The sequence below is a fragment of the Saccopteryx leptura genome, chromosome 4, assembly GCF_036850995.1.
Source record: "Saccopteryx leptura isolate mSacLep1 chromosome 4, mSacLep1_pri_phased_curated, whole genome shotgun sequence".
Classification (NCBI taxonomy): Eukaryota; Metazoa; Chordata; class Mammalia; order Chiroptera; family Emballonuridae; genus Saccopteryx; species Saccopteryx leptura.
This window is the reverse complement of record NC_089506.1, coordinates 205,674,560-205,745,659: the sequence shown is the minus strand read 5'-3', so window position 1 is coordinate 205,745,659 and position 71,100 is coordinate 205,674,560. Positions and strand designations below refer to the sequence as shown.

The window sequence follows — 71,100 nt, the reverse complement described above, 5'->3', positions numbered from 1 at the left end:
CCATTCTCTATTTTATAGCCCTAAATGGAAGTCTGCAGTAATAGATTACATTAATGGCCTCAGTTCTCTGTTCCGCCTTCAGTTCTCCACCCCCATCCTGTTGATATTGGGTGAATGGGAAACAGAATAGACTAGCTTCAGAGCTAAGCATTACCCCTGTTTTGCAGAGTAGGACATGCGCTTTACGGAGTCTATAAGTAGCTTGCCCAAGTCTTTCACTTCTAATTGCAGAGTCGACTTGGAACTGGGGCCTATCTGGTTCTGAGGCCCATGCATTGCACATGGTACGGCCCTCCTTCCCAGGGAGGGTTTTGTTGGTCCCAGGAGTACTGGGCTCTGGCCTTAGGTGGGAGCAAGAAAAGCAGTAATCAGAACAGAAGACCAACCAAACTTCCTGCCCCACAGGCGATGAGTCAGAAACTTCAGCTCCTTAAAGCAGACGCTCTGTAATTATGGCCCCAGACAGACACCTGCCGGAGAGGCTGCCCCTGCAGCCCAGTGCAGACTTGCACAAGGCCTCCTTCACCTCTTTCTGTCCCCGGTCCCTGCAGTTCCAGGAGTTCCAAGTGGGAACTGTGGTCAGAAGGGGACGAGAGTTATGGGGCGCGTTGGGCTGTTTTGGAGGCTGGGATGTGTTACAAAGCCAGCATGAGAGAAAACCCATCCAGAAAGGGGAGATTCGGGGGGGAGTCTGACAAGGAGGGAAGAAAGCATGCACCTAAATTCCCTCACACCAGGGAGGATATTAGAACTTACACTCTTTAATATGGACCCACGATTGGAGAGGGTTGCGGTAGGTGAACTCCTGGCTCCCCAAAGACGTCCACAAACTAAACCTCAGAAGGTGTTATGAATAAGTTACTTCACATGGCAGATGTGATTAAGGATCTTGAGATGGGAAGATTATCCTGGATTATCAGGCTGAACCCAGTGTAATCACAGGGTCCTTCTAACAGGGAGGCAGGAGGTCAGAGAGAAAAAGAGAGACTGTCCCGCCAGCTTTGAAGATGGAGAGGGGCGCCATTCGCCAAGGAATGTAGGCGGACAGTGCAAGTTGGAAGAGCGTACCCTCTCAGATGGGGGAAAGGGGCTGTTGCCAGCGCCTCCCGAAGGAACCAGCCCTGCTGACTGATACCCAGGGAAACTGACTTGAGACTTCTGACTTGCAGAAGTGGGAGGTAATAAATTCATGTTCTTTTAAGCAGCTAAGTTTGTATCTTCAGTGGCACCCAACTGACGTAGGTGGCACCTAAAGTCACATTACATGGGAGGAAATTATTGTCTTCTCTCTCTCTTACTAGCTTTCCGATTACATGCAGCAGGTATGGTCCTGGTCATTTTTTTAACACTTACACATCTGTTACTAACCTCTTTTCTTAATTAGAAGAGAGCGGTCCTAAGGCTCAAACCCTCCTGCCGACAACAGTTTGTAATAAGCATTATTATGCATTGTTGCTTTTAATCATATCTAGCTTTTAATTAGGTTCCTTATGACAACTGATGCTGACTTTTTTTTATTGTTCTTTAATTTTTATTTTTTTATTGCAGTTGACATACAATATTTTATTAGTTTCAGGTATGCAACCCAGTGATTAGACATTTATATAACTTACTAAGTGATCTCCCCAATAAATCTAGTATCCACAGGACACCATGTACATAGTCATTACAGTATTATTGTCTGTATTTTCTATGCTGTTCTTTACATCCCTGTGACTATGCTGTAACTGCCAATTTGTACTTCTTAATCCCTTCACAGTTTTTTGCCCAGTCCCCCAAACCATCTTCCCATCTGACAACTATCAAAATGTTCTCTATATCTATGAGTCTATTTCTATTCTAATTGTTCATTTATTTTGGTTTTTAGATCTATTTTTTTCTGGTGTAAGTATTGCTACTATAGCTTTTGTTTGTCTTTTGTTTTCAATTTTATGAAATACCTTTTTCTATCCTTTCAGTTTGTGTGTGTCTTATGATTTGAAGTGAGTTTCTGCAGACAGCATATGTAAGGGTCTTGTTTTGTTATCCATTCAGCCTCCAAATGACTTTTGATTGGAGCATTTAATCCATTTGCATTTAAAGCGATTGTTAATAGATATGCATTTATTGCCATTTTATCATTTACATCTTTTATATATGTTTCTACTTCTTCTTCTAAAAGGAGATTCTTTAACATTTCTTGTAATACTGGTTGGGTGGTGTGAACTCATTTAGTTTTTTCTTGTCTGGGAAGCTCTTTATATGTCCTCTGATTCTAAATGATAGCTTTGCTGGGTAGAGTAATCTTGGTTATAGATTGCTACTTTTTAAAAAAAATTTTCCATTAATTTGAGAGACAGAGAGGGAGAGAGGGGGAGGGAGAGAGAAGAAGCATCGATTTGTTCTAATTAGTTGTTCCATTTCTTGTTGTGCACTCACTGGTTGCTTTCTTGTATATGTCCTGTCTGAGGATTGAACCTATTCCCTCAGCAAACTGGGGCAATGATTTATCCACTGAACAACCCAGGTCCATGGTGGTTGTTGTTTTCTATATTTCTTGACAATCACTTCTGGCCTGCAAAGTTTCTGTTGAGAAATCAGCTGACAGTCTTATGGGAGCTCCCTTGTAGGTAACTAACTGCTTTTCTCTTGCTGCTTTTAAGATCCTTTGTCTTTAACCTTTGGCATTTTAATTAAGATGTGTCTTGGGGTTCATTTTGTTTGGGACTCTCTGTACTTTCTGGACTTGTATGTCTGTTTCCTTTACCAGGTTAGGGACATTTTCTGTCATTATTTTTTCACAAAGCTTTTCAATTCCTTGCTTTCTCTCTCTACCTTCTGGCACCCCCATGATACGAATGTTGGTACACTTGAAGTTGTCCCAGAAGGTCCTTATACTACCCTCATTTTTTTGGATTCTCTTTTTCCTGTTCTGAATGGGTGTTTTCTGCTTCCTTATCTGTCAAATCTCTGATTTGATCCTCTGCTTGATCTACTCCATTATTGATTCCCTGTAATTCTTTTCAGGGAAAAGTAGTGTATTCTTCATTTCTGACTGGTTCTTTTTTATGATTTCTAGTTATTTCTTTATGTTTCCTATCTCTTTGTTGAAGTTTTCATCGAGTTCATCTGTTATTTCCCTAAGTTCATTGAGCATCCTTATAACCAGTGTTTTGAATTCTGCGTCTGGTAAATTGCTTGTCTCCATTTTGTTTAGTTCTTTTTCTGGAGTTTTGTTCTATTCTTTCACTTAAGACACATTTCTTTGACTCCTCATTTTGGCTGCCTCCCTGTGTTTGTTTCTATACAGTAGGCAGATATGTCTCCTGGGCTTGGAACAGTGGCCCTTATGTAATAGGTATACTGTCAGGTCCAGTGGCACAGCCCCCCTGCCAATCACCTGCACCTGAGCTGGTCACTCCAGGTTCACCTCCCATGTGGGCTATGTAGACCCTCCTGTTGATGTTGAGTCATTATTGCCGTTGGCGCCTCAATGGGAAAGATTTACCCCCAGGTTGACTGGTTTTGAGCACTGGTTATAACCACCCTGAAGGATCAGCTGTGCAGGGGCCCACCCCATGCAGCAGTCCTTACTTCAGGAGGGCTCTGGTGCCTGCTGAGTCTGCCCCTTGAGAGTGTCACTTGTGGAGGAGGTTGAGTGAGTGCTCTGACATGGTCTGAAGCTGTCCACCAGGTGTGCTGGCTCTGGGGCCTCCCAGGTCAGTTGCCACCTATGCCCTGCACTAAACTAGTGTGTCCCAAACTCTGTAGCAAGCATGAGCTACAGAGTAACCTGCAGATAACTGCTTCTTGTGCTGGGCTTGGAGGTGCCCAGGAGAGGCCAGGCTGTGAACCAAGGTCGGTTGCTGCTAGTGCCTGGCCTGGGGACACTTAGCGAGATGTACTTGGCACATGGAGTCAAATGCAGCTTGTTTGAGAGATTTTAGGAAACTCCAAAGCATGAGACAAGAGAGGCTGCCTGTATGGGAAAACCACTGACAATGGCTTGGGTTGAGCCCGCAGCTAGGTGGGGCCAGGTCTCAGGGAATTACCAGGGCAGGGAGAACAGTGTTAGCCAGTTTGATGGAGACTCGGCTATAGGCCTGCCTGCTGGCTCTGCAGAGGGCTAGGCAAAGAAGCACTGGCCTCTGCCAGCACGTCTGTCTGGGAAAAAGCAGCCCTCCAGCACTCACCTCAATGCCAGACAATTCTTCCTCTTCGTATGTCCCGGGGACACACTGCTGGAACTCAGAGTGAGTCCAACTAAGTCTGGGTGGACCCCTTGAGAGGAACACCCAGGACTCCAGCAGCCCTGTCTCACTCAGCCACAATGCCCAGTGGTTTCTACAGCCAGAAGTTATGGGGACTTCTCTTCCTGGTATTGGAACCCTGGGCTGGGGGGGCTGGTGTGGAGTGGAGACCCCCTTGCTCCTCAGGGTGGGGGATCTCTTTATCTGAGATATTTCTCCCAGTTTTTATCTGCCCCACATGGGCGTGGGAATAGCCCATTCCGCATCTCTGCCCCTCCTACCAGTCTCAATGTGGCTTCTTCTTTATATCTTTAGTTGTAAAAGTGTTCAGCTCGATTTCAGGTGGTTCTGAATGATGGTTGTTCTGTAGGTTAGTTGTAATTTTGATGTGGTCGTGGGAGGATTCAAGTACCACATTTATCTATGCCATCCTGATGCTGATTTTTCAACTTACTTTATAATTTCCTTTTGAATAAATATATTTATATTTAAAAAATTGATTTAAAGAAAAATGTTTAGTAAATAATAGTGCAGGCTGTTCACACCTAAAGCCAAGAGCAGATAGGTGGGATATAAATAAAGTTTGGGACACACTAGTTTAGCTGTGGGTGAACAAGGAGTCAGCTGCTGATGGGATTAACAGTCATGCACCGTTCTGTTCCGCTTCCCAGTGTCTAAACATCGTCCTTGGCTGGGGAATTCCCTTCCTCGTGAGTCTTAGTGAGTTGTGAAACGTACCACCCACCACAGAAACAAATAACGCTTAGTCATCATTTTCCAGCCTCCCTTGCAGCGAGGGCATGGTCACGTGACCCATCCAGGCTCCAAATCCAAAAGAGAAGTAGGGATAGCACAGATGATCTTTGTCAGACATCTTGGCTGTGTAAAATCAAGTTCCTGGTGCATGCGGTACCATCTTGTGGTGGTTGTCTCCATGCCAAACTGTTCTGTGAAACAGTCTGACAATCGGGATGTTTGGCTATCTTTATGTCCAAGCTTGTACGGTACCTGATTTCCTTCTAATAAATTCCTTTCCTGTCTAAATCAGCTGCAGTCACTGTTGCTTGCAACTAAGAACTCTGTTCCTAAATTTAAGTGCTACAAGCAACAGACACCCTAATGTGGAATTGGCCAAGTGGAGGTGGCAGAGCAGAGGGCAGCGAGGGCCCACTGGTCCAGGCTGGGGGGCAGTGGCCCTTGCACTGTTATTGAAAAACATTTGGTGTACATCAAGGTTTGACACACCTTTTCTGTAGAGGGCCAGACAGTAAACATTTTAAGCTTAGTGGTCCATATGGTTTATTTTGCAATTGCTTACTTCTGCCTTTTGAAAGTGGCCAGGAAAAAAATATATAAATTAGTGGGTATGGCTGTGTGCCAATAAAACTTTATAAAATCAGGTGGTGTGCTAATTTGACCCATGAGCCATAGTTTAGTTTAACCCTGATTTATATTTCTACCTACATTATACCAACCATGTACCTGCGGATGTCATGGTAGCAGAAAAAGTTATAGAAACACATCAGAATGTTGTCACGGTTATCTTCTCAGAGCCTTCAGTGAATTCCTACAAGAAAAAGTCAAGCACGGTCCACCTAATGGCAAAAATGGAAGAAAAGATAGCTTTTACTGAGATTCCTTCTCCCCGAAGCCTACAATTTAAATAGATGGAAAGTCCAAGGATTTGGAGATTTGCAAGGATGGGCAAGGCATGTTTTAAACCAGAGGTAGAATTTCATACTCCAGGCTAAAGCATGCTAGGCCACAACTGTTTAGTGAATGAAAAAGATAATTTCCCAAATGGAGGAAGTAGAAGACTGAGTAGTCTGCAGTGGCCACCGCCCACCTGCCACATGGACAGATAATAAAACTCCCGAAACAAAGCATATGGACAGTGGCCTCTAGAAGTTTTAGTCTGCAACCCCTTTGTGGGGACAAAGAAATGTGGGTCCCCTGGATAGCCTTTACTACTTTTGGTATTCCTTAAATAAAAACCAATAGGTCTCTCTACCTCTTTTTTCCTGGCCGAATTTTTCTTTTTTTCAGTGGACTGTACTATGCCGACAGTCTTTTCATCATCACCCAACCTTTTAAAGGAGAAGTCTTCATTAAGTACAAACTACAGAACAGGACTGACTAGGAAGTATCAGGGGGAACACTTTGTAAAGTATATGATTGTCTAATCCAGGTGTCCCCAAACTATGGCCCGGCCCGCGGGCCGCATGCGGCCCCCTGAGGCCATTTATCCCCCCCCCCCCCGCACTTCCGGAAGGGGCACCTCTTTCATTGGTGGTCAGTGAAAGGAGCACTGTATGTGGTGGCTCTCCAACGGTCTGAGGGACAGTGAACTGGCCCCCTGTGTAAAAAGTTTGGGGACCCCTGGAATCACTATGTTGTACACCTGACACTAATATAAAATAATATTGAATGTAAACTGTGAGAAAAAGAAAAAGAATAGGAATTGGCTGCAAAAGTTGCGAGGACCATTGCAAAGAAGAAGCTGGGCTGTTTGTTGAAATATCATTAAGAGTTGTAAGATGGCGCCCTGGCCAGATAGCTCAGTTGGTTGGAGCACCATTCGGATACACCAAGGCTGTGGGTTCCATCCCTGGTCAGGGTACATACAAGAATCAACCAAAGCATGCATAAATAGAGTGAAACAACAAATTGATGTTTCTCCCTCTCTCTAAAATTAGTAATTAAAAAAATTAAAATGTGTTTTAAAAAAGTTTTAATGTGGTGTTAGCAGGTCATTAACCAAGCACGGGGCCCTTTGGAAGCACAGGGCTCTGTGTAGCTGCTGGCCGTCCATCCAGGAAGCTAGCCCCCCTGCAGAGGCAAAGGGCGTGGGAGACTGTCCTATGACGAGCTGTCAGACATCAACTACTCGCTGTAAAAAACACATTTTCATCTTGATGAGAAATCAGAAGACTCCCCCTGCCACTCAAAATCGCATTTTAACTCAGACATTGGGAACATGAGAGTCTGTCGCTCTGGGCGATTTGGTTTTAAACTTTTATTTTTCACGTATAGTTTCAGATTATACAAAACATAGAAAACCTACTATTGTAAAGGCACATTAAGTAGAAAGTATCTAACTACCCTAAAATCACATTTGTCCACAAAAACCAAGATTCAAACTTAACTTCTAGACTTTCCCCCTAGCGTTTCCTCATCACCACTGCTCCCCGGATAAGCAAAACTGTCCCACCTGCTGTACTGTAAATAGCCTTTCAACTATTAGCAAGTTTAGTAATTCCCCACCCGGGCAGGTTTTAAACAATGCTATAGCTTCTATCTAACCTACTGTGTTTAGTGTGTTTACAGACAGGCTTACAGGTCCAGGTGTCCTCATCACTGGTTAATACAGAGCATCCCAGGACCTGAGCCTGTTGATTAGGGGTGTACACAGGCAAATAGCCTGTAGCAGAGTATGGGGAAGTGGGGCGAAGTCTCCAAGTTTCCCGTATTCAGGCATAAATATATACATTCACGCAAGAGCAACAAATCAATTTCCCAAACTCGTTTGAACAGAGACCCAAAGTAATTTAATGCAAATAACAAAAACGAGTTAGTCTGTCTCCATCCATAGCGCCTCAGTGACTTACAGTACTGTATAAAAGTGTCCTAACATACACAAACTACAGTTGTTACCAGCAATATATTTGGTCCTAATTATTTATTTGCTTCTTGGGCGTCTCACTTAATTTTGTTGTTGCTGTTCTTGAATAACTGATAATAACCATGGAGCGAGGGCCGATTCTGCCGACAGGTAAGAAATTGGGGCATCTTCTCCCTCACGCCATCATTTCTCTCCCATTTCCCCAACGTGTGGGGGGGGGAGGCAGCACTCCCATTTCATAAAACCTTGGCATCAGGATGGCTGTGGGTACAGTCGTGGCAACCAGCCAGGAAAATCCATGGGGTCATTTCAGATTCTCACGCACCGCTGAAGTTTTGGGGAAAGAAATTCATGCGTTGCTTGGGGATTAGGCTTAGCAGATTTCCGCTTTTGCGGGTTGTTTGTTTTCCATGGTGGACACCGGGAAATTATAGAAAAGCCACCTGGGTAGAGAGCTGGGAGCACTTTAGACCCACCTTCCTCCAGAAGCTCAGAGGGCATTCTGCAAAGTCCCAGTGTGTGATCCATGCCCCTCACCACCACATGCCTAATGAGTTTTCCAGGAGGTGGCAATCTATCCTGCCGCTGGCCAGATGTCACCCTACACTGTGCTGGTGACCTTTCTGTGGGGAGGGTGTCCTGTCTCAGGGAGGATGTCTGGAGGTGCTCACCCTGGTGTTTTCAGAGGCTTACACAGTGTCTGAAACATAGTAAGCATGAAGTACTCTGTTGGAAATGTACAAATGGTAAATGAATGAATGGATGGCCAGAAAAACCTAATCCCACCCGGTAGAGGAGTCCACAGTGGCCCTAAAACTACTCAAAACAGACATCTCCCCAGCTCCACTGAACGGGGCTGATGGCAAACCACCGTGCCACTCAGCAGGTCAAGCGCAGAAGCATTTAAGTGGCACCAGCGCCATGATGCGGCAGACAGGGCGCACCCTGGCCCAGGCGCACCTCCCCAGCAGCGTGCTCAGACACCAGCGGAAAAGACAGAGGCGCAAAGAGCTTCTTCGATGGGCCGCTTCCCAGGGCAGCGGGATTGCCACACACCTCACGGGGCTTTTACACCTAACGACCATCTCCCCAAAGCCGTCTCTCTCAGCATAGTCTGGGAAATGTCTGGAGCGCTCACTCACCCAGACCCCGGCAAGGCACACGAGTGGCGCTTGTGCCCACTAAAGTCTGAGAATCGTGGCAATCTGGGCTCCTGTCACTGCGTCAGTGGCCCCAGGGTGCTCCTTGGAAGTAGATGTTCTCTGGGTGGGCGAGACGATGGGCTAGAAGACGCTGCCCAGGAAATGCCATCTGCACGGGGTGGGGGCGGGGGCAGAGTGAGCGACACGTAGCCTGATCTGCATGCCTCCGGGAGCGGTTACAGACAGGCAGGCACGCAGCAGGTTCCCTCCCACCCCACCGCCTCGCTTTCCAGTCCTTGGTGGCCTTCTTTCCAGCCTTCATCATAGTTCTTAATGAGTCTTCCTAATTGGTTTTTTCATCCATCTCCACTGGACAAGAAGCCAGGAGAAAGACTGTCTCGACGTGGTCTCCCATGCCTGGCACATGCAAGCATTCCATAATTCAAGCTGATGGATGGATGGATGGATGGTAATGAGTCGTCTGCAGCTCTAGAAAGGGGGTCAGTAGAGGCCAGCCAGCTCAGAAGGCAAGGCAGGAAGACTTAGGGTCATAAGGAGGCTGTGTCCCCCATCCCAGGTTGGCTGACTATTGGGATGCATGGCCTGGGGCTGGAGTTTGGGTGGTCCAGATGAAGGCTGTGGAAGAGGCAGTGCAGGATCAAGAGCTGATGAAGGCCAGGGCATTGGCCTGCAGTGGGGTCTAGACCCACCTCCCCGGCTTGACACGATGAGCTCTTGAACATCTGTGAGGCCGCTCTGCTCCCTGGCCCTGCAGTCTCCAATTTTAAGGCACACAGGCACCACAGAGGAGCTTGTTAGAAATGTGGGCTCCAGGGCCTCATCCCTGAAGACTCTGATTTTGTAGATCTAGGGGTGTCTGTGTGTCAGAGTTGGGGGGACCTAATAGTGGGGGCACTTTACAACGTGTGCCAGGGACCACCAGTTGAGATTCTTTGCCCCACGCTGAGCCTATATCTGACCCCCACTTCCCTAAGGAAAGCAGGTGACACTGCAAAGTAGGATGGCTCTCTCTGGACCTGGCCCACTGCAGACAGCTGGGAGCTCTGGTCTGGATATAGGCAGAACACCACGGGCCATACTTGTCTCTCACATGGAACTTAGCTAAACACCTGAGGATGTCTCCTCCCTCACCTGCCTCCCCCCCCTCGCCCCACCTTCCACCACGAACACCGAGAGATTCAGGAGGGGAAGCTGACGTGAGAGGACATGGCGTGGCCCAAACCTAGGGGAAGATGTCCCCCCAGACCCGGCTTTGTTGGTCTCTCGTCATCACATCACATCCCCGTGGTTAAGAAACATCCTGCTGAACATTCTGGATTGGAGCACTGCGGGATTTTTGGCTCTGTCTTGAGACTTTTGGACGGGCAGAAGTTCTGAATTCCAGCCTTCGTAGTCTAGTCTCTGATCTCAAGAATGCAAAAACTCTTCTCTTTCTTTTTTCTTTTTCTTTTCTTTTTTTTTTTTTTTTTTTTTTTTTGGCTTTTAAAGGAAACAATACATTTGCTGGAAAAACCACACACACAAAAATGATTATATACAAAATGGTAATCTGAATGTGGATTCTGTGCAGCGGCAGAGGCAGCCGAGCTCTGGGTTTTTAATCTATTTGCGTTTCCTCAGTATCAGGTACATGAGGCCGCTGAGGAAGGTGAACGCGAAGGCCACCCAGGCCAGGATGAAGGAGTAGCCGTATGTGCCACCTGAGACCCCCTGATACAACCACGGGTTTTCCTTGTGGATGTCCTCGCGCCGGTCCGTGTAAATGGAAGCAGCGATCATGACACACAAGCCTGTCAGGAGAAAGTGAAGACACCATTACATCATGGACCGCAGTGTCCCCCAGGCACCTGAGGGGACTGCCAAAGAACCAGCTCAAGCTTTTACTATCCTAGTGTCTTTTTAGTCTGTTGGAAAGATTCTAACTAACACCTGGCGGCAGAGGATCATCGCCTCCCCGTCACCGTTTTCGCTTCCCATTCTATAGCTGGCCATTTCTTCTGCTCAGACTGTTGCTCCCGGAGCCCTGAATCTGAAGCAAAGTCACCCTACCTTCTGATTTACACTGATTCTGCCAGCATCTCCCTGAAGCGACTGCCCCTCAGTTTCTGCTGCCGGGATCCTCTCTCCCAGACGTGGTTTCAGCTTTTCCTCCGATATCTGCGAGCTGCCTCTCACCCTGTCTCTCACCCTGTCTCTCATCCTGCCTCTCACCCTGTCTCTCTTCCCCAGGCAGAGCACAGAGCTCCTCCGCTGCTCACACCTGAACACCCCCGGCTGATACGGTGTCTGCCCACGGCGGGCTTGGGGCCGAAGGGGAAGGGGCAGGTTTTCAGACCAGAAAATGGCCAGAGGAGTGGTTGTGAACAAGAAAGGGAACGTGTGACTCTTGTATCAAAATCGGGGGGATTTTCCTCTGTTTTTATCAACGGAATCAGTTTCAACTAACGGCCTTAAAGACAAATGGAGGTAATGACATAAAATAAACTTCAACGACACAAAATAAACTTGGCCACCCTCAAGTCCCTTCTCTACGTGTTAAGTGAGTAGTGGGGTGCCCATGCCTCTTACTGGGAGATACAGAGAATGTAAAGAAAGAGGCAGAGCAGACGCCCCCTCTCCTGTGCCCTTGGGCAAGTCGTATTACTTCTGTTGACCTCACTGGGTCTGGGTCGCCGCTCCCCAGTGCTGGGCTCTGGCACGGGAACAACATAAATCCCCAGGATCCAGCCGGGCAGATTCTGATTCAAGAGGTCAAGACAGGGCTTTGAGGTCTGAACTTGAGACAGATCCCCAGAAGAATCCTCATGGACTTGGGGTTCAGGGACCAAGTACTTCTGTACCTCAAGTGCTTTTCCTTGTTGTCCGCACCCTGTAGGGGCAGCGCCCTGGGTGGTCAGTTACCACACCCCTAGAGAATGCTGTACGTGACCAACCATCCTCTTCTTTGCCCAGGACTGAGGGGTTTCCTGGGATGTAGGTCTCTGTTTTAAAACCGAGACAGTCCCAAGCAAGCCAGGATGAGCTGGTCACGCCAGAGCACCGGTGACGTGCCTGAACTTGACCTCACACTGGAGGGAACGGAGCCTGGGAGGCGGACGCCGGCTGGAAGGAGGCGGTCGTTAGAACCGAGCCGTGGGTGGCTGCCCGAAGCACCGATTTCTCATCCTTGTCCAGCTTGCCCATGAACTCCAGATGGGAAAGCACAGTGGAAGCGGTTCCTAGTTTCTGTCATCAGAGAGCCTTACTTCTCTACTGAGAAACAACAACAAACGGTCGTGTGTGGCATAAGGTTTCTTTATCTGATTTCTTGCTAAAATGTATAAGTAGAAAAAAAAAAAATGCTCCGAGACACCTTTTTTCTGTAAGTTCCTCCCGGATCGAGGCTGTGTCCTGTTTGTACAGGTATCTCCAGAGGCCCTCAAAGGCCTGGCCCAAAGTGGGCACTTCTGACACAAACCAGCCCCCCAAAAAAACCTGTTGATGTCTTCCCACTAGCTTGGGACAAAGACCCCAAAATCTTAGAAGGCTTACAACACACCCCATGAAGTCCAGCCCCAGCTGTCTCTCTGACACAGCCACCCCCATAACCCACCCCCCTCACATCTCTCCACTCCAACCCCGCTGGCCAGATCTCATCTCTTCTATCACAGGGCTTCGGTCATGCTGTTCCCTCTGCCTGACACACTGTTCCTTCCTTCTGTACCCACAGAGCACAATCTAGACAACAATTGAGACTCTCCCTACAGATGCTAGTTCAGGAAGGACTCCTTCCCTGACCCCCTAACCAAATCCAAACTCCAAAATATTATATAAAGTGTCCCATGGCGGCACCCTAACATGGCAGCCACTGTCTCCTTTCCATGTCCTGACCTGCCACACCCCTCCTGGCCTCTCCCGGGGGGTGGCTGGGAAGGGGGTGCTCGTTCCAGGGAGCCTGTCGTTTTACTCACATGCCATGAGCTGGATGATGGAGGTCAGAACAAATCTCTCTCCCTGCTTGAGGCGGAAGAGCTGGAGCAAGAAGACCAGAAAGGCAATGCAGCAGAGAATGGTGGACAGAATCATGGTGGCCTGGACCGCCTGCATCGTGGTGTAATCTGTGAGGGAGGACAACAGCATGTGACTGAGGACTACAGGCCACCTGGGCCCCCGGGATGTAGTGACAGTGACAAGTCCGGAGTGAGGGTGACGAGACAGAAGTGCAGCAGGGTGCAAGGTGGACATCTGCACAGTAGGAGCACAGGGTGCAAGGTGGACATCTGCACAGTAGGAGCACAGGGCAGCCAAGGAGTCTCCCCGCGCCCCCTCCCTCTAGTGCCCATTTGTGCACTTGGCCCAACGATCCTGTGTCCTTATCTGGAAAATGGAGCAAGAACCACCTGCTCTGCACTCCTCCTGGGTGGGTCACTGCTCCCAAATGCTTGGCGCTTCAATAGGTTTAAGATTTTATTTACGGATTTTAGAGAGAGAGAGGTGGGGGAATGGGAAGTATCAACTCATAGTTGCTTCACTTTAGTTGTTCATTGATTGCTTGTTGTACGTGCCTTGACTGGGCAAGCCCGGGGTTTCGAACCCACGACCTCAGCGTTTCAGGTCGATGTTCTATCCGCTGTGTCACCACAGGTCAGGCAGATGGGGGGTGTATTTTTAAGTACAAATTCTCAGGTCCAACCTGGCAGATTCTGGTTCAAGAGGTCAGGATGGGACAGGTCAAGACTGGAGGGATTCTCAGGGACTTGAGGCTCACGGGAACGGAGTGACCACTGAAAGGACATTGAAGAGTGTGAATCTCGTGCTCACTACTTAGGTAAAGGAAAGTAAGGTTTTTCCAGATCGGCCTCAGAGAGTGGGGCATGAGGTCAGGGCTTGTTTGGTACAGGGGAGTTAGAGCAGAGAAAGGAGCCAGTCTCGGGGGAGGATGGAGCGCAGGGAAGGACACAGCTGGAGCCCTGCACCACAGGTGTCCAGAGGGGTCGAGTGCAGGGACTGGAGCCGCTGCACGAGCCTCAGTTTTCTCATCTGTGAAATGGGGGTAGCAATAGCTCCCACCTCAGCAGGCTGGGAAAGTGGGTTGGACTCACCCATGGAAGGACTTTAGGGGGTGCCCCCAAAAGGCTGGATGTTATCACTAGGACACAGGTGATGGGTGAAGGAACAGCGCCCAAAGCTGCAAAGGAAAATCTAAGGAATACCTTCCTTTTTTTTTTTCTTTTTGCAATCGAGCCTAAAAAGTGACTAGCGGGAAGCACAGTTTTAAGTACTTAATGAAATGTTTACAGCAATGGCCCTCAGTGCATCTGGCTGCACATCAGGATCGCCCGGAGAGAGCGTGGAGCCCCTCCCCCCACTGCCGCTACACACACCCCATGATCACATCTATGAAGTCCAAGAGCCGGGGAAAGGGAACTACAGTGACAGGAGTCAGAAGTGGTCGCCCTCGGGGCAGGGGGTGGTGGGAACCGAGTTGAAAGGGGCCCGAGGGAACTTTCTGGAGTGCTGGAATGTTCTCTCTCTTGCCTTGGATGGTGGTTACATGGGTGTATACATAATCGTCACAACTCTTTGAACTGAGACCTTAAGAAGCCTGCACTTTTTTGCTTGTAAATTATAGCTCCGTTATAAAAAACATCCGGCAGGCTACACCGAGATGAAATAAATCAGAGTCTCCGGTGGTCTCGGGATTGGGCATGACAGGGGGCGTCCAGTTCAACGCAGGGCCAGGATGAACCCTCTGGCTTTGAGCAGTGCTTCCTAAATTCGCCCGATTCCAGGAACCAGCTGGGAGTTTATTAAAACGACAGATTCCTGGGCCTCTCGCCCTGCGATTCCGATACTGTCGTCCTGCGGTGGGCACCAGGAACCTGCATTTCCCCCACATGCAGCAAGCACCCCAGGTGACAGGCCAAATATGGAAAAGATGGCTGCTGAGGACTGACTGTACCCCCAAAATAATTCACGTTGACTTCGTGACCACTAGTGTGATGGTATTAGGAGGTGGGACCTTTGGGGAGTGAATAGGCCATGAGGGTGGAGCCCTCAGGAATGGGATTAGTGCCCTTATAAGAAAAGATACACTAGCTTGTTTCTTCATTCTGCTCTCTGCCGTGTGAGGACACGAGAACCAGACTGTCTGCAAACCAGGCGGAGTATCTGTTCTCACCAGACACCAGATCTGCCCATGCCTTGTGACATAGAAACAAATGTCTTTTGTTTAAGCCACTCAGTCCATGGTATTCTGTTATAGCAGCCCAGACGTATTAAGACATTGGCTTTAGGAAAAAAGGACACATGTTTTTAGAACAGGGTTTCTCAAAGTTGAGGGGCAGGTGCAGAATGGACCGCTGGTGGCTGACCAGCTTAGTATAGGTGGCGTCCAATCAGCGCACCGACCAACAAAACTCACCTCATGAGAGGGATGCTCACTGGGCTCTTGTTTAAATGTGTCTACGCACCTCAAGGGGACGTTCTCACACTTAGCACCTAAGCACTTTTAGAACACCTGCTCATATCGGGGTTTAATGATTGTTTTGTTTTTAACAAGGAAAGATCCAGAAAAAGCCTTAGGATCTTCAAGTGGCAGGAGCATCTGGTGAGGTTTTTAATAACATTTGATTTTCAATGTAGCGTTCGTTTTAAATAAACTTTCCTTCTTGTATGGCAAGTGATACCAGATTACCATTTATGTAGTGACATCAAGATCCTTTTAAAACAGATAGACGCAAGCAAAAAGTAAACTACTTTTAAAGTTGGGGTCAGCGTGTTTTTTCTGTAAAAGCCACACAGTAAATAAATACTCTAGGCTTTGTGGTCTTATAATGCCTTACGCATTTTCTTCTTTGTTTTGCTTTTTGGGTATTTTTGTTTTGTTTTCACAACTCTTTTTTTAAAATGTGAAAACCATTCTTAGTTCATTGGACTGAATTTAGCTGGTCGTTCGCCAACCCCAGTTATTTTAAGGAAAAGTAACAGGGGTTAAGTAATTCCATGTAGAGGCTACGGGACGCAGGCCATGGGGGCTCAGAGACACTGCCACGGGGCGTGGCCATCTCTCCCAGCCGACCACGCACACTGGCGACGGCTGGAGAAGAGCACAGGGGGAAACGGTTGTTTCCGGGGGCAAGGGTTTCCGCGGCAGGTAAACAGTCCAAGGAAGGGGGTGGCAGAGATCACACGATGTGGTTTAGGGCACAGGCGTCAGAGTCCCATCTACATTGGAGTCCCGGCCCCATCACTTAGTCCTGGATGTGTCACCTTGGGCTTCTGCTCTGTGCCTCAGCTTCCCCATCTTAAAACGGGCCAGTGGTCCCTGCCAGAGAACTAGGAGATCAATGGTGTCGAGGGCTTAGCCCTGCGCCTCGCAGTAAGCCTGCAGCAGATGATCCCTTCAAGAGGTATTTTTGCTGCTTGTATTATGAACGTTGATATTGTTATTAATGGGATGGTGAGACCTTAGAAGCCAGTGTTAGGGTCCCTTGTGCCCTAAATAGGACAGCCAGAGTTGGCAAACAAGCCAAAATAAACACACAGAATAGGATGCCCATTAAATCAGAATATCAGATAAACAACAAATAATTTTTTTAGTATAAGTAGGCCCCATGTTAATATTCAGGACATATTTAAACTCAATTATTTATGGTGTTATATGAGATTTCAAATCCAGCTAGGCGTCCACTGTTTAATCAGGCACCAAGACCCAAAGTGCCTTTTCTATCAGTTCACAACAGAAAACAGAACCATCCTCTCCAGAGAGGAGAGTAGTTGGCATGTTTGTAAGTGGGAATTTCTGTACATCCAAAGCCCTTTCGTGGACTTCGGCTCACATACGGAGGAGGGCAGGGCAGGTGCCCTGCTATTCACCTCCACTTGCAGCTGAGGATGTTAATGACCTGCCCTGAGGTAAGGTCACACAGCTCATAAAGGAGCCAGGTCTTGAGGTTCTGACACAGAAGGTTACTGAGAGGCAAGAAAGTGACACATATATCAAATACAATCTCTGAACCAATGAAGAGGGAAGCCTTGGAAAAATGAGGAGGGGGAGAAGATTCTAGATGAGGGCTGAGAAAGTGTGAGATAGGGAAGCTCTGCTTGGCCAAGAAACAGAAGAATGGGCCCAATGTAAGTGGGGTTTGTGCCCCCTCCAGCCTCTGTCCCTGCTGCAGCCTGCACCCCCACAGCCTCTGTCCCTGCTGCAGCCTGCACCCCCCAGCCTGTCCCTGCTGTAGCCTTCACCCCACAGCCTCTGTCCCTGCTGCAGCCTGCACCCCACAGCCTCTGTCCCTGCTGCAGCCTGCATCCCCACAGCCTCTGTCCGTGCTGCAGCCTGCACCCCCCCAGCCTCTGTCCCTGCTGCAGCCTGCACCCCCACAGCCTCTGTCCCTGCTGCAGCCTGCACCCCCACAGCCTCTGTCCCTGCTGCAGCCTGCACCCCCCAGCCTCTGTCTGTGCTGCAGCCTGCACCCCCAGCCTCTGTCCCTGCTGCAGCCTGCACCCCCAGCCTCTGTCCCTGCTGCAGCCTGCACCCCCCAGCTTCTGTCCGTGCTGCAGCCTGCACCCCACAGCCTCTGTCCCTGCTGCAGCCTGCACCCCACAGCCTCTGTCCCTGCTGCAGCCTGCACCCCCGCAGCCTCTGTCCCTGCTGCAGCCTGCACCCCCGCAGCCTCTGTCCCTGCTGCAGCCTGCACCCCCACTGCCTCTGTCCCTGCTGCAGCCTGTACCCCCGCAGCCTCTGTCCCTGCTGCAGCCTGCACCCCCCGCAGCCTCTGTCCCTGCTGCAGCCTGCACCCCCGCAGCCTCTGTCCCTGCTGCAGTCTGCACCCCACGGCCTCTGTCCCTGCTGCAGCCTGCACCCCACGGCCTCTGTCCCTGCTGCAGCCTGCACCCCCGCAGCCTCTGTCCCTGCTGCAGCCTGCACCCCCCCAGCCTCTGTCCCTGCTGCAGCCTGTACCCCCCCAGCCTCTGTCCCTGCTGCAGCCTGTACCCCCACAGCCTCTGTCCCTGCTGCAGCCTGCACCCCCCAGCCTCTGTCCCTGCTGCAGCCTGCACCCCCCAGCCTCTGTCCCTGCTGCAGCCTGCACCCCCACAGCCTGTCCCTGCTGTAGCCTGCACCCCCCCAGCCTCTGTCCCTGCTGCAGCCTGCACCCCCCCAGCCTCTGTCCGTGCTGCAGCCTGCACCCCCAGCCTCTGTCCCTGCTGCAGCCTGCACCCCCAGCCTCTGTCCCTGCTGCAGCCTGCACCCCCAGCCTCTGTCCCTGCTGCAGCCTGTACCCCCACAGCCTGTCCCTGCTGTAGCCTGCACCCCCCCAGCCTCTGTCCCTGCTGCAGCCTGCACCCCCCCAGCCTCTGTCCGTGCTGCAGCCTGCACCCCCAGCCTCTGTCCCTGCTGCAGCCTGCACCCCCAGCCTCTGTCCCTGCTGCAGCCTGCACCCCCAGCCTCTGTCCCTGCTGCAGCCTGCACCCCCAGCCTCTGTCTGTGCTGCAGCCTGCACCCCCCCAGCCTCTGTCCCTGCTGCAGCCTGCACCCCCCCAGCCTCTCTCCCTGCTGCAGCCTGCACCCCCAGCCTCTGTCCCTGCTGCAGCCCCTCCCAGTATACCAGGTGAAGGACTGGTGAGGAGTCAGAGAACAGGGAAGCCTTTCTCCTGAGCGTTCTTTATCCTCATGCTTCTTAATCAGTGTCATACTCACAGGCATAGTTGTCAGTGATTGCTGTACAATTCGTGGTATTGCTGCAGACACTCCAGAGATCTGCAAAAAATTCTCCTTCTACCCACCAGGCCTGTAACACAAAATGGAAACACAGGGAAAGACTAATTGTTAATTATGAAAACACTGTCTCCTAATTAGGTGACAATGAATCCCTGGGACCAGTGCTTCTCAATCTGCAGTGTGCGTGTGAACCACCTGGGGACGTACGTAAAACACAGGTTCTGATTGAGGAGGTCTGTAGTGGAGCCAGAGATTTGACATGTCTAATGAGCACCCAGGTGATGTCCACAAAGCCGGTCTGAGTAATGTAAGAGATGGTCCAGGCCCTCACTGGGCGGAGGAGAGGAGATGAGGCTCAGTTGGAGGCAATGAACAGACAGTGGTAAATTCCACAAGAGCTACAGGGGTGATGGCCGAGGCGGGGGGGTGGAAAAAAGGATAAAATTGGGGGGGCCTGTTATGAATGAAATCATCAGACAAGACTCTTCTGCCTCCAGTCAAAATGATCTCATTTCTCTCTGTGCTTCTGCTGTTTCCACGCCTCCCCCCGCCCCCCCGGAAGGCTGTCCTTCTGTTCTCCATCTCCCCAAAGACAGGACCCTTCCCCACCCATTCATCCAGTCAACTGGCATTCACCGAGCTCCCACTACATGCCCCGCCACAGTGCCAAGCACAAGTCCTAGCTCATGAATACCCTGTGACTCGCTGGTTGGCAGGAATGCCCATCTGTGTCTTCCCAGTGAGGCCACAGTAATATAAATTTGCAGGAGTGTCCCATAGGATCAAGCAGTGCTGTGGTTGATGGCTTTTCTGCCCCTAATGTCTGTCTATTGTGTTCACTATGCCTACAGCCATTTCAGAACCCCAAAGGACCAGATGAGAGAAATAGAAAAAGAAGATCCTAAAAGACCACTCGATACCATTTACTTCACTCACCATGGGCCCTTTGGGTAATGGCACGGTGCAGGTACTACAACCCCTGGCATCAATGTGACCCCTGCCCTACCTACTCGTGGCAGTGCTTCGAGAATCTGCAGGAACCTAAACCTGCTCGCTGCACTCATCTGCTCTCGCAGGATCTAAAGCCAGGAGATCTGGAATGGTTCACATCCCCGCGCTGCCACTTACTGCGGTGTAAACTCCAGCAGGTACCCTAACTACCCTGAGGCCCAGTTCCCTCATCATAAAACAGTTCTAGGAAAGGACCTATCTCATAAACTTGGGGTGAGGATCAACATGAAAGGTCCAGCCCAGCACCTGGACAAAGCAAACACTCTCTAAGTAACAGGTAGTGTGGTAGTCTATGTTATTACTGTTATGATAATTAATTAACAGAAATCTTATATGGAGGCAGAGCTGATGGCCACTTGTAAAGTTCTTTTTTTTTTTTTAGCTTTTCGAGCAGTATTTCTGACTCTAAATGTCTCTGCAGTCTGAAATTATCAGGGTTGAAGCCAGGCCTTTGGAAAGAGGACCTTTGGTGAAAGAAAGAAAGAAAGAAAGAAAGAAAGAAAGAAAGAAAGAAAGAAAGAAAGAAAGGAAGGAAGGAAGGAAGGAAGGAAGGAAGGAAGGAAGGAAGGAAGGAAGGAAGGAAGGAAGGAAGGAAGGGGAAGGAAGGAAGGAAGAAAGAAAGAGAAAGGGAGGGAGGGAGGGAGGGAGAAAAAGAAAGAAAGAAAGAAAGAAAGAAAGAAAGGAAGGAAGGAAGGAAGGAAGGAAGGAAGGAAGGAAGGAAGGAAGGAAGGAAGGAAGGAAGGAAGGGGAAGGAAGGAAGGAAGGAAGGAAGAAAGAAAGAGAAAGGGAGGGAGGGAGGGAGGGAGAAAAAGAAAGAAAGAAAGAAAGAAAGAAAGAAAGAAAGAGAGAAAGGGAGGGAGGGAGAAAAAGAAAGAAAGAAAGAAAAAGAAAGAAAGAAAGAAAGAAGGAAAGAGAGAGAGAGAGAGAGAGAGGGAGGGAGGGAGGGAGGGAGGGAGAAAGAAAAGAAAGAAAGAAAGAAAGAGAGAGAGAGAGAAGGAAGGAAGGAAGGAAGGAAGGAAAGAAAGAAAGAAAGAAAGAAAGAAAGAAAGAAAGAAAGAAAGAAAGAAAGAAAGAAAGAAAGAAAGAAAGAAAGAAAGAAAGAAAGAAAGAAAGAAAGAGAAAAAGAAAGAGAGAAAGAAAGAACTTCCTTTCAGGCTGAGGGAAATTAATTGCTGCCAATAGGTTATTTACCAAATGCATTCCTGCCATATGGCTGAGAGCTGGATACTAAAGGAAAAAGAGTTACATTTTTCATGGGAGCATGGGCAGAGCCAGGAAGGTTCCAAGCACGGACTCCGCTGGGGAGGGATAGCCAGGTGGACCAGCAGAGATCCTGTCAGTATGGAGACATTAAAGCAGGAGGGGCAGGGTTTACTCGGATGGGTCACCTGGGGGATCTAAGGCAGTGGTCCTTAATCAAGAATAATCTTGGCCTCCACAGGACATGTGGCAATATCTGAAGACATTTCTGCTTGTCACAAATAGGGGTGGGAGGGCTGCTGGCATCTAGTGGGTAGAGACCAAGGATGTGGCTAATCCTCCTACAGCGGACAGAATGGCCCCCAAACAAAGAATGATCCAGCCCCAAATGACAACACTGCCAAGGTTGAGTCACTGACCTCAGCTGGGCTAAATTTAAGCTGAGTCCTCAAAGCGCTTCCTACAACTAGGGCATTATGCCAGGCTCTGTGGGGGAATCAGGGATGAGAGGACCAAGGTCCCTGTCCCCCTAAATGTGGGTACTCCAAACCCCAACACTGAAGCCACAGCCCTCAGGCCCAGGCTGAAGAGATGGGCATCCCTTGGTGGGCAGGACAACCCCAAACTGTAATCACGCTGGAGGAGTCCTTACTCCCGCTATTGACTAGGACCCAGGCATTCTGGGACAGTCAAAAGGAAGGGGAACTTACATTGTCGATGGTGGCGATGAAAAGCAAGGCCGCGGAGGTGATGTGGAAGATGATGATGAAAGCCAGAAGCACCAACATTGTCACAGGGCACACTAGGGCGAGGGGTCACGTTGAGAGCCCAGAGAGAGAGAGAGAGAGACGTGCTAAAGACGGTGTGAGAAATTCAAATTTGTCAACGACAAAATTAAAATAAAAAACACGCCACATTTCATGAGGTTTCAGAAAATCAAAAGCAGTGCTTCCCACCTCTCCTTGCCTGCGACTTCCTCAGACAAAGTCTAACTCCTTTCAAAGCTGTGCCTGGTTGCATCCAGGCACCAACTACGCCTTGCGGAGAATTTGGGGTGAGGACCAATTAGAATCCCTAATTCGGAAAAGCATCGCTCCTCTTCTGCACCTGTTCGGCCTGCCAGGGGCACTGGGGCAAAAAGGAGGAGCTTGTATGTGCACTGAAATGCTGTTGGGATCTCCCACCCCCCAGGCAATGCCCTGGAATTTCCAGGCACCAGAGGAAGCTCCCCCTCTGGGTGAGTATTATTATCACAGTCCCTGCTGCATAACAAAGTAAAAGTGATCATACGTGAAAATATTTCCCAGTGATCTGACCATTTATAAAAATTAATCCGCACTTAATTAATCCTCCTCAATATCTATTCTCATTTGAATAACATCTGAACACAAAATGCAAATACAGTATGTGGCAGACAGCTGCCATTTAATTTTCCTCCCTCTCGGCATGGGAAGACTGAATTTCCCAGACACCCTTGCAGTTAGGTTGCAGTTATCTTGTGACTGATCTGGCCAATGGGCTGTAAGGAACACTGATGGGTCTCACTTCAGTTCTGAAGCATTTCCAGGTTGAGAAGCAAGTGTGAGTTTACCACGCTCCCTCCATTGATGAAGTAACTACGATGTGCAGCCACAACACGTTTGAAGCCTCACACTTCGGACAGATACTGATTGAGAGATAAGCCTTTAGATGTTAAACCACTGAGATCTCAGAGTAAAATTTTTTTACTATGGCCGGACAGTCTGAATCATCTACAACAGGAAGCAACTGTGAAGTGAAATCGGAAATCTTGCAAGAGAACCAGGGTGGTACCAAGTTGATGAAAGTGACACTGGAGAACTGCTCAGAAGGCACTGGTGCCATTAATATACAAGGACTTGTCTGAGCTGGACTTAACATCGATAACAGAAGAAAGGGGTAAATATGGATGATATGGGGGAAGCATTTAAAAGAATGATCTGTATATCAAAGGATTAAAAGTGACCCTTGAAAACATTGAAGTTTTTGAACATTTTTGCAAACATGACCATCCTCTTCATCAAGTGACACGATGTGACAAATGTCACGATGTGACATCAACCAATCTAGTTGGAAGAGTGAACACTACCAATCCCTGAAATCAATGCCTGGGTCCTTCTTCTTTCATTCCAACCTTCTGTGGCGAGTTGCTATTACTAATGTTTTATAGAACAGAAAATTTTTAGTTTCACTTATAAAAATGCAGTCCAATAATCAGACCAAGTTTTCAGTATTTATAATGACATATTTTAGCACCAGTTCTAAGTGGATTAGTTTTGTTTTTTTAAGTCTCTTTTCCTCCAAACACACACACACACACACACACACACACACACACACACAAAACTTTCTGAACCATCAGAGTAAGTTGACTATATCATATTTCTTCATGTCTAACTATTTTGGTATATATCTCTGAAAAATAAGAATGATTCTCTTACATAACCACAGTATGATGACCATGATTAAGAAATTTCACATAATACAATATTATTATCCCATCCATAATCCGTACTCAAATTATCCCAACAATGGTCTTAGCTATTTCCTTTTTTGACCCAAAACAAATCCAAGATGATGCATTTTCTTGTCACGTCTCTTTAGTCTCCTTTAATCTAGAGTGGTTCCTCAGCACTTCCTGGCCTTTCATGACATTGGTATTTTGTAAGAGTATTGACCTTTTATTTTGCAGAATATTCCTCAATTGTGTCTGATGCTTCCTAATGACTGGATTCCGGAAGTGCTCCTTTGGCAAGAATACTACATCAGCAACGTCTCCTTCTCAGCACATCCCACCAGGACACACAAGAGGTCAGTCTCCTCGCTATGGGTGATGCTAACTTGGTTTAAGTGGCTAACATCCCACCAGATCTATCCATTGTATGTTTCTCCTTTCTAATTAAAAAGCAATTTGTGTCTGTGGGGGGTATTTTTTTTAATTGAGTAACATGTATATAATATAAAGTTTACCATTAGTGACAGTTAGTACATTCACATCGTTGTACATCCAGCATCACTGTCTAGTTCCCGGACACGCCCTGGTCATATAGCTCGGTTGGTTAGAGCATCGCCCCGAAGCACAGAAGTTGCCAGTTTGATCCCCAATCAGGGCACATACAGGAACAGATTGCTCCTGTCTCTTTCTCTCTCTCCCTTCCTCTCTCTCAAATCAATAAAAATAAACATTAAAAAAAAAAAGAAGTGGTAGTTCCAAAACATTTCATCTCTGCAGAAGGAAAACCTGTGCCCAGTGATTAGTCACTCCCTTCTCCACTTACCCCCTGGCAACCACTAATCTACTTCCTGTCTATGGATTTGCTTATTCTGGATATTTCATTGAAAAGAAACGATACAGTATTGTCCACTGTGTCTGCCTTCTTTCACTTAGAACAATGTTTCCAAGGTTCCCCCGTATTGTAGTATGTGTAAAGAGACACTTTAGACATTGGGGAGCTCTGATCTGTCACCCCAAAAGTTTTTGAGCATCCGCTGATATTTCTGAAATAGAATCATTAAAAAAGTCTTTTCCTGATCCCAACTCCCCCAGCTAGAGCGCGGCCCTGCACAAAACCCTGCAGCCTTGCCCTCTCAGCTCTCCCCTCTGACCACGCTCACTCTCACTCCGTGATTCCCTTGCCCAAGGCCACTCCTCGGAACCCAGCGCTCATTAACAATAAGCCAGGAGCTGTTGGCTGCCGAGCTCAGCCTGGGCGGTACCAGCTGTGATTCTGTGCATTGTCATTTGGGAGAACCCAGTGAACCAGCTCAGAGATTCTTCCAATTCTTTTTAAAAGGACAAATCCCCCTTTGTTTAGGCCTGCGTCATTCTCTGCTGCCATCATAGGCTGCCTCCACAGAGATGAGTTTCTGACCCTCGCAAAAAAAGAAAGAAAGAAAGAAAGAAAACAAAAGAGTTCGTGCACCACGTTGATATTATTTTAATATCAGCTGCAATGCCAAAATGCCAGCCTCATCAAGCAGGGCCGTAAACTTCAGGGTGCTAATGGTTTCACATACTATTTGGCTCCGATGACACAAATGCCTACGGACACATAATTAAGACTTTCTAGAAAAGGAAGGAAAGGCTTTAACTCAGTCTTCCCCAAAGCGTGAAATTCACGCGACAAGGCATGACTTTGGATAAAGTATCACTACGGCATCAAGTAACATTGAACCCCGTAGGGAGAAATTCCTCATTCCAACTTTTCTGAGTTCACCAAGGAGGAAAGACCCAGTTTGGTGCTAGTCTATCTCTAATATGTGCCTTTTTTTTTTTTTTAAACAACAACAATAAATAGAAATTTGGGCAGGCCCTGGTGTGTAGCTAAAATTTAACAATGTTCTTTTGACATTATGCTTATTTTAAGGTTCTTTCTTTTTATAGAAATATCATTTATCATAGAGATATAAAGTCTCCTTAAAACAAATTTAATGACATTTTCAAAGAGTGAGTCACTTAAGAAAAACGTTACATAAATAAAAGGACAGAGGGTCTTCAATGTTAACAAACATTCTGTAAGTGGTTCTCCAAGGCCTGATGTCTGGGAAGCACTGTTTGAAAACCTGAGAGTGATTTCAGTCGGAATTCCAGGCATTAGAAATAAGCCCCTGCACGGGGAGGGGGAAGTCTTCCCAAGGGGTCAAGTAAGGTCTTAGGTCTGGTGAAGAGAAAGGCTTTGGGGCATCCAGGGGTGGCTAGAGATTGCTTTGCACTGTTGAGCATCCAGGAAAACTGGGGAACAGAGAAGTACTCTGCCATGATGACATCTGGAATTCAGGTCTAGTGACCTCACCAGAGCTTTGGAGGAAATTATTCATACGTAGAGGAGATTCCCTGAATCTTTAAGGGGGACTGGAAATGACCCTTTACTCCTGCAACTCTAACTCAAAGAAAGTTTCCCTGTTCCTTTCTTATAGGTAACCACCCCTCCCAGTTTCCTGTGACCCTTTCCAAAGATATCTGTTAGGTAGGAGCACTTACTCCCCACTCCTCATATTTCCCTATGGAGGGAGCTGCACCAGAGTAACACTTCTGGCCCTGTGCCTCACCCTTCACACTGCTTTGCTCCTGATTGGAGGAGACATCCAGGTTTCACTTTTTTCATTGGTGGAGCTCAGCCATCAAGAGGTCACTTGGTGCAGCTCTCGGCCCTTCCCCAGACCTCCTCTCTAGACTAGGGAGTGGCTGTGTCTGCTTCTCCAGAGGCCCAATTCCCTTTGACTGGAGGGGCCCCAGGGCTAGTGGGGGACAGGTGTGTGGAGCTGAGAGCTACAGCTGGCTCTCCTGGGCACAGTTTAAGCTAAGTCAACTTAGCCTTTCTCACTTAATACTATCACCCAGAGATCATTCTTTTCCATATGCATCCACCTCATTCTTGAAGTGGCTGCCTGCCTGGTGTTCCATTGTACAGCCACGCCACCACCTACTGAACTGGTTCCCTATCCATGCCCATTTCAGTCATTTCCAGACTTGCTGCTACTCCAAACCATATTGCCAGTGAAACATCCCTGCACTTCAAAGACAGATTCCTAAGAATGGAGGTGCTGGGTCAAAGGATAGGAACAAACATTTATTTAATATATATATATATATATATATATATATATATATATATATATACACACACACACACACACACACACACACACACACACACACACACACACATATATGTGTATATATATATATATATAGAGAGAGAGAGAGAGAGAGAGAGAGGGGAAGGGACAGGGACAGACAGACAGGAAGGGAGAGAGATGAGAATCATCAACTCATACTTGCAGCACCTTAGTTGTTTATTGATTGCTTTCTCAAATGTGCCTTGACCAGGGGGCTCCAGCCAAGCCAGTGACCCCTTGCTCAAGCCAGCAACCTTGAGCTTCAAGCCAGCAACCATGGGGCCATGTCTACAATCCTACACTCAGCCAGTGACCCCACGTTCAAGCAGATGAACCCACGCTCAAGCCAACAACCTCAGGGTTTCGAACCCGGGTCCTCAGTGTCCCAAGCCAATGCTCTATCCCCTGCGCCACCGCCTGATCAGGCTGAACATTTATTATATTTTTAATTTTTAATAAATTAAAATTTGATTGACTGCAATCATACTGGGAGCTGTTAGCATTGTGTCAGCCTTGATCTTCAGAGGGTCTTCAGGGGGTAGAAAGTATTGGACCAATTTTTACACATGGCCTGGATGGGTGGACAAGACTTGATGTCATCTCCTTGACTTATCATCATCCCTTATTGCCCCCAGAAGCATAATTCTGCCAATTATGGACCAGCGTCTGCCGTCGCCACGGCTCTTCCCAACGGTGCCGTCCCCGTCCCACAACACACACCGTGTTTTACTCCAGGCAGGGCCTCGGCGGGTGCTCTCTGGAGAGACTGAAGAACAGACAACTCGCTGGGCTGGGTGTTGGATGAAGGCTGGCCCACCAAACCCAGGGTGGCATCAAATGTATCCTTGCCAGGCACGGGAACTTATTTTCCCTTAAAAAAGTATCACACTGAATGCTGACCTCTTGTCCCCTCTTTGTCCTTGCAGGCCACAGCACTCTGTCAGAGTGGCCCAGCCTCAGTGCCCTGCGACAGTCCACTGGACCCCTCTCTCCCCGCCACCCTTAGCTGGCCTCCTCTCACATTGGGTCTCAACTCAGACATCTCCTCCTCAGAGGGGTGTCCCTGATCACCCGGGGAAAGCACCCTTGCCCCCTCCTGCAATGTCTACCCCAGCATCATCTGTCCCACCCTGTCCCCTGCTTTATTTTCTCTGGGAAACTTTCACTGTCTCAAAGAATCTTATTTGTTCAGTTGTCTATTATCTATCTTTCCCTCTGCTCCCCGCTGTGCCCAGCGCACAGAAAGCTATTTGCTGTCATTTCCCAGTTCAAGAAATGTAGAATTGTCGAGGCCCTTGGAAAACTCAAAGCTCTGATTGTCCAGAGACAGCAGCTGAGGGGCCATGCCACGCTCCAGTCCCACAGCGGGGCGGGGCCAGGATGGAGCGTCTCCTGGCCCCGCCCCAATTTCCCTTTCCACCTCTTCGGGGGAGATCTTTCCACAGTGATCATTTCCCGAAAGTCTCTGTGACTTTCAAGCAAGACTTTCACCAGGCAGGTCAAAACCATGGTTGTTTTTCTTTTGGGGATTTCAGCAGCTGAGCAGGATGTTCTAGAAGGCCCCCTGGGTGGGACGGAGGTGGGAGACCACCAGCTGAGCCTCTCCTGTTCCTGTCTAGAAATCCAAGTCTTACGGCTGGCAGAACTTCTGTTTTTAAGAAATGTTCTTATCTACATAATACATAGGATGATTGAGGGGGAAAAGAGATAATGAAACCAAAGGGCATAAATGAAAATCCCCAGCCCTGTGCCCTGGCCCCCATCCTGAACCCTGGAAGAAACACTTTTAACTGTTTCAAGCTGTCCTTTCTCCTTCACCGTTCCATATTTCCAAACCATACTCATGCACTCCTATTTCCCGGTTCTTCTGTGAACATCACTGACTTCCTGCAGAGGGGAGAGTTCATTTCACCCGCCCCCCTCCCCATACAGTCTTGTTGCACAGCAGTAATTGTCATCTGCATTATGACCCTGTCAGCTGTATCCTGCAGAGCCAACAGTGTACTGTGATTGCATTCTTTTCCCGACAAAAACTCTTTAGCTAATCCCTGCTTTCTCTGTGTGTGTGGCTCCACCTGTCTTCCATCACCCCATCTTCCACCGCAGAACCCCACACGCAGCGCGAACGCACGGTTTCCCTTTGCAGGGTAGGTGACGCTGCCGTTCCCTCCAACCCCGTCCGCCTCCGCTCTCTGCCAAATGCCACCTCAGCAGCTGCCACTGCCACAGAACAAGTGCGACAAGCATTCTCCAGGGAAGACGAGCGAGCAAGTGTGGTCCTAACCACGGCCAGGGCACAGGATGCTGACATAACCCCGAGAGATAGAGGAGGCGGGACCCAGAGGGGGCCATCCCACCTCACAGGAGGCTCCTTCCGACTCAAGGTGAAGCTACCGTTTACACAGCCTGCCTTGTGTTGTTGGATCTTCACATCACCTCTGTGAAACTGGCAGAGCGAGGGGCATCGTTATCCCCGTTTTACAGACGCAAGACTGAGTTCAGATGAAAGGCAAAGTTCACAGAGCCGGGACTCCAATCCATGGTTTCCAGCTCCAAACCCTGGACATTTTTCAACGATCCTCTCCCCTGTTCACATGCTCAGGGCCTAATGAGACTCACATGGTGGTGAATTCAAACCAGGCGGGCAAAAGGGCACAGGCAGCGTCATTTTGTTTCTCTTCCGTGGGCTGATTTCCCTCAAGCTCTGCACCAGGCAGGAGCGAGCTGGAAAGGCAGCGTCTCTGCACTGGCCCACCAGCTAATGCTGAGATGTGCCTGGGCTAATTCAGAAAAGGCTTGATGAAGAAGGATGCTTTAGTCTTCACTTGTACTAAAAATAGAGTCCCCCCCCCCTTGTTAAACCTATTGGCTCACTGTGTTGTGTTGTCTTTATTAACTGACTCTGAGACTGGTTTGGAATTTGGATCCTTAATCACTAAAAAGATTCATCCCGACATGATAGAATGGACTATGTTCTGTATCCCAATTTATTACAACACGACCCCTTTGCACCCAGAACCGCAGGGGGGTCTGGCAGAGCCCGGCACCCAGACTCCCCAACCGTGACTTAGGTGCAGTGTAGGAACCGTGCAAAAGTATCTTTACACTGAAGGCCTAAAAACTTTCCATTCTATAAAATGCCCATAAAATCACCACAGAAAATAAAAGAGAATGCAGGCTATTAGAACTTGTCATTTAAATTTTTTCTTGAAACAAAATGAATCAGTAAGCAGAATAGGAGGAGCAGCAAATGGGCTTCTGCTTCCTCTGGGCATAACTGGGATGAGCAGGGGTGAGGAGGAGGAGGAGGAGGAGGAGGAGGAGGAGCAAGTAGAGGGGCAGGAGGAGGAGCAGGTGGAGGAGGAGGAGCAGGAGGTAGAGAAGGAGGAGCAGGTGGAGGAGGAGGAGCAGGAGGTAGAGAAGGAGGAGCAGGTGGGGGGGAGGAGGAGCAGGTGGAGGAGGAGGAGGAGGAGCAAGTGGAGGGGCAGGAGGAGGAGCAGGTGGAGGAGGAGGAGGAGCAGGAGGTGGAGAAGGAGGAGCAGGTGGAGGAGGAGGAGGAGGAGCAAGTGGAGGGGCAGGAGGAGGAGCAGGTGGAGGAGGAGGAGGAGGAGCAGGAAGAGGAGCAGGAAGAGGAGCAGGAGGAGGAGCAGGAAGAGGAGGAGGAGGAGGAGCAGGAAGAGGAGCAGCAGGAGGAGGAGGAGCAGGAAGAGGAGGAGGAGAAAGAGCAGGAAGTGGAGGAGGAGCAGGAAGAGGAGGAGGAGGAAGAGCAGGAGGTGGAGGAGGAGGAGCAGGAGGTGGAGGAGGAGCAGGAGGTGGAGGAGGAGCAGGAGGTGGAGGAGGAGCAGGAAGAGGAGGAGGAGGAAGAGCAGGAGGTGGAGGAGGAGGAACAGGAGGTGGAGGAGGAGGAGCAGGAGGTGCAGGAGGAGCAGGAAGAGCAGGAAGAGGAGCAGGAAGAGGAACAGGAAGAGGAGCAGGAGGAGGAGGAGGAGCAGGAAGAGGAGCAGGAGGTGCAGGAGAAGGAGGAGCAGGAGGTGGAGGAGGAGGAAGAGCAGGAGGTGGAGGAGGAGCAGGAAGAGCAGGAGGAGCAGGAAGAGGAGCAGGAAGAGGAACAGGAAGAGGAGCAGGAGGTGGAGGAGGAGCAGGAGGAGGAGGTAGAGGAGGAGCAGGAGGAGGAGGAGGAGGAGGAGGAGGAGGAGAAGGAGCAGGAGGTGGAGGAAGAAAGGCACTGGGAGGTATAGGAGAGGCCACGGAAATTCTGCACAGAATGGAATATTGGTAGCTCAGTGAATTTCAAGTTCTAAAGTGATGGTGGACAGTAGGAGGAGCAGGACTGCCCAGAAATGTCCATCTAGACCTCAGATAGCAAACCAGATACTCCAAGAATTGCCATCTCCTCACTGCCTCCTTAGTAGAGGTGCTGTCCTGCTATGCTTTGGTCCAATGTTTGCTTAAAGTGTGTGTGTGTGTGTGTGTGTGTGTGTGTGTGTGTGTGTGTGTGCGCGCGCGCGTGCACACACTCTACACATCTAGCCCTGGTGTGGAGGGTGTAGAGAAAGTGCTGGTGACTCACGGCCCTCCATCCAACAGAAGGAACATTTGATTTCCCACTGATGGCAAAACATTCCCATCTGGGTTGTACAGGTGGGGAGAAGGCCGTGGGCCTGCCACTGGCAGTGCAAGGGTCTCCTCCTCTCGTCCCTTGATGAAATCAGAAATCTCCACTGCAGGGAGCTCGGCCCCTGTTGCTAAAAGGAAACTGCTCTGGCACACGCGCCTTTCTGTGCAAGGGAGCGAGAGGGAGCCAGCTGCCTTCCCGCAGGAAGAGAACACACTACTCAGATGACCACTCAGCCCTCCCGATTCGATTCCCGCCCTCGGGTGTTCTTCCTACAATTTACACCACGGGCCCTTCTCAGCCTGAGCTGGAGCCTTTTCCCGAAATTGTAGTCAAAAGGGCAATCCTGAGGTGTGGAGCCTTTCAAAACAGACCTGCGATGTTTGGCATCTGGCGGTTTGGGTCATTTCCTTCAGCCAGAAGTGCTCCGCCCATAGCTCCCTGGCTCAAAAGGCCAGGGACACTGGGCCCCGATGGCATGGAAGGCCGGCAGGTAAGCGGTTGCCCCAGCCACCCTCCGGAGCTGGCAGTCCAAGCCCAGCTGGAAGCCAGGCGCCTCCCATCACCCACAGCACTCAGCCTCTGTGTTCAGGAAGGCCAGGGGTCAGCCCAGCCTGCTGCCCTGCTATCTAGACAGCAGCCAGCCTGAAATATCCAGGCGTCCAACGTGCCCAGGGGACCGTGGAATCCCCTTTGCCCCCAATCAGCCAGTTTCCTGCTCACTGTGGCTGGGGCTTCTGGCACAAAGACAACACTTGGCTCTGTCCAGAAATGACAAGAGGCAGGATACTAAAATCTGGCAATGCTTCAAGGCAGAAGCCACCGAGGGTGATTCTGCCTGCTCAGCTCTGGATCTCGGAGTCCACTGAAACAGTAGCCATAGCATCAACAATAATGATAGCCCACATTCATAGCTTAGGATGTGCCAGGCACTGTTCTAAGCTCTCTATGTGGATTAACTTATTCACTCCTCAGAAAAACAGTACAATGTAGCTATTATAATTAGCCTCATTTTACAAGTAAAGAAAATAAGGTGCAGAGAGGTTAAGCAACTTTCCAAGGCCACACAACTAATAAAGACTAGAGCTGCAATCTGAACCCAGGCAATCGGGCACCAGAGAAAGCACCATGTTGCCCAGCCTAAATCTCAGTTTCTCTTCCCTTTTACAGTGCCTGATCAGGAGACTGGTCCACAGTTCTGGGGCCATATGTGGCTTCGAATGCTGGTCACCACTCCCTGTCACTACTCCAGGTCCCACAAAGTGGGGTGCCTTCTGTGAAATAGGTTGGGGACACAGGAAGCAGAGAACACAAAGTCACCCAGGGGGTCCTGAAAGCAGCTCCCTTTACTGACTGCAGGGTAAACACCGGTCAGTGAGATGGCAGCCCTGTCTTAAGGATGGGCGAGGACTACGATGCACTTTGCAGGTGACAAATTAAAATTAAGGGTTAAGGGATTTGGCCACATCGTTCAGTTAGGTGGGGAACCAGGGCTCCGACCCCAGCCTTTTGATTACTAGCTTATCACTCACTGTTTTCAAATAGAGCAGTTATTCACGCAACGAGCATTCACTGAGTGCTGACCACGTACCAGGCCCTGGTGATACACAGATGAGTAAGGAAGGCTCCATGTCCCTTGCGAGCTCCCAGGTACAAGAAGGACAAGCAGGTCCCAATAAATAAATACAAGTGATGACAGGTGTGCTGAGAGAACACGGAGGAAGGTGTGGCTAGCCCTGTGTTGGGGGTGGGGGCAGCATCAGAGGCTTCCCCAAGGAAGCAACATCTGAGCTGGGTGTCAGAGGATGGAGCAGGCAGGGCTGTAGGGACCGGGTGTTGCAGGCAAAGGGGGCAGAGCGTTCCGAGGCACAGAAGCAACACAGCACAAGCTTGAGGAGGGTGCGTGCTGGACAGGGTCCGCGGCTGAGCCAGAATCTACGCTGGGCAAGAATTTAACAGGCCTTGGAGGTCTGAATGTTATCCAGGACGCAGGGAAGGTGTTTAGGCAGGGAAGTAACAAGATCTGGCTCTACAAGCAAAACATTCCACAGTTAGGCGGATGGATTAGAAGGAGGCGAATGGGTGGGGGCTATTGGAGCAGGCCTGGTAAGTAATGATGAGGGTCTGGACTGAGGCGAGGACAAGGGTGCAGGTGGAAGGGAGAGACCCAGAGCTCTTCAGGGCGCAGAATCCACGGGCCCTGGCGATGGTCCGGGGGGTCAGGCAAAGGATTCTGGGGGGCTGTCAGCTTGTTCCACTCACGCACCTGGGCTGGAGCAAGAGGCGCATTGGGAGGATGAGGGAAACAATTCATTTGGTTTTAGAAACATCCGGTTAACAACGGTGGAAAAGTGTTGGGCAGTCGGAAGTACGGGTGGGGCTGTCATTCAGGAGAAAACGGGAGCTGGGAACAGACATGCAGTGTCATGGGTGTGTGGCTGGCAGACAAAGCCACTGGTAGACATAAAATAATACTCGAGGAGAAAGTGCTGGCAGAGAGGAGAGGAGGGAGGAGAAAAGGCCAGCGAAGGAGATGGAGATGTGGGCACAGCAAGGGAGCAAACCCCAAGCGGGTGGCGGGACCCAGAAGGCGGGAGGAGGGAGGCTGAGAAACAAGCACCGTGATGGAAAACTAGCTCAGTGGCAAACCTGGTAATAGTTTCAGTGAATTAAACCAAATCCCTTTTTTCCTTTGCTCCTTGCGACCTGATGGGTATACTGCAGCTGTTTACTTGGGCATTACTATCCCTCTTACTGCGGTCAGGGACCCGGCCTGGTTTGACAGGATGATACTCCCAGCACTTAGGGCACTGCCTAGTTTATAGCTGGTGCTCAATAAATGCGCATTGAATGAATGACTGAAGGAACCAGGTTTCAAGGAGCTAAAGAGCTAAAAAGAAGTCAAGAAATGGAACTAGACTTTACTTTCAAGTCTGGCAGTAAAAAGAGGGAGGAGATGTTTACCCAGCGCCTGCAGTTCCTATCCAGAGAAAAAGCTGGGCCCGGATGGCTTCACGGGTGAATTGTGCCGCACGGTGAAGGAAGAATGACCCCAACTCTGCAGAAACTCTTCCAGAAAACTGAAGACTTCCCAGCTCATTCTGCGAGGCCTACGACAACCTGACCCCAAAAGCAGGCGATACATTGTAAGAAAAATACAGACCCACATCCCTCATGTTCATAAGCACAAAAGGTTTTAATAAAATTTTAACCGATCGTATCCTCCTATTAAGAGGTGGAGTGTGTTGCCCTGCCCACTGCACCCCGGCAGCTCCTGATGGGCAGGAGACACATGGAGCAGAGAGAAGTTCTCCCAGCAAAGGCCACCCTAAGCCAGCCAGCCCCTTGCCGACCCAAGCACACAGTGCCCAACCTGCAGAATCATGAACTAAAACAAATATCTTCTGCTTTAAGCCATTGCATTTCAGGATGGTTTGTTACACAGCAAGTGCAAACTGATACAGGGGAAACCCTGCTTTATGGGACACGGTGTTCCTCAAGGGCAGAAACCATGTCTTACTTATTCATCGTCCTATCTCCAGCGCCCAAGGTTACTCAGCACATGCTTGTTGAATGTCTGCTAGTTTGGGCAGCTCCTGCAGGAGAGCTAATAACCCTATTCTGCCGATGACTGCTGCCTGTCCCCCTCAATTAAAGAGCTCCCGGCTGGCTGCTGTCAACCCAGGAGCTCCCTGTAATTACACCACCCGGCAAACCCACACCCCTGCTCAGAGAGGGCTGGTCGTGTACCCGCAGGCGCACATGTCGGCATGGGGGAGGGGCGGATTTGGATTGGGTGGCGAGGGGTGAGGCAGGTGTCAGGCTGGGGCTGTTCCTATCCTCACAGCCACTGGGTTAGGAATAGTCTTTCCTTCACAGACACCTTGTATTAGTGACTTTTAGGTAATCCACAGGAGATCAGTGGCACTCACTTTAACCGCCTAAGTCAGTGGTCCCCAACCTTTATTGGGCCACGGACCAATTTAATGTCAGAAAATATTATATTTTCACGGACCAGCTTTTAGGGTGGGACGGATAAATGTATCATGTGACCGAGACACGTGTCAAGAGTGAGTCTCAGACAGATGTAACAGAGGGAATCTGGTCATTTTTTAAAAATAAAACATCGTTCAGACTTAAATATAAATAAAACGGAAATAATGTAAGTTATTTATTCTTTCTCTGCGGACTGGTACCAAATAGCCCACGGACCCGTACCAGTCCGCGGCCCGGGGGTTAGGGACCACTGGCCTAAGTGACAAGTACTGAATTTCACCAGCAAGTTAGGGGCCAGGAATCACTGCCTACGACTCAGCCAGACCTAATAAGCCTCAAGACTCCACCTCTGCGTAAATTAACACAGGGAGGAGACAAAGGAGAGAAGACCAGCAGGAAGTAATGTGCACAACACGCGGTGAGGGCTCAGACAGCGCCAGACTGGACTGTTGCCCAGCAGCTTAACCACTCGTTGCCTCAGTTTCCTCACCTGTTAAACGGGGGCAACAACGGTGCCCCTACCTCCTAGGAGCGTTGGGTGATAATGAAGTGAACATGCTTAGAACAGCAGCTGTATAGAACAAGAGCTGTGTACGCCCCCAATCACGACCAGAATCACAGCGAAGGAGTTTCTTAGAACTGCCACCCCCAGCCCCTTCTCCTCCCCGCGAGCCAGCGTTCTCTCCTCCTGTCCATCACCACCCCTCTCGGGTGGCAGCCATCAAATGGAAGTGAACCACCAGAGTTGTCTCCGGGCGGGGAGCGGGAAGGGGAAGAAGGGCAAACAGACCACAGGAAGCTCGAGGCGTGCGGACAATGAGGGGATATTTCAGGCACCGTCCCCACCATGCTGACGTCACTGACTTCCAAGTCACTCATTCCCGCCACGCCTTCAGAACCTCAGGTCTATCTGGGTACCACCTGGATCACTAGTACTGTGACTTGCTTTCTAAACTGGCACCCTTATAAACGGAAACCTTCTATCTATCACGACTGAAGCAGAAAGTCAGCAGTTGCCTGCCGCACAACTATGGAGGCTGGCAGGCGGTGCTGGGGAAGAGAAACACAATGGAAACTAAACAATGTTATTCGAGTCCAGCTCGACACTGTTGCTACCAGCTTTCTCTCGCTGCTGAAACAGGATGTCACACATGTTTGAGAAGTTTTAAAGACATATTTGCACAAAATTAAGATTTTTTTCTCCATGAAGGGTTAGACGGAGATGTAAAAGGAAATATTTTTAAAATTCTATTTTAGTTCATGCTGTGTGTCTGGTCCACCCTAAACCATCTGTGATCATTAATTTTATGTGTTGCCTGACCTGTGGTGGTGCAGTAGATAAAGCGTTGAACACTGAGGGCACTGGTTTGAAACTCCGGGCTTGCCTGGTTAAGATACATATGAGAAGCTGCTATGAGTTGATGCTTCCCGCTCTTCCCACACCACCTTTGCCCACCCCCCTCTCTCTCGTAAAAAAAAAAAAGTGTCAACTGAGGTTGGCCATCATGTCTCTGTGAAGGTGTTTTTTAGATGAGACCTACATTTAAATCAGTGAGCTTTGGGAAAAGCAGATTGCCCTTCCTAATGCGGGTGGGCCTCTTTCAATCAGTTGAAGGCATGAATAAAACAGAAAGGCTGACCTTCCTCCTCAAACGGCAACATCAGCTCTTCCCTAGGTCCTGCCAGCCTACACGGCAGATTTTGGACTTACCAGCCTCCATAATTGTGTGAGCCAGCTCCTTCAAGTAAATCTCTCTTTATAATACACATACAATTGGTTCTGTTTCCTAGCGAACCCTGCCTAACACGGCACCTCTCCATTGGGATACTCAGCTCATAAAGACTCACTCACCTGCCCTGGCTGGTTGGCTCAATGGTAGAGCATCGGCCTGGTGTGCTGGAGTCCCGGGTTCGATCCCCGGCCAGGGCACACAGGAGAAGCACCCATCTGCTTCTCCACCCTTCCCCCTCTCCTTCCTCTCTGTCTCTCTCTTCCCCTCCCGCAGCCAACGCTCCATTGGAGCAAAGATGGCCCGAGCGCTGAGGATGGCTCTGTGGCCTCTGCCTCAGGCGCTAGAATGGCTCTGGTTGCAACAGAGCGATGCCCCAGATGGGCAGAGCATTGCCCCCTGGTGGGCATGCCAGATGGATCCTTGTTGGGCGCATGCAGGAGTCTGGCTGACTGCCTCCCCGTTTCCAACTTCAGAAAAATACAAAAAAAAAAAAAAGACTCATCACTTGAGAGCAGGTAGGTCACACCCCTTAATTGGGAGCCTCAGGGGACTGATAGGACTTCAGTGAGACACTCAAGACCAGGGCAGATGCTGAGCCAGCTGGGGAACCATCCCCGTGAACTTGAAAGCACACCATAACATTTCCCCACTGGCATGCCCAGACGTCTGTGAGGTCACCCTGCTAGAAAGAAAGGCAATCCCGACACCTCCCCTTTCCAACTGGGGCACCCCTGATGACATCTGCATCTGCAGCGAGGACGCCGCCCAGCTGTACCATCGGGAAGCTGACCCCACACAGCGAGAACTGTGAACTCACGCAGTCTCAGCTGAAAGGCCCTGTGTGATCATGCAGAACCACCCCTGCCCACAGCCTCTGCCTGGGTTATTTTTATAGCATCCAGTTTCCAGCTGTATGTACCCCAGGACCGGGGGACCTCGCCACTTCCTGACATCGCATCTGGTTTGGGGGCCCGAAACCTTAGAACAGGGTCTCCCGAACTTCGGCCATTTGCCTGCCGCCTTCTCGAGGTACCACTGTAGGATTTTACTTCATCGTTGCCTTTAAATAAACCCACTCTCTAACAGAAATACATGTGTTTTAAAAAGAAATCTGGCTCCCTGGAAATGGAAACTCAGCATCACTTGCCACAAATAGGGATTGACTGTAAAATAAATAGCTCCATCCCCTAACATCCCCCCCCCCCAAAAAAAAAAAGTTCACAAGATCTGGTTCAATCCTGTTGTCTGCTGAAGGAATGAGCTGAAGACCTGCCCCGTCTGATGAAAGAAAGAAAACCAGAGTCAAAGAGGCCTCAAGAAGTTTAGCAGAAACAAAGAGTTTCCCTTTGACGGAGTCAGAAATGTCAAGACAATTAAAAAGGGAGCCACTTTTCCCTAAGAGTTTAATGTCATTTAATGTCACGTCTGGCACCACCTAAAATCACTCCAGCATCGTGACCCCCGCCCTGCAGTCATTCACTGATTCCAATTCTGTTTCTGGTGGTCCCTAAACCTCAGAGTGTGTGCCTTCCCTTCCTTCCATCCTCAGCCCACCCAGCTGGGCCCAGCCTGTACCAGGACCTTGACTGGGGCCTCGCTTAGACCTGGGAGCACTGAAACCAGTAGCTTCCCCAGACCAGTAGCAATTCCACCAGTGGAAGCTTCTTAGGAAACCAGGACAGGACTGGGCATCGACTTAAAACAAAGAAATTGGAATGCTCACACACTGCTGGTGGGAACGTAAAACAATGCCGCCACCATGGAAAACCATCTGGCTGCTCTTCCAACAATTTTTTTTAAATTTATTCATTTTTTTAGAGAGGAGAGAGAAAGGGAGAGAGAGAGACAGAGAGGGAGAGAGAGAGGAGAGAGAGACAGAGAGAGAAGGTGGGGAGGAGCTGGAAGCATCAACTCCCATATGTGCCTTGACCAGGCAAGCCCAGGGTTTCGAACCGGCGACCTCAGCATTTCCAGGTCGACGCTTTATCCACTGCGCCACCACAGGTCAGGCTCCAACAATTTAATGTAGAGTTACCATATGGCCTAGCAAGTCCACTCCTAGGTATGTACCCAAGAGAAATGAAATCACGTGTCCAACAAAAACTTGCACGAATGGTTATAGCAGCATTATTTACAATGGCCAGAAGGTCGAAACAAGTCATATGCCCATCACCTCATGAGTGGGTCAACAATATGTGTTATATCCATAGAATAGAGTACGATTAGGTTATACAAAGAGCGTACTGACAGATGTGTTACAACATGGATGAACCTTGAAGATACCACACAAAGTGGAAGAAGCTGGACTCAAAGGCCACATAACGTATGATTTATATAAAATGCCCAGAATAGGCAGATCAATGGAGACAGAAAGATTAGTGGTTGATTAGGGCTGAGGGGGATGGGAAAGAGGGGGACGCTATCTAAAGGGCGCAGGGTTTCTTTGTGAGGTGATGAAAATGTTCCGATTATCAGTTGCGGCGATGGTTGTATGTGGTGTGGCTCTACTAAAATACACTGAACTGTGATCTGAGGGAGGGGCCTTCCCAGCCCCCACAGAGCCCAGAGGCCAGACACCCCGATGAAAGAGCGCCACACCCTCAGCTGGATCACCCAGCTGCAGGGCCTGGGACTGAGCCAGCCCCTCACTCTCCAGGATGTCCGAAGAGGGGAAGAGTGTATGGCCTCCCTTCTCAGCACTCCGTCCTCAGAATACGGAGTATACAGTAGGTGCTACTCGAGGACACGGACCACCCAGTCCCAGCCCTCACAGAGTGTCCCCAGCCTCCCAGGGAGGGGTCAGAACCCCAAACTTTAGTCAGGGCCCCTTCCTCCTCTTCAGTGGACCCAGCTTGCTTCCCACTCAGGGCAGCAGGATGTTTGCCTGAGTCATTCCCCCTTTCTGGAAAGTTCTTAGATCTTGGGGTATCTGGCTCCTTTTCTTTGTTCAGCCTCTAACTCAAAGTCCCCTCCTTAGAGAAGCCTTCCCAGCTAATCCAAGCTAAGTGACTCCGTTTTATTTTCTTCAAATCACGGAGCAGCACCTACTATTTTCTTTTCTTTTTTTTAAGAGAGAGAGAGAGACTTGGACAGGAAGGGAGAGAGAGGAGAAGCCTCAACTTGTAGTTGTGGCACTTGAGTTGTTGCTCATTGATTGCTTCTCATATGTGCCTTGACTGGTGGGCTCCAGCTGAGCCAGTGACCCCTTGCTCAAGCCGGCGACCATGGGCTTCAAGTCGGCAACCTTTGGGCTCAAGCGAGCAACTATGGGTTCATGTCTATGATCCCACACTCCAGCCAGCAACCCTGCGCTGAAGCCGAAGGAGCTGCACTCAAGCCAGCAATCCCGCACCCAAGCCGGCAATCCCGCACCCAAGCCAGCAATCCCGCACCCAAGCCAGCAATCCCGCACCCAAGCCAGCAATCCCGCACCCAAGCTGGCAACCTCAGGGCTCGGGACCTGGGTCCTCAGAGTCCCAGTTCAATGCTCTATCCACTGTGCCACTGCCTCACCTGCTATTTTCTTATTGATCTCTAGTCACTGTTTTTGTCTCATCCCTCTAAACCGGAAGCTCCCTGAGGGCAGGAACTTCTGTCTGTTTGGTAACGCTGCGTCTCCAATGCCCAGCACAGCTGGTACCCCGTGGTAACCTCCCCACCAGTCCAGGCCTCACCAGGAAGCCCCAGAGCAGGGTGGAGGCGAAGACTGCAGGACTCTCCGGGGAGTCCCCTGAGAGGAAGGCTCCCCGTCCCTCTCTCAATCTCGGGGGAGGGAAGCACCACTTCCCAGTCAGCTCTGGGTGAGGGGCTTCTTGAAATTCTCGGGAAAAGGGGAAACTGTGTGTTCTTAGCAGCCAGCATTCAATGCAGCCAGGGGTGTGTTGGGGGTGGGCACATCATCCGATAAAGGACACCCGGATGGGATACCAATCACCCATCAACACCACCACCATTGTCACTTCTGCCTGTGTACAACTGTACTTACTATTCATTACCTAGAATTGTCTTGAAAACACATTAGCACAACTCAATGAATTTTAAAATGTGTATTATGCCATAAATGCAAAATCAGTATCCCTTGCCAGGTGATTGATGTCGTAGTAATATACGTTAAAATAAATATGAGCATGTTATAGTTTTTAGCATTGCCTCCATGCTGGAGAAATCATCTCCAAATGCCTGTGGGTGTGCAGACCATACCTTGGGTGTGTCGAAGATTAAGCCTCTTCCAGGCCCTGATCCTAGAAGAATGTGACCCCATGTCACGCTGATATAAATGGACACTGACCACACCACTTGGGCCTGGTGTGGCTCCAGGCAGAGCTAGCGGCAGGAGAGAGAGGGAGCAGCTGCCCCAATCCCAATGATCACTCACGGTCCCCAAACCACACCCCTCCCCGCCCCATGCAGCCTCCACAGGCTCCTCACTATTGTCAGCTGAAAAGCAGGAAGCTGCCTAAGACCCCCAGGTGACTCCTTCTCTGTTATTCAGGTGACAGATTTACTGAGCACTTATGCATGCTTAGCTCTGGGGGAAATACCCTGGTAAACTCAAGAGATGGGTCCCTGCACCTAACAGCCCTCACCTCTCTTAAGCAAAGACTATCAGAAATAATGGAATCAGGCCAGGCAGCTCAGTTGATTAGAGCATCATCCCAACGTGGCAAGGTGGCAGGATCCACCCCCAGTCAGGCACAGACAAGAATCTACCAATGAATGCACCAGTAAGTAGAACAACAAATCAATGTTTCTCCCTCTCTTTCTCTCTCTCTCTCTCTCTCTCCCTCCTCCCTTCCTCTCACTCTCAAATCACATTTTTATTTATTTATTTATTTATTCATTTTAGAGGAGAGAGAGAGAGATTGACAGAGAGAGAGAAGGGGGGAGGAGCAGGAAGCTTCAACTCCCGTATGTGCCTTGACCAGACAAGCCCAGGGTTTTGAACCGACAACCTCAGCATTCCAGGTCAACGCTTTATCCACTGCGCCACCACAGGTCAGGCCACAAATCACATTTTTAAAAGTCTTTAGAAATAATGGAATTAGACACCGTTTAGACAGGGGGTTCCCATCTAAAGCAGATTCCCATAACACCTTTCTCTATTCCACCCAACCCCCCCCCCCCGAAATAGAAGAAAAGCAAGATGGCTTTGGCCAGGGTAGGTGGGTGTGTGGGTCTGTTCTGTGACCAGGCAGCTGAGGGGGCCTTTAGGGCTGAGATGGCTGCCTCTGGAAGAAAACGGAGTTTCCTGGACACTCAGCAGAACTTCTGCAGCAAAGGAACTTTCCTGGCCCAAAGGACCAAGATTGCTTCAAGAGGAGGCACAGATGTCTGTTTCCAAAGAAAGGGATGTGACAAGAATACACCCAACAGAGCAGGGTCTGTGGGGTCCACAGACTCGGATTCAAATCCCAACACAGTCACTGTGTGTGTTTAGGCAACATTTTTAAGACTCCATGTTCCCATCAATAGAACAGGGATAATAAATAAGAGTCCCTACCACATTTTAAATGAGATAAAGAATGGCCTGACCTATGGTGGCGCAGTGGATAAAGCATTGATCTGTCATGCTGAGGTCGCCGGTTCTAAACCCCAGGCTTGCCCGGTCAAGGCACAAACGGGAAAGCATACAAGTCGATGCTTCCTGCTCCTCTCCTTTCTCTCTGTCTCGGTCTCTCTTCTCTCTAAAAATCAGTAAGTAAAATTTTTAAAAAGAAATGAGATAAAGGACGTAAAGCAAGTGGCCCAGTAAACGGCTTTGCATCCTATAAACGCTGTAATAACAGCAATGGTAATTATTTTCACTGCTACCGCTAATGCCGGCAAAATCTAAGTCATTCTTTCCTATTCTCAAACACCAACCAGGCCCCAGTCTTTATGTCTGTCTGACTTCTGTTCAAAGCCCGGACTCCCGTTCCCACTGGTCTCCTGGACACCTTGCTGGGGATCTCATGACGGTGCTACTAACACACCCCAAGTGTACCCACGGTGGTCCCCTCTCCCCCAGACCACCACGTGTCTATTAGCAGCACCCAGACGGGAAACCCGTGACACCCACGAGGTGTCCACAATGGGATATTCTGAGGGGGGTGGTCCAGGGGGACTGGTGGCACCTCCGGATGGAAGGCCCCACTTCTGGTCCCTGGATTACCACACAGCCCTACATAGACTCTGTCCACAGAGCCTCCAACATGCAACCCATCTTCTAACACTCCCCACCTGCAGACAGACCTGTGAACGCCCATTCCGACTGAACTTCAGATACACAAGTAATATGAGTATCTTCTCTCTGTCCTAGGTAAGACCGGAGTCCCTCTGCCCACTCCTCCGTACCAGTTTCTCCTCTCCCCTCTTATCAGAGGCAATCACATCAATCTATTTTGACATATCCTTCCAGACATTTTTCTCTGTACACATGTAATCTATACAAATTACAGGAATACATACGAAATCTAGCTAGTATTTGTTGTTATACAAACAACATATTTTCCCATATATTGCTTTGCTACTTGCTCTTAAAAAAAAAAATTCAACCATGTCTTACAGATCTTTTTATATTGGCACACAGAGATAAACCTGTGGCCAACTTGCTGGGTGACTTTCAGCAAGTCATTTCACCTCCCTGAGTGTCTCCAGCTGTCTCAATGGGATGTTCTCAGGCTGTCACGCCGCTGAAATTCTCTGATCTTAGCCCACGGCTGCCCCGAATGCAGAGAGCTTTTATTACCCCTTCCCTGCGTCCACCTAAGGTCTGGCTGCCTGGGAGAGCCCTGTGACTCCGGTGCAGAACGGCAGACAGTCACCACCAGCCCCCACGGCGGGTATCAGGTTACCAGCCGGGCACTCACACTGGGTGGCAGCTCTGCCTCCGATATTTTTAGACTCCCCCTTCGGCAGCCTGTCCCTAACAAAAGCCAGATGCATCTGACAATTCCCGCCAAAGTTGGTCCTGCAGAAATTGCAGTCTTTCAGTAACTCCTTCAGGAAGCCAGACTCTACCACTCCTGGGGCGAAAAGGGGAGCCTCCTCTTCCCGCCACCCCTACCCCGTCCCCGTTCCTTCCCTGGACTAGCCGAAGCCAACTACTAGAGTCAGGCTTCTAGTTCTGTCTACGGTGCCAGCTGTCCTCCTTCCCCGTTCCAGCTGCTTCTGCCAATCGCCCACTTTCCCAGGCCCGGGAAGAGGTCTCTGAGTCCCTCCTCTCACACAGGAGTCCAGTCACCGACCTTTAACTGCCACTTCCAGAAGGGCTCTGCTCCCCAGTCCCAATGCCTGGGACCCCACCACACCTTTGGGTGATGGCTGCCCCCACCCTCGCTCTGGAGAGCCCACTCACACCCTCCCTTACCCCCGGAGCCTGTGTCGGGGGTCCTACTCATCCAGAGCTGGGCAGCAACCCCCAGCTGCAGCACACACAATTTCTGCCCCCCAGAAAGATGACTGGACTCCAGTCTCCCAAACAAATCCCGCCAGCCAGCCAGCGATCCACTATCCCATCTGGCCTGGAAAGGCATTCATATATTTTTGTCTCAGCAGACTTCCCTTCCTGGTCATGTCCGAGGGGGTTGACTATGACAAAGAGAGGCCTACGCTCTGCCGCCATCAACCAGGAAGGCTGCAGTGGGCAGGGGCGTCAGCCTGTGCCTAGGATGAAATATAGGCCAGTTGAGGCTCCCTGTGAATCAATCACCTGCTGCTGGAAAAGAGGGCGTGTGCATGTGCATGCGGTCTTAGCTCCTGTGACAAAGATACTATGTGAGAGGCAGAGAGACTAAACGTACTTGAAACATTTGCTTCCATTCCCGGAAGAAAGGCCCTTACAAATTACTATGTGTGTGGTGTGGAGGGGAGGTGGGGCAGACTAATGGTTGTGCCCTGTATTTACGACAGATGCCATGGAGCCCTGCTAGCCCCTGATCAGTCCTGCCAGCCAGAGGGCATGGCCCCTCCCTTCTGGGTGGGGCAGTACAGTGTCAGCCCAGAATCTCCCAGCCTGGCCCTGCCCTCACCCACCCCGCTGGCCACCTCTGTGGCTTCCACCAAAAACACCTGTCCCCAGACTTCAGGCAAATCAAAATGTCCCCTGTGGAGAGAGAGAGGCAGCTCCAGACTGTGGGGCCGGCTCTCTGCTTCCCACCCCTCTCCCCAATCCCAGGCAGGAGTCGAGGGGGCAGATCCAAAAACCTTCGGTGGGAAAACAGGTTCTGCACCTTCCTGCCACCCCCACACCCTTCCCTCGGCTGTGGGCTTGGCATCTGGGCCCTGATATCTCCAGAAGGGTCTTTCCCCATTCCCCACAACGCACCGGGACATCTCCAGGTGGAGAGAAGGGAAGGGCTTGGGGGGAAGGGGGGACGGGGGATGGGGGGGAGGTTCAAAGTCTGGCTCTGGGCATTGCTAGCTCAGTGACCTGAGATACTGATCAGCGGGCTCAGGCTCTCCCCACCTAGGAGTGAGAGGCTCCGGAGAACAGCAGAGCGCGGGCCCCTAGCACACTCAAAGGCTCCACCAGTTTTGGAAAATCTTTGTCCCTTGAGGACTACTGAAGAAATTAAACCCCTGTCCCTTCCTCATCTTCCTTCCACTTCCTCATCCTAAGGCCAAATACCAGGGAGAGCTGGTTAGCAACAGTGAGTGGCCTCTGGCATTTCTAACTAATTCAATGGAGAGGTGGTTGGAGAATTAAAAGAAAATTACGGTAAAATATACATAACATAATATTTTAACTACCCGTAAGCATGCCATTCAGTGGCAAAGAAAAAAGTACATTCACAATCTTATAAAACCATCACCACTATCTATACCCAAAATGTTTTCACCTTGCCCAACAAAAGCTCTGCACCCACTAAGCCATAATCCCCACTGCCCTTTCCCGGCCCCTGGGAGCCTCCGCTCTACTTTCCGGTGCCTATGAATCTGCCTGTGCGGCCTCTCCTGGAAGTGGAATCATCCCGCACTTGGGACGCTTGTTTCTTAAGCGCCTTTCCGAGTCCACTACCTTTCCTCTGCTCGTCACTTTTCAGACTGGTCTCTGCATTTCAGATGCAGATAAATTAAAATATCACCCCAACCACCACCACCACCAATCCCACATACACATCTCTGGAGCTTGGGAGGGGGCAGTGCCCCTTTCCCCAAACGTGAAACTAGGCTGTCATCCTTGTTCTAAATTAAGGGGTAGGTTCAGTGGCCTGGGGTCTCCCTCAGGTCTGGGTGTCCCAGACGTGTGGGCCCCAAATGAGGACCTCCAGGGGTTGTATTTCAGCATAGTCCACACCCGAGCTCTAACCCACTCTTTCCCTGGAACCCCTGGGTGGGGCCCTCAGAGCCCGCAAGCCCCACGAGAGCCAAGGTGGGAAGGGGAGGAGGCGTCATCCTCTCAGCGCCTTGAGACCTAAGAAAGTCGCTCCAGACCTAAGGAAGTAGCTCCTCGCCGTTGGGGGGCGCAACAGGGCCGCCGCCCCGGCCGAAAAGAGTGCGCTACTCTGCACGACCCACTGGCCGGGCCTGCGCGCAGCCAGCCCCGCGCGCAGCCAGCCCCGCGGGACACAGTGCCCCGCACGCTGTGGACGCTCCTGCGACGAGGGGGCTGCCCCAAACTCCTCCCCAAACTTTTCCCGCCCGCCCCGGCGCACACGGAGAAGGAAGCTGTCCCGGGGGTGGGAAGGTGGGTCTCGGGACCCGGAGCGAGTGAGGCACCGACTGGAAGTCTGCGCCCTCCTAATCGGCGGAGAAAGAGTGGATTTTCGGCCCCTCCCTGCCCCCCACCCACCGCAAGGATCCCCTGGGTCCACTCCGTGCTGGGCCCGCGCGCCTGCTGCCCCGGCGCTCACCACCCGGAGCCCCACGACGCGCGCGCGGCCCCGGGCGCAATCCCAACTCACCGGGCGCTGGCGGCGGGACGGACCGACGGGCTGGGACACGAGGCGAAGTACCGGGCTGTTTTGAAGCTCTGGGCTGGGACTGCGCGCCCTCCCTCCTCCCTCCCGGTGGCGCGGAGCCTCCTCCCCACGTCCCCCTCCTTCACCGATCCCGCCTCCCGGGGCGTGATGTCAGGAGCCGGGAGAGCGGAGTGGGAGGGGCCGCAGGAGGCGGGTAGGGGACCCCGGAGAGAAAGGCCGGATCCCGGTGGGGCGCCCCCCGCCCCGCCCAGCCCGCCTGCCTGCGTAACACTCGCGTAGCTGGGGAAAGCGGGAGAAACAGGGAGGAAACGCCCGAGCGGGAAGTTTCCCTTGGATGCGCTCGCCCGTACAGGTTCTCAGCTCCTTCGCCTCTCTTCTCTTTTCTCTCTTCTCTCTTCTCCTCTCCTCTCTCCTCTTCTCCCCTTTCTTTTCTTCCCTTCGGGTAAAGGTTAAGAACAGGGTTCTGGAATTCGACTCCCTGTTTTAGGACCCCTTTTCTGACACTTTTTCTAACTTTGTGATCTTGCCCATAATCTTGCCTGCCTCCGCTTCCTTCTCTGGGAGTGGAAGTCACATAGGACCGCTTTCCTTGCGCTGTTGTTAAGACCTGAAAGTGAAAACACATGCACAGAACCTGGCACATAGTAAGTGCTCAATAAATGTTAGCTGCTGTTTTCATTATCTGATATAGTCCCAACCTCAGTGGGAGGTGACAAGGCAATCAGGAAAATAGTCTTAGGGTCCCTCCAGAGCCCCCCATTCACGCCCCCCATTCACGGAAACCCCTTACTTACTCACACGTCCTCACACAAACCACTACCCATATCCTTTGAACCCACAGTCCTGGAAATTATTTTCTGTGGAAATGACAAAGAAGTTACTGCCTTTCCTTCCAGTCTCAGTTCCTCCGTCTGTGGGGGTAGGGAGGGGAGAAAAGGAGGGCTTATTGTATTAAAAATTTTGAAGAAATTGCAAAACGGAGCCACAACATATTATAGTATATCTTTAAGTTTTTAATTTAACAGGGTAATGTTATTTGCACACACCCAAAATACAAGGCAATGGATTTTTTGTCACTAACATGAGCATAAGAAGCCCTTTCAAGAAATGCTCAAGTGCTGGACCAGCTGGGAGGCCATGTTTAAATGATCTGCCTTTTATTCGATCCCGCTGGGGAGCTGTTCAAGGGTACAGCCTCCCGGATCTAAATTAGAGATCCTTAAAAGATTTGAGGCCCCTCCAAAGGGCCATTCCACCCCCCTCCAGGTCCTGAGGTTTTCCAGTAGGTCCAATGTCTGACCTGTCACATGGCTTTTATTTCAGAAATTCTACGGCTAATCAAGACTCATCTCTCGAGCGAGAGATCCTTCTTAGGGCTGCAGAGGAGGCGAGAAGGGGCTCATTGGAACAGAGGCCCTGTTTAAAGGTGACGAGAATCGGGTCTGGTTGCTGCAGAGGAGGGGCTCTCCCATCAGGGACAGGGGCCTCTCTCTGTCTCACAGCCACCTAGAAGACAGAGAAAACTGGGAAGGTTCTCCCAAAATGCACAATCCAGGTGGGGCTGGAGCAGTCCTGCCATTTGCTGAGCACTTTGTACCAGTTACTTTACAAACATTACCTTCAGTGTAACACACAAGCCAATGAAGACACCGAGGCTCTGAGAAGCTACCTAAGTCACGTGCCCTATGTGAGGGATGGAGCATGGATTCGAACTCAGGTCCACTGCAGCAGACCCTGCTCTTCTCTCCCCATGATACAGCTATTTACCAAATGCTAACCCTGGCCAAGCCATCATTTCTGCCATTTCCACGTGCCACCTGAACTCGTATTCCCTTAACATTTTCCTTTAAATGAACGCTGTTTATTTAACTATATTTGTTTTAAAAGGAATCTCTATATCATCATGGTAAACAGGAAACCAGTGTTATCTGCCAGAAATAGAAGACAAACTTACTAATCTAAACACAACCCAAAGAAAACAGCGTTAGAACATTTTAGTCAGATACTGTTACCTGGAAGAGCCCGTGGACCTGAGGTTCAGGAGCTATTACAGAAGGAAATCAGCAGGTATAAGAGAGGCATTAGAGACCCGCTAGCCCAGAAGACTTTCTCCTTCTTCTAATCAGAACTATCGTGAGATAATTGAAAAGGAAATTGTGTTCTCAGTCTGTGATTCAAAGCTAGGCAATGCCTCCTCCCTCCCTCACCTAAAACCACCTCCCGTGCACCTGCTGGTGGGGTGTGCCTCAAGCTGGGAAGAGCCTGGCCAGACACCAAGTTCCCTCTCCAGGACGCAGAGAAAGGAATGGATGGATTGTTCCTCTTTCTGGTTTCAAAAACCTCTCGGAACCCCACCTCCCTGTCCAGTTCACCTGCTAGGTGTGCCTCTTAGTTTTCTCCCTCTAAATATCTACTTGTCTCTTTAGTAAGATTGGAGGGGAAAAGTCTGCCTCCTGACTACTTGTATCTCCTAGTGTTTCAATAGTAAGTTTGAAACCTCAACATGGTGTGAGGGAAAAGTAAGAGTATGTTTGATTGAATTTGGGGCCCCAGTACTTCATCCCTCTAAAATAATGTATATATTTACACTCCCGATGTAGCCTCCCAGCCATCGGAGCACCCTCCCCCCCCCCCCCCTTAATCTTGAGCTAGGCTGGGTGAATGGCTTTGGCCAATGAGATATTAGAAGACAACACATTGCAAGGGCTGGGAATGAGCTTGGGCGGTGGGGCTTGCCCTCTTGTGCTTTTACCATTTCCATAAGCTGAATATACCTCTGGTAGCCCATTGGCCCCAGACACATAAAAGAGATGGGGAGCAGAGCTACCCTGGGTGACCTGCAGAACTTCCATCTGGGTCACAGAGAGGCTCCAGCCAAGCTGCAGACACTGAATGAGAAAGGCACATCTATTGTGGCATGCCACTGAGGCGTCGCGGGTGTCTGTTTCGCAGCTGTAGCTGGCTGATAGATGGGTCATCTTCTATGGGAAGAGAGAGAAGACTGTAAGAAAGGCATCTGAAGGCATGGAAGGCCATGGAGAAGGCTGTGAGGGAGAGTTGTTTCATGGTTGGGGAGAGAAGGTAAACAAGAATTCAGTGATCTCTTGTGTATCTTTCCTAGCTTAGCTGTTTTGAGGTTCTGCCAGTCTGTTATCACCTGCTCCTGTTGACTCTTTTCTGTTCTCAGAAGGAATAACGAGGGGTGTCATGCCTGGAGGCAGATCTGACCTGACCTTATGAAAGCCTACCACAACTTGTAGCAGATTGCATAATGGAAAAGAATACTGGTATGTGGACTATTGTCAAGAAGGATGGGGATCTAACAGAAATCTATGATTTAAATCTATAAAGTCGTAATGGAAATGGATCAAATATGAACATGATCCAGCCACTGAAACCTGCTTTTTGGTTGGTGGGTCAGTTCAATCTTGACAGATGTCAGAGGTTGTACTCACTTCTATTCAATGACCATTTCCTTTGAAAACAAACTGGTGGATAGGCTGCCAGGATGGCCCCCCTGTGACCTGCCTCCTGGTGTTCACACCCTTGTATACTCCCCACCCCTTGAGAGTAGACAGGACATAATGACTTACTTTTAATGAATAGAATAAGGCAAAAATGATGGATGTCACTTCCATGATTAGGTTTTAAAAACTGTGACTTCTGACCCATTGGTAGACTCTCTCTATTGCTTCTAGGTTTGCTTACTTTCTTGAAGTGGGCTGCCATGTTAGAGAGGCCCACGTGGCAAAGAACCAAGGGAAGCTCTGGCCGACAGCCAGCAGGAACTGGGGCCTTCGGCAGCCCCCGAGGACCAGAAGGCTGCCAACAACCATGTGGGCTTGGAAGCAGCTCCTTCCCCAGTTGAACTTCAGATGAGACCCACGCTCTGGCTGACACCTTGATGGAAGACTTCTGAGAGGCCCCAAAGCAAAGGACCCAGTTAAGCCATGCCCACATTCTTGACCCCCCAAAACTCTGAGTTAAGAAATGTGTGTTGGCCCTGGCCGGTTGGCTCAGTGGTAGAGCGTCAGCCTGGCATGCAGGAGTCCCGGGTTCGATTCCCGGCCAGGGCACACAGGAGAAGCGCCTATCTGCTTCTCCACCCTTCCCCCGCTCCTTCCTCTCTATCTCTCTCATACCCTCCCGCAGCCAAGGCTCCATTGGAGCAAAGTTGGCCCAGATGCTGAGGATGGCTCTGTGGCCTCTGCCTCAGGTGCTAGAATAGCTCTGATAGCAACAGAGCAATGCCCCAGATGGGCAGAGCATCGCCCCCTGGTGGGCATGCCAGGTGGATCCCGGTCGGGCGTATGCGGGAGTCTGACTGCCTCCCCATTATCAACTTCAGAAAAATACAAAAAAAAAAAAAAAAAAGAAAGAAATGTGTGTTGCTTTAAGCTGCTTAATTTTGGAATAGTTTGCTATGCAGTAATAGATAACTAATATACAAAGAAAGTAATCTCCTTTGACTGAGATTGGGGCGGCCTTTGTATCAGTCACAGATTCCCAGGTATCTCTGGCTGACAACCCAAATGCTGACATATCTTGCTCATATTACATGTCCATTATGGATTAATTGTGACAATGTGTTCATATTTTCTTTACTTTAGGGTGCGGGCTGATGGGGCATCCTCTTATGGACCACTGCTGGTCTCAGGAAGGGGGAAAGTTAAGAGCATGGCTCTTACACATTGGCTGTTAAAAGCTTCTGCGTACTTGGCCCTGGCCAAGTAGCTCAGTGAATAAAGCATCAACCCAGTGAGTGCACCAGAAATCACAGGCTTGACCCCCAGACAGGGCCTGTAGGAAACACAATCAACGAGTACACAACTAAATAGAACAACTAAGTGAAATGATGAGTTGATGCCTCTCTCTCCCTCTCTCTCTCTCTCTCTTCCTCCTCCCAATCAATGGAAAAATTTAAAAATAATAATAAAAATAAAAGCTTCTGCATGCTTACATTTCATTGGCAAAGCAAGTCATAAAGCCAAGGAACAGAAAAATCTTCCACTAGCCATTTTATCTTGGCAAGTCACTTCATCTCTGTCTTTGGAGTTGGTTTACTGTCCTGAATGCTTTTGGATGTAGGAACATAGCAGCCACCTTCAAAGGCCTCACAAGCAACATTGTCTCTTTGGCTACTCTTCCAGATAAGCAGGATCCTCCAAACCAAAGGCCCTGCCATCAGCACCTCTAGGCACGTGAGAGTCAGCTGGGAAGACCCCTAGTGCCTGCTGTATGAAGAGTCAAGAAATGGGAATCCTCTGAGCGGAATCTGGAGCCCAGGACAGCCATGTTCTTGGCACACCACGGAAGAACGTTCTGAGGGATTTCCCAGTGTGGCAAGGTGAGTAGAGGCCAGCGCTGTTGGCCTGTCTTCTGAAAAACGGGGAGTACAATTTAACACTGAAAAGGCTACGAATAAAAAGTTCTTGTTAATAATATCCCTCTCATTTTTCTAGATCTTCAGTACAATTATGAATACTAGTCTATGAAAACATCAGTCTCTGAACATCAGTCTATGAAGACATTAGTTTATCTGAGAAATATGCTCTCTTGAGGCCATTTCCTCCTTGTCGCCCACCTCCACAGACTGAGCTGGGAGCGGGATGGACACCATGGTTTCCAGCTGAGAAAGAAGGCCTGGTGCCCTCCTACTTAAAGCTGGGAGCTCTGAGTCTCATCGCTGCTCCCTGTCATAGGACTTCCTGCAAGTACAAGAAGAATTTACAACACTAATCACCAAAGTCAACAGCCACACAATTTCCAAACATGTGGAGACACAGCCCATCCTGATGCTGCATTAGGCTTTCGGGTCTTTTAAAGATAACACACGTAATGCACTCAAGCATTCTGTGAGTCGAACAAACCTAAGGGGCGGTGTCTGGGTACTTCCCGTTACAGAGATGTTTGGCATGGTGACTCCAAACGTCTGACTACTTGACTATAGTTCCCAGTCTCCACCAGAAGGTTTGGCATCATTAGGGCCAGAGCTTCAGAGTTCTCCCAGATTTGAATTTCCCAACATACAATCAGAAAGAGCAGCAGGAAGCAGGGGAAGCTGCTCCCACCAGCCTCATTACCACCCAGACATCTGGAGCCCAGGACAGCCATGTTCTTGGCACACCACGGAAGAACGTTCTGAGGGATTTCCCAGTGTGGCAAGGTGAGTAGAGGCCAGCGCTGTTGGCCTGTCTTCTGAAAAACGGGGAGTACAGTTTAACACTGAAAAGGCTACGAATAAAAAGTTCTTGTTAATAATATCCCTCTCATTTTTCTAGATCTTCAGTACAATTATGAATACTAGTCTATGAAAACATCAGTCTCTGAACATCAGTCTATGAAGACATTAGTTTATGAAAATATCCTTTGTACTTTTCTAAATATTTCTTATTTCTTTCCTTCCTTTCTGTCAAACAATTACTCAGTGAAATAATGTTTTCCAATTATTTATTTAACATATATAGTTAGTGTGACTCTCCCGTGTCCAGACACTGTTTAAGGCACTGGCAACAGGCAGTGAACAAACTTGTCAGAAACCCTTGATCTCATGGAACTTACTACCAACATCGGTCAGTTCTACTCATTGTTCTGCTAGACTTTGGTTTGGTTTGGTCTGGTTTTCCAAGATTCTTGGGTATCTTTGTGCATGTGGGTTGTCTCTTGGGCTGTAAAGACTATGGAAACATTTCCTAAGCTCACTGACCATTGTCTCAGTCAGGCAACCCCAGCCTCAAAACTCAGGCCAGACTCACAAATCCTTATGAATCATCGGGTATGGAAAAGGATATCTTCTTTTTTCCACTGGAAGACCTGCGCATACATGCTCACACTTCACATTTACAGTCCCACAGTTCAAAATTTAAAGAGTGACAGGGCAGCTTGACCAGGCAGTGGCGCAGTGACTAGAGCATCGGACTGGGATGCGGAGGACCCAGGTTCGAGACCCCGAGGTCGCCAGCTTGAGCGTGGGCTCATCCAGTTTGAGCAAAAGCTCACCAGCTTGGACCTAAGGTTGCTGGCTCGAGCAAGGGGTTACTCAGTCTGCTGAAGGCCTGCAGTCAAGGCACATATGAGAGAGCAATCAATGAACAACTAAGGTGCCACAACGAAAAACTAATGATTGATGCTTCTCATCTCTCTTCGTTCCTGTCTGTCTGTCCCTGTCTATCCCTCTCTCTGACTCTCTCTCTGTCTCTGTTTAAAAAAAAAGAAGAAGAATGATAAGGCAGGTAGGAGGTGGGTAGGGTAGGTAGGAGGTGGGGAAACTTAGCAATTCTTGTCCATCCCTATGCTTCCAGGCAGGAAGGTATGCGAAGCATTCTGGGCAAAGAGACTCTTGCTTTGCTCTTAAAGTCCTTACACCTGACCAGTCTGGAATTCCCTCCTTATGTGGGGACAGACAGCTGGTTTCTGTTGGCTCTTGTTTATTCCTCCCCTGTTTCAGCCCCTAAGAGGCGGTGGCCCAGGACAAGGCAGCCTCATCCTCCAGACTCTGCACAGGGCAGGTGCTCAGTAGAGGGGCTTTTCTCCTGTAACACTGTTTACAACCTGTAATTGTATTTGAAAATGTCTTATTCGTATGCTTTCTTATTCATGGTCTTCATTCCCAATAGAACACAATCTCCCTGAGAGCAGAGGCCATACCCATCTTGCCCAGGGCTTCGTCACCGATGTCTGACACGTAGCGGGTAACCAATCAGGGTTTCCCCTAGTCTTTATGAGAATTGGACAAAGGTGCCCCTTTTGAGCTGATGATTTAGAAAATGGTGCCCTCTCAGTGCACACAGCTTGGCATGGAGATGGCACCTTTGTGAAAAGGAAAAAATGTCCCTTCCTCTAGGCAAACACGGTCCCAAGCAGGCATCTGGCCTGGTGAACGTTCTGTAAGCAGCATCCCCTTAGCTCTCAGCCAGGAACTCTTGTGTCATCTACAAACTATGCAAATAGGGACTGGATCAATGACTATTTAATGAATTAATGAATGAATGAAATGCAAGTCATTGGTGGGGTGGGGGTGGGGTGGTTTTATAACATGTCTGCAAACATTTTGACACTCAGCCTGTTGAGAGCTTAGGCTCATGGGTTGGTGTCTAGTTGGCTAAGAGAATGTAGTGGAAGTGAAGCTATATGACTTCCAAGGCTGGGCCATAAGTAGCCAGGCAGGATCTCCCTGGTTCTCTGGAGCCCAGGTGCCCAGAAGACAATGATGAGCAGAAACATATACAGCAGGTGTTCTCATGGAGTTTCCAGTCTGGTGGGGTGGACTGTCATTGGGACGGCCACATAATTTATCATCCAAAATAGAACACTTTTGAGTATAAGAGGGGTACTATTCATAATTGCTGTGGGACAAATATCATTAATAGGAACTGTCCCAGGGAACCATGCACAATGGCATCACCCTCACTTGAATGAATTAATGAGTTAAGTAATCACTCAACTCAGTGTGAACATGTCATCATAGCAGTCATGCTTTGAAGGAAGGAGAAGCTGGTGCTCTGCGAACCTGCAGTAAAGGGGGTTTGATTCAGGCGGAAACATCAGGGAGGACTTCCCTGAGGAAGTGGTGTGGGAGCTCAAGCCTTTGACCTGAAGCGTAACTAGGAGTTGGCTTGGCAAGAGGGCAGGGAGAGGGCCCCAGGTGGAGGAAGCAGCACTTGGTTAAAGACCTTCTGGGTAGGAATGTGGTGGATAGGAGGGTCTGAAAGGAGCCAATGTGGCTAGAAAGGGGAGAGCAAGAATGAGGTTGGGGAAAATCAGTCTGGCTAAGGCAGGGTTGGGGGCTTCATTCTGGGCGACGGAGCACTGTTGAAGCACCTTTCCTCACTGCTCCGACATGCTGAAGACATCGTCTAAGGAAGAGGGAGACAGATATTGTCATCATACCAAAGCAGGCAGCATTATTAGCAGCGTCCAGTCTCATTGAAGCCTTCCACTCTTAGAGGTTTGAGGTTGCATGACATGCCTTACACTCATAACCTGATGTGGCTATAGAATTGGTATTGCATTTATAGCATCAGCAGAACAGGAAATGTGATGTATTTTATGCATGCCAATGAAGGAATGACAGAGAATGGAAATTGGAAATCAAATACCCTTTGCATTCCAAAATAGGGTCTCTAACATTTTGTAATTTTTTCATTTAAATTGTTAGGAAGCTTGGAGCTATTAGTTCATCTATCTTCCAATACAATGTTTAACATAGCACTGAATAACTGATGCACATTGCCTATGGATGAAGGATCAACTAATAGCTCTGCTAGTGAGAGACTTATTTATCTTAAATAAAGTTGCATAAACAAAAGAATGAAAAAGTAGCAACATGGCCTGATTGACTGCAGTGTGGGGAAGGTAGAGGAGAGCCAGCGTGGGCTCGAGCAGAGAAATGAGGGGGTGAGACAGGCTAGTAACTTGGGATCCAAGATTCCACTCACATTTTAGAATGACTATGGGTGTTGGAGAAGAATATCCCAAAGGTGACTCAGAAGTCCCTTCAGGGAGATGTATAAGGACAACAACATTGCATAGAGGTCTGAAAAGTCAAGCTCAGATTAAATGGTCCATTGGAGGGTTCAAAGGTGCAGATGTTTCCTAAAGAACCTGGACTCGCAGACCAGTTGACTTGATTCAGGTCATAAGGAAGAGTCATTGGGCAGCTTCTATGTGGGCTGCACTTTGATGATGGCATCGTTAGCAAGAAGAGCATCAAAGGGGCAGAGTTTGCTCCCTGGGGCACCTAGCCATGTGTGAAGCCTCCTATATCTACTCTACTGTCTGGCTTCCAAAGGGATTTCAGGCAGCTGGCGATCAAAGACACACACACAATAGAGCTGACACAAAAAGAAATAAAAACTATGCTGACTCAAGAGGAAGCAAATATATAAGCCCAGAGATTTTAAAAGGTGAAAGCGTATATGAGTCATCTAGGGAGCCTAAGAATTATGCAAATTTCTAGCCCTTGCTTCCGAAAGTGCTGGAATGGTAGGTCTGGGCTAAAGCCCAGGATTTTGCATATTTAATAAGCTCTTTCCCCACTACAACTGCAAAGTGATTCTGATGCCTGTGGTATGTGGACCATCCTTTGAAAAACACTGCATTAGCTTTTTAACTAAACATGGTCATAGTCACTGAGCATCACACTTAACTGGATTTCCTGACAACCTAGACACATGGTGAGTTGACATCACAGCTGATGGAGGCCCACCTTACTTTCCCACAGAGATGGGCCCATGGAGCGCATCATCAACTCAGCTGAATGACCTTGTCCTGCAGGTGTGTCTCTCTGTTGCTAGAGAGGGCTTTGTGTGAGCCCTTGGTTAGAGTAAGGGACAGATGTTGTCACCGAGGCAATGTGGAGCCCACTACCGCCACCACCAGTGGAAAAGTCAGTCCAGGTGTGTTAAATTGCTGGGATGTGTATGGTGAAATTTGCACTGAGAACAGAGACAAGCTGGTGAGGAAAGGGTTAACTCTTCCTGGAAGAGCCCATTTTCTTTCTGGGAGAGATCCTGGGCAAGCTAGGTGGGACTATCTTTGTTCATCCCCCAGGTCTAGAGAAGCCAGGTCCTGTAGGCTGTGATACCTTCTGAAAGCCCCATGTGCTCTGCTCAGCTTCTGGGGTTTCATTAATTCTGTGCTCCTTGCAATTTGTCCTACTTCTGTGTGTGTGTGTGTGTGTGTGTGTGTGTGTGTGTGTGTGTGTGTGTGTGAGAGAGAGAGAGAGAGAGAGAGAGAGAGAGAGAGAGACAGAGACAGAGAGACAGATAGGGACAGACAGACCGGAAGAGAGAGAAATGAGAAGCATCAATTCTTTGTTGCGGCACCTTAGTTTCTGATTGATTGCTTTCTCATATGTGCCTTGACCAGGGGGCTACAGTAGACCAAGTGACCCCTTGCTCAAGCCAGCGACCTTGGGCTCACGCTGGTGAGCTTTGCTCAAACCATGTGAGCCCGCGCTCAAGCTTGCAACCTCGGGGTTTCGAACCTGGGTCTTCTGCATCCCAGTCCAACTCTCTATCCACTGCGCCACCACTTGATCAGACTGTCCTACTTCTTTATCAATCCTTTCTGGGGTTTCAATAGCCCCATTCTTGCTTCTGAAGAGCTTGGAACCTCCCCTAAGCATTAAGCAATGAGAAAGGAGACAGTGGATGGTGGGCTGAAAAGCTGAACAGGATAGACTTGACCTTGGTCACTGCTACTTAAGGTGTAGTCCAAGGACCAGTGGCATCACCATTTCCTGGGAACCTGTGAAAAATGCAGACTCTCAGGCTCTGCTCAGACTTACTGAATCAGAATCTGCATTTTAACAAAATCCTCAGATGAATCACATGCATGTTAAAGTTTAGGAAGGCTGCTGTTCTTATTTCTTCTTCCAACAATTGTTTATCAAGGGTCCCCAAGGGCCAGGCTCTACACTAGGTGCTGGGAGATGAATGAAATACGGATGAATGAAAATGACATGGTACCCCACCCAGTGGAGGGTGCAATTAGCCATGAGATAAATAAGTAAAGTCACAAACAAACATACAATTACAAGTTATGGCAACTGCTATTAAGGAAGTGGAAAATATCAGTGATCATGCATTTAATTTTAAAAAGTTATAAGGCAAACAACAGACCTGGAGACAGAATTGTCACAGACAGAATAGTCATGGGAATCAAAGGGGGAAGGTCTCTCTGAAAATGTGTCTTTTAAGATTGGGAGGTAGGGGATCTTTCCAAAAAAGAGTTGGAAGATTCTAGAATAGATGGCCAAGTTTTGTCCAGGATCACGCAGTGAGTTGGAACCCAGAGTGTCAGAGCTCGGGTTGTAAGTTCCCTGGAGAAGGCACTGACCATGTAGCAGTATTAGTTCACTTCTAGAGGATCCTCCTCAACTCACACCAGTTCAGCATGGCACTGAAGAACCACGCTGAGTTTCTCCCTTGATCCAGGATGATAGAAATCTACTAGACACTGGTCCTGTGGCTTGGAAACAGTTATTCCAGGGCCTCCTTCATGGCAGATCCCGGATTTAAGGGCCAGAAAACTGGCAAAAGAGTCATTGGCTAAAGATTAAATGAGATGCTTTGTTTTTTGTTTTTCTTGAAATGGCCTCTAAACATTCCCACTCTCAGGGGTTCTAACCATCTCTCCAACCACCAGATTCTGATGCAGGAACCCACAGCATCTGTTGAAGTTTTCACATGACCTCAGCTCCTAAGCCACCCTTCCTCCCTGCCAGCAACACCGGCCTCACCCATTGTTAAAGATGCAGCATCTCAGGCCCCGCCCAGACCGACTGGGTCAGAACCTGCATTTTAATGAGATTCCCCAGAAAGTGTGTATGCACACTAAACTGAGAAGCTTTGCCCTACATCATGAGGTCAGAGAAAGGTCGGTGTACTTATTGGGATTTCCAGAAGATGGCTTAAGGCAGCAAAGTCCAAGAAAATCAGTAGAGACAGAGCTGGCCTAAGGAATATGAAGTCACTTATCTGTCATGCAAAAGTCCGGGAGAGCCGACTGCTCGGTCGGCATCATGGACTCATGGGTTGTCATGGACCCGGCTAGCCTAACTCTCGGGTTTATATTTCCCAAAGGAGGTCCATACGCCCCAGCAGTCCTGAAGATTACTTCAGGTGATACATGGCCATGGAACCAATGACACTGAATTATGGAGTAAGAATGCTATTCCCTGATGATCACAAGGAGAAAATCTCTGTTGGGCGCTAGGATGCCTTCAGCACTGACAGATACAGCGCGGTGGTTACGCTACCGGCTCCAGGCTCTGCTCCTCTGTGCTAGTCTGCTCAGGCTTCCATAACAGAGGAACACAGATGGAAGCCTTAAACAAGAGAAATATACTTTCTTACAATTCTGAGGATAGAAGTCTTAACATCAAGGTTTCGGCCGGGTTGGTTTCTTTCGAGGCCTCTCTCCTTGGCTTGTAGATGGCTGTCTCCTCCGTGTCTTCGTGTCATCTTCCCTCTATACATGTCTGTGTCCTAATATCCTCCCCTCTTTTTTTTTTAAGTGAGAGAGAGAGAGAGAGACAGAGATAGAGTCAGACAGACAGACAGGAAGGGAGAGAGATGAGAAGCATCAACTCATAGTTACAGCACCTTAGTTGTTCATTGATTGCTTCTCATATGTGCCTTGACCAGGGGGCTTCAGCCGAGCCAGTGACCCCTTGCTCAAGCCAGTGACCTTGGGCTCAAGCCAGCAACCATGGAGTGATGTCTGTAATCCCACACTCAAGCTGGCAACCCCCTGCTCAAGCCAGATGAGACTGTGCTCAAGCTGGCGACCTCAGGGTTTCAAACCTGGGTCCTCAGCGTCCCAGCTTGACACTTTATCCACTGTGACACCACCCAGTCAGGCCTAGTCTCTTCTTATAAGGACACCAGGCACATTGGAGAAGGACCCACCCTAATGGCCTCATTTTAACTTTAATTACCTCTCTAAAGACCCCATCTCCGAATTCAGTCTCATTCTGAGACACAGGGGGTTAGGACTTCAACATATGAATTTGGAGAGGAGAATACAATTTAGCCCGTAACAGCCTCCCTAGTTGTGCAAACGTTCACAAATTTCCCAACCTCTTTGTGCCTCTGTTTGCCCATCTGATGAAAGGGGATGATAGAACCCAGCTCATAAGACTGTAGAGAGAGCTTAACAAGTCAGCGCACAGGAAGTGCTTAGACCAGTACTTGGCTTCTAGAAGGCTCCACGAGGACAACAGTCACTATGATGCACGGCACATAGTAGGGGCTCAGGGATCTGCTGAATGAACGAAAGAACAGTATCCATTTTAAAGAAAGGGCATTCAGGCCTCACTCAGGAGTTTGGTTAGGCAAGAGCATCAAGATAGAATTGAAAAAATTGTTTTGTTTTTGCATGGAAGAAACAAAGTTTCCTTCACCCTCAAGGTTCTTCTGGCTGGTCTAACAATCAAATAGACATGAGACAGGTTAGCAAGAGAAAATGACCACTTTTAATAGGTACGTATGTATGGGAACCCCGTATACATGAGACAATCAGAGATGCCATGTGCAGGAGAAGATCTGAGACAGGAAGGGGGACTGAGGTACGTAAGACACCCTGAGCTAGGGATGAGGTCATGCACCTTGGTGCTTCAAAGGGCCCTTGCAGGATAAGAGCAGATGTTTAGTAAATAGAAGTTTGCCCTGACACGTGGCACTGAGGTCTGATAAAGGTGGTATGGAGATGATGACCAAATTCAGGAAGCCTTGTTCTAGAATAAATCTAGGTGATCAAGAACAATGACACAGAAGAAGAGAGAATCTTGGGGCCTCTTCTCAAGCTTAGCCCCCCAGATGTTTTCCTGGCACATCTGTTGGTCTTGGTCCTTTGCAGCCCCCACAAAGAAAGTCACAAGATCCCCAAGGGAATGTTGAAGGCAGCTTCAATGGCTTCTGTCTTTCCTCGTTCCAGCTGTGCCCCATGCCCACCCATCTAATACACTCAGGGCCAGGTACAAATGCCCCTGGGAGACATGAAAGAACCCAGGAAGCCCCCTTGAGCCAAAATCCCCTCTCTTTATCTTCAACGCAACCTTAAGTTCTGCAGAGAATGTTCCTTTGGCTTCTCAAGTGGTCACTGATTAAAATGTAAATATTCTTAGATAAGGGACCCTACTAAGCCATCATTGGTCATTAGCTACAATCAGTCATTAACCCTTTAGCTAGAGCCATTATCAACTAGCTTTACAAGGTGTCAGGATAGATTTTAGAACTGAAAGAGTCCCGAGGGGTGAGGCCCATTTCTGCATTTCCTAGGCAAGGAAAGTGAAACTTACCTAGGACAAAAAGCAAGACTGTTTTTACTATTCCCCCTCTAAGCTGCTCCTTCTGAGGCTGATTTTATTGAGCGTGTATTAAGTGCTAAGCACCCTACATGCTCTAGCTCATTTCATCTTCACAACATGGGAAAGTAGATGCTACAATCCTCACTTTACAGATGAAGAAACTGAGGCTCAGACAGGCTAATTAAGTAGGTGTCAGAGCCAAGACGCAAAGATCTTGGTGGCCTGACACTTACAACAACCACACTCCACTCTCTGCCCCCATTGAGTTTCTCCCCACACTGGCCTCTCCTTTGTCCACTTATCTATGCTCTCAACCACTCCAGTCCAGCCCCAGAATGCTTCCTCCTTGCCTTCCACCATGAGATGGGACACTCTTGGGAAGCCCTGATCAAGTGACATCAGCCCAGCAAACCCCCCCACCCCCCGGCTCCTGGAAGGATGCCAGGGAATATTTGGGTCTCTTGAGTTGAGGGTCCCAAACCCAGAGTCAGTGGTGCCAGGGCTGGAGAGACACTGGGAGACCAGCTATCTCCCTAGAGTGCCTCCCAGTCGCCAGGGTGGGGGTGTCACAACTCACTGGCTGGCACCCTTGCCGGCCCACACCCCACACTCACCCAACCAGTTGAACCACACCACCCACATGCCAGCCGGATCCGTTTGGACGGGCACACGGCAGGACCCAGCTCGTCGGCCTGGCTTCTGCCCTCCCAACCTCCCACCTCCCAGGTGCTGCAGTTCCAGGTGTTCAAAGGCTCCTCCATCCACACGTGAGAGAGCTTTGTGTTCTGACAAAGAGAGACCAACACTCCTTCCCGAAACCTCGGGCAGAGGAAAGAGGGAAGCTCATGGATGGGCATTACTTGGCATTGGGGTGACTTTGGCTTAAAAAATTGTGGGAAGTGACCCCAAAGGCCAAGCATGTGGGTGGGAGGGGTGGGAGAAGTTCTGCTCCCCCAGGGAAGGAAGACCAGGTTGACCGAGTCCTGGAACAACTTCCTGCTCTTTCACGGGGCCTCGGTTTTCCCGTTTGAAAATACAACAAAGAATCCGCGCACTTTGAAGTATTCCCTGCGAGAGTTCTCTGGGGTTAGACTTAATACATTATGCCATTCATTCACTCAGTTATTCAAATATTATTTATTGAGCACTGGCCAAGTGCCAGCGACTCTGCCAGGCCCGGGAGGCAGTGGGAGGCATGACGCTCAGAGAAGGGCTCCCATGGGGCTTGCAAAAAGCCAGGCGAGGCAGACAGAAATAAGCTAAAAAATAAGTCAGCGAAATAACCCAAGCCGCTGATGTGTGCCCTGAAGAAAACACACCTGAAGGGTGTGACAGACACCGACCAGCAGGACGGGCCAGGGGTTCCCAGGTGATCTTAGAACACCTCTCTGAAAACACTGCAAAGGAAGGTTGAAATTCTGAGAAGAAGCCAATCATGTGAAATAAGGACTGGGGCTAAAGGTTCCAAGCAGAGGGAACAGCAAGTTCAAATGCCCTGGGGTGAGGAGGAGTTTGCCTTGTGTAAGGAATAAAGAAGTGAGAGTGTTGCCGGAACATGGTGAGTGATGGAGAAAGTGGTAAGAAATGAGGTCAGAGGGGGAGGCAGGGACTTCTGAGGAGTGTGGGGGCAGTGAGCCCACACCCAACCCCTCAGCCACAGAAGCTACAGAGCACTGCACACCTTGGGAGGAGTCTGGCAGTGGGCATCACCTTCCACCTTCCCGCCTGCCTCCCGGAGCTGGGCCTCAGGTCTGGAGAGATTTGGTTGGTTCGGGTTGGGTCAGGTGCCCACCCTGGGGCCAGGGGAATGCAGGGCACCTTATTGGACTTCTCCTCCCTCCCACCCCCGGTTCTACATGTGATGGCCATGGGGCAGTTCCCACAGGAGAACGGGTCACTGCTAGCAGAGGACGGGGCCTGGCCACTGTGCAGGCGGAAACGACAGCCACCGGCTCCCGCTGCACCGTCTCCCAAGTGCCGACTCAGATCCACATGCCTCTCCCGCCATCTGCCCCCCACCTCGGAGTCCGAGGGACATTTGGTATTGGCACTCATTTGTCACTTAAGAGACTCATAAAATGGGGAGAGATGCCCAAGCCCATCCCATGCTCTTTGCACCTTGAAAATGGGGGAACTGAGTCTGGGGTGGCAGGCAGCAGTGGGCTCGGAATTGCTCTCACTGTGGTCGTCTGCCTCTTCTATTAGGGTTTGCGAGGGGAACCCTTGTCTCCCTGCCCCGGCCCACTGCAGCCGTGCCCCACCCCCGTGGGAGTGGAACACAGTGGGTGCCCTGCCTTGTGCAACCGATCCGGCTGAGCAGTTTGCATCACACTGTGTTTCCCCACTGACAGTATGGCCCAGAGAGCCCACCGTGCCTGGGCTGGACCCGCTGTGGAGCCTTGGTTGCACAGGTCGCCTAAACCTCCCTGAGCCTTCGTTTTCTCACCTATAAATGGTGAACGATCCCAGTACTATCTACCTCATAGGGTTGTTGGAAGATTGAGTTCACATACTTACAGCACTTAGAAAAATCCTTGGCACGTATTTCACTGGAGATGGTGACAGATGCATTCCTACACCTCTACAGGGCCTTGTACACACTACATGCTTTGAAACGCTTTGTCAATTTCTTTTATTTATTCAGCCAACACTTAATTATTGAGCGTTTTTTCAGGCCTAGAAACTCACAGCAAATAGGCTATATAGACAGTGTCCCTGCCCTTGAGGAGTTTACTTGCTAAGGGTAGAGATAGACAAGGAAGAAATAAAGCAAATCAATAAACAAGACACGTTTAATGATAATAAGTACTGAGAAGAAATAGCAGGGTGACAGAGACAGTGGTGGGGGTGCTGTTTTAGACAGGGTGATTGATGAAGCTCTCTTTATAGGATGACAGGTAGAAGAATTATCAGCCACGGGAAGAGTATTTCATGTAAGGGAATAAATAGCAAGTGAAAAGGCCCTGGGGTAGAAAGGAGCTCAGTGTGTTTGAAAAAAAAAAAAGGAGGAGGCCATTGTGAGTGGAATGAGCAAGAGGGAAAGGAGATAGAGGTCACATTAAGCTGTGTTAAAATCCTCACAGGCTGTGTTAGGGTTTTGGATTTGATCTTCAGGGCAATAGGGAGCCCCTGAACAGTTTAAGCAGGGGAGTGATTGATTCAACTCTTATTTTCTGAAAGCCACCACTGTTGTGAGGAAAACAAATGAAAGGGGACAACACTGGCAAGGGAAAGACCAGTTGTGAGGCCCTTAAGAAATGAAGAGCCTGACCAGACAGTGGTGCAGTGGATAGAGCGTTGGACTGAGATGCAGAGGACCCAGGTTCGAAACCCCAACGTCGCCAGCTTGAGCTCATCTGGTTTGAGTAAGACTCACCAGCTTGAGCCCAAGGTCGCTGGCTCGAACAAGGGGTCACTTGGTCTGCTGTAGCCCCCCCCCCCCCGGTCAAGGCACATATGAGAAAGCAATCAATGAACAACCAAGGTGCCGCAACAAAGAATTGATGCTTCTCATCTCTCTCTCTTCCAGTCTGTCCTATCTGTCCCTCTCTGGCTCTCTCTGGCTCTGTCTCTCTCTCTCTCTCTCTCTCTCTCTCACATACACACACACACACACACACACACACACACACACACACACACACGGAAGAAAGGGTAAAAATGGAAAGCTGTGGCCTTAGGTCCCCACAGAGCACTTAGGCAGGCACCTGGGCAACCCCAGGCGAACAGCATGGCTCACTGGCCAGCAGGCTGGTCCTTGTTTGCAAGGCTGCATTATCCCAAGAGGGAAAGAAGCGAGCCCCTATATCCGGATGCCACGGGCAGACAGCTAGAGCTGAAGCATCCCAGCCTGGCACTCCTGTCCGAGATCAGCCTGTGGTCAGCCAGCCCTGCCAAGGCCCCATCCTCCGGTCCTTCTCTCCACCTGGGAGTGCCCTGGGCAGAAATCCGGCCCTGCCCACCCTGGGCTGTGCCCTGATAACCTCCCCGAAGGGGAAGCCATTTGTTTGGAAGGAAATGGTGCAGAAGGAAGCAGTGCCCACACTGAAAATAGGACTGGGGCCGTTTCCAGGGCTCCGGCCCCAGCAGCTGAGGAGCCAGGAGGCCTTCCCGGGGCTGCGGAGGGCTGATTCAGTTTGCACCGATCCACCTGGACCCAGGAAGCTTCCAAGAACTTGGCCATTTTCGGAGCCCTATGCTAAGCTATCAGGGACATTATGGCTTTCAAACCTCAGTCCTGCGGAGTGGGCTTGGGAGGAAGGTCACAATGCCACAAAAGGGTCTTTGGGGCTGACCCTGTCCCAGCTGCCTCCTTCAGTCTAGTATTGTTTTGTCCTCATCCCACCTGGTGTCACGGGGGAAAGGACAGGGTGTCAGGAATCGCAGTCACCTGACTGAACACTGGGGATTCCTGGTGAGCTTTTGCAGGTGCTGCCGCCAGGGCCCCCCACCCCCACCCCACCAGATTCAGTCGGGCGGCAGGTCTAGAGCCGGACAGGGACTGGTCTTTTTAAAAATCTCCCCAGGGGACCCCAGTGTCAGCCAGGTTGAGAACCTCAGCTTTAGGAATTTTCCAATTCTGTGTTTCTCAGCCCTGACTCACTGTCTGACTCTCCTGGGCAGGTTTTTAAATAAATCTACATCTGGGCCCCACCCTGGAAAAATTAAACCAGAATCACTAAGGATGGGGTGCAGGCACTCTAGTTTCTAAAAGCTCCCCCCCCCCCAGGTGATTCCAAAAGACGGTCACGTGGAGAACCTGTGATAGTCCAGTCTCCTCAGTGAACAGGTAAGGAGACGGTGGCCCACGGTCACACAGCCAGCTAATGGCAAAAGCAGAGTTCAAAACTGGGACTGAGATTCCCAGCCTGGCCCCACGCCCCCTGATGGGGGAGGAGTCGGCTGGGGTCCTCCCGAGTCTGAGACCACTGCTTACGCGAGGCACGCAGACTTGAAAGAATGCCCCCCCACCACCACCACCCATGTCCCTGTATGACCCTCCCAGGTATGGGGGAGCCTGTGAATGCATGAGCTGTCACGCCCTTGGTTCTGTTTCCTTACACGGATGAAGGCATTTGTCAGTTGTCGTTGAGTTGGGCCTAATCTGATCCCACCAGGGGTTTTCTCCTGCTGGTGGTACTGAGGACTCCTGCCCTCTTGCTTACTTTGAAGAAGGAAGAGCCACAGAGATCGGCCCCTCCCACAGCCATTAACAGAATGGGGACCTCAAACAACAGCCATAAGGAACTGAATTCTGCCAACAAACCAAGTGAGCCTGGAAGTACCTTCTCCCCAGAGCCTCCAGGTAAAAGCCGAACCCCTGATTTCAGCCTCAGGAGGTCCAGGGCAGGGGACCCAGTCCTGCTGCCTCAGACTTCCGGCCTGTAGAGCTGGGAGCCAATAGATGCTTGTTGCTTTATGCGGGGAAGTTTGCGGAATTTGTTCTGCACTGTAGTAAACCAATGCCCTTGCTCTAGCTGAAGAAGGAGCTGTGGAGTCCTCACCTTCGGCCCACAGAACTGGCTTTCCCCAAAGCACCCAGAGAGGGGGGGAAACTCCAAGAAGAGAGAATGAAGGAGAGGTTGGAGGCCCATGGCTGACGAGGCCAGGCAGAGACCAGCCAGGGGACAGGTGTACACAGGAGGGCCGGGGGCACGGCCAGCACCTGCTTCTCAGCACTTCTCAGGACTCACGTGGCCAGGTGGCGTGGAGAGGAGTCCGTGAATGCTGTGGTCTGCAGGCAGAAGCGGGTGGCGAGGGCAGGAGTTTGGGACACTTGACACAAACACACACCATTCTGTAGACCTCAGCCAAAGGTAATACCTAGGGGGAGATTTGGGGGCCTGTAGGATGTAAGCCCCTGAAGGCAGGGACTCGCCCCTTGTACAGGGGAAGTGGGATTTGGCCAGAAGGGGATATCCTCCCCTGCCTGTTCTCCTCACAGGGGTGGCTGGACCCCACCAGGGTGTGAGCAAGTAGAGGCCAGGCCGACCTTGAACCTGGGCAGGGCTGAGTTCCCTGCCCACTGTTTCTTCTTCTTCCCCTCCTCCTTTCTTTTCTTAAGCGTTTCTGGGAAGACCCCCTGGGCCTTCTTAAGCGGTCTAAAGTCCCATCACTGTTTCCTATGGGTGGCATATTGTCCCCATTTAATATACTACACTCCCAAGCCCACCCCTCCAGCTCCTTATCTCATCGTCCTGTTTTGTTCTCACCTGACATCACCTGACTCATTTGTTCATCTTCTGCAGGGTCCCCATCTCCCCCAGCCTGCAGGACGTAGCTCCATGAGGACAAGGGCCATGGCAATCTGGTGCCTAATGCGAACCCATGGGAATAAACAACAGAGTCACGGGGAGGGGGCGGAAGGGGCCCCTGGTCGGAGGGGCCGCCTTCCTGGATGTCCCCTCTGGGTTGCGCCCCAGGCCGCTGGGCCTCAGCGGACAGGACCCCCAAGAGTTCAGCCAGGCCGAGCCCTCTCCCTGCCCTGGGAAACTGAAGCACTCCCTGATGCTCCCAGCATCTCAGAGAGACAAAGAGAAGGAGGGCTTGACCATGACCCTGACCGCATCCCTGGGCAACTTTCCCTGCTCTGCAATCTGCAGAGCTCCGTGCCTATCAGACCACTTGCAGAAAAGGACCAGTTTGCTTGCCTGTTTCGGGCTGCCAGTTCTTCAGGAACCCACACTTCGTACAATAAAAATCCTGTGCCCGCGTGTCGTAGCAGTGGCTAACTGCATGGAGATTTCTAAACCTTCCCTCACCTTCTGCTCAGTGCCTCGTGGGCTGCTGGCAGCTTATGCAGTTTGTGGACCACACTTTGAGTGATACACCTGATGGGATGGGTGGGTGGTTACTGGCTGCTGCAAGGCCCCAGATACCTGCCCAGAGGCTGGGCGTTAGCGTGATGTGGTAAGACTTTGATGCACTGGGGCCGTGTGCCCCGGCAGATAGACAGACAAGAGCCAGGGGTGGGAATTGGGAGAAAACAGCAAGAGACAAGCAGGTGAGGTGGGGTGGGGTGGGGGTGGACTACTCCCCTAGCCCAGAATCTATCTCCTGGACCCTCCCACAATTCAGAGGGAACATTGTCAGGGGAGGGAGCAGCTTTGCCTTCCTCTGTGCTTGTTACCACCCACGCCACTCTGGCTTGGAGTTCTTCAACTTCTCTCGAGATGTTTGTCTTATACCCCTGGCTCAGATTCCAGCCCAGGAAGAACCTCTGTACTAATGAGAGGAAAGCAGAGTGGCGGGACCACGCAGCCCTGGACCCAGCCTGGGGACAGCTGACTTCAGTCCTCCGCATGGCAAGCCCTGCTGATACTGTCCCTGCCCAGTGTTCGCGGAGATGGACGCTCAGATTGCCCCGCCCTGCCCCTCCCTAAGCTCTCAGGGAGCCTGAGACGCAGAAGAGAGGCCAGATCGAAACTCCCACTCCTTCAAGAAGGGGGCTGACCCCGCGCCCGTGGGCTGGCTGCCGCGGTTTCTGGGCAGGGAACTCAGGAATGCCTCGCCCTCCACATCTTGCACACAGTAGGCACTCGGAGTATTTGCTGAGGCCGTGCCTGGCCTGCAGCTGGGCCTGGATGGAACTCTGCCCTGCCCGACGTCACCTCCAAAGCCCTCAGCCTGTGGTGGCTGCATTGTTCCAATTCCTTTGGGTTTGGAATGTCTCTGTTTACCATCAATGTCAACCTGGCTCAGAGAACCTCCAGCTCCAGAGGTCTGCCAGGGTCTCCAGGGGACACAGGGCTCAGCCATGGGACCAGGCCACCCATGGAGCCCCCAGCCCCCTCCACAATTCACTACATTGGAGACCCCAACCCATGTACAGGGCCATACTGGGCACTGGAATTGAGTAACCAGGTGGGCGCCATGCAGAGGGAGTTCCACGGGTCCCCAGATCTCTGCCCAGGCTCCCACCCTCTCTCCTCGCCCTTTTCCCTAACAGGATATGAGGAACCCTGGGTTCTCCTGCAAGTGGCCACCCCTACTTCTGACCTTTGATCACACAGGTCTCTGCACCTGCCATGACTTCTCCCACCTCCCATCTCTGCCTCTCCAACCCCCCTCCCCATCCATGTGTGTCAGCTCTATAGTTTGACAGCCTGCATTTGCACCTTACTGCCACCATTTCTAGCTGTGTTGTCTTGGGCAAGACACTCACCCTCTGTGCCTCTGTGTCCTCATCTGTAAAGTGGAGTGTCAGGGGCACTGTTCACATTCGTGGCTGCCCATCATCTTCATCATCTTTCTGCCTCTGGGGAAACACCCATGGTTTGAGCCTATAGTCAACTGATGTAGAAGTCAGGACTCAATTTCACGGCCCCTTCATGTCTAGGACCCAAGCACTGGATCAGAAACCAGATGTAGCCCTGTGTCAGATATCCATGCAAATGGGGGTAGTCAAATTGGCAACATCTTTGCTTTTGGTGAGCATGTGGCAGAGGCAATGGGTCTTTGGGGGACTGCCAAGGCTGGGCTCATGTCTGCAGGAGCTCTGGTGTGACGACAGTTGCATGTTTGCTAAAGCATCCCCCATAGAATGATATCTCTAGCTATCTTCCATGCAAACCTAGCCTTCTGTCTCCCCACCCTGACTCCAGAGTAGTACCTAATATATATATTTTTTTAATTCATTTTTATTTATTTTTATTTATTTATTTATTTTACAGAGACAGAGAGAGTCAGAGGGAGGGATAGACAGGGACAGACAGACAGGAATGGAGAGATGAGAAGCATCAATCATTAGTTTTTTGTTGCGCATTGCAACACCTTAGTTGTTCATTGATTGCTTTCTCATACGTGCCTTGACCGCGGGCCTTCAGCAGACCGAGTAACCCCTTGCTTGGGCCAGCAACCTTGGGTCCAAGCTGGTGAGCTTTTGCTCAAACCAGATGAGCCTGCGCTCAAGCTGGCAACCTCGGGGTCTCGAACCTGGGTCCTCCACATCCCAGTCCGATGCTCTATCCACTGTGCCACTGCCTGGTCAGGCTTAATTCATTTTTATTAGAGAGAGAGAGAGAAGAGGGGGAGGAGCAGGAAGCATCAACTCCCATACATGCCTTGACCAGGCAAGCCCAGGGTTTCAAACCAGTGACCTCAGCATTTCCAGGTCGACTCTTTATCCACTGCACCACCACAGGTCAGGCAAATATATATAGTTTTTGATAAATATATATATATATATATGTATATATTTTTAAACCAAACTCTCACCAATTTTATTAAAGAAAATTTTTGCACGATTTACTCTTCACCGGTCTGTCTGGCACGCTTCTAACAGAACCAGAATCACCCGGGTTCACCATAGCAGTGTGCATACTCCGTAGTACTGTATTGCTCACACGCGGTGCCTGATCAATAGCATTGCCACTGTAGCAGCAGACCCCAGTCTTGGCCAACACGACACAGGGCTCTGGCTCAGGTTCCCCCCAGGCTGGGCAGCTGTTGGCGAGGATGACCCGTTTCACTCTG

The 71,100-nt window shown here is 50.0% G+C and overlaps 1 protein-coding gene across 2 annotated transcripts; it reads right to left on the bottom strand.

The window, feature by feature from the left end:
* Positions 1-10,444: 10,444 nt before the first annotated feature.
* Positions 10,445-47,024, bottom strand: EMP2 (epithelial membrane protein 2). 2 transcript variants are annotated; one of them, XM_066382630.1, is made up of 5 exons: positions 46,794-47,024; positions 21,639-21,730; positions 18,697-18,787; positions 12,965-13,111; positions 10,445-10,804 (listed from the first exon to the last, which is right to left on the bottom strand). In XM_066382630.1, the coding sequence occupies exons 2-5, from the start codon at positions 21,714-21,716 to the stop codon at positions 10,617-10,619; spliced, it is 504 nt and encodes a 167-aa protein (XP_066238727.1). In that variant the 5' UTR covers positions 21,717-21,730; positions 46,794-47,024; the 3' UTR covers positions 10,445-10,616. The 2 variants fall into 2 exon arrangements, with proteins under 2 accessions (XP_066238727.1, XP_066238726.1); XM_066382629.1 differs by having other exon boundaries at positions 21,639-21,781; positions 46,794-47,021.
* Between the last annotated feature and the right edge of the window lie 24,076 nt (positions 47,025-71,100).

Excerpts from the sequence above, each read along its gene's own strand:
- EMP2 (XM_066382630.1), bottom strand. The coding sequence starts at position 21,716 with ATGTTGGTGCTTCTGGCTTTCATCATCATCTTCCACATCACCTCCGCG. Across the intron at positions 13,112-18,696 it reads AATCACTGACAACTATGCCT|ATTACACCACGATGCAGGCG; the intron begins GTGAGTATGACA and ends CCTCCCTCACAG. Across the intron at positions 10,805-12,964 it reads CATCATCCAGCTCATGGCAT|GCTTGTGTGTCATGATCGCT; the intron begins GTGAGTAAAACG and ends TTCTCCTGACAG.